This window comes from Pseudonaja textilis, chromosome 2 (assembly GCF_049901715.1).
Source record: "Pseudonaja textilis isolate UNSWEBS1 chromosome 2, rPseTex1.2, whole genome shotgun sequence".
NCBI classification, from domain to species: Eukaryota; Metazoa; Chordata; class Lepidosauria; order Squamata; family Elapidae; genus Pseudonaja; species Pseudonaja textilis.
Window position 1 is genome coordinate 170,566,954 of NC_141991.1, and position 54,384 is coordinate 170,621,337.

Sequence of the window (54,384 nt, forward strand, 5' to 3'; positions counted from 1 at the left end):
ATCTATCTATCTATCTATCTATCTATCTACCTACCTACCTATTATGGTTCAGTCTTCTTTAGGTTTTTGAGGTCTGCTCTGCCCTCTGCTTTGAGTTAGTTTTGTTCTCATCTTCTTCTGGTCTGTAGAATGATAATTTGTCTTATTCTTTCTTGGATCTCTGTGGGAAGTCCTGTGGTTTTAAACGCACCTTCCAAGGCTGCAAAGGATTCTAGTTGATTAGCCTAATCTGTGTTATAAAGCTTTTCTGTAGAATATTGTGTTCTGCAGTAGTGAGTGACTGGACATGTTGATCATGACTATGTGCTTTGCTGTGATGGTCTGTTCTAGTTATTCCTTGAGGTTTTCCATGGCATACTGATAATTTATTAGTCTGAGGAGCGCACCCATAGAAAGGCTGAGAACACCATCAAGATTACTTTCCAGACATGCCTGAAAAATGAAAACCAAACTACTCAAACTAAATCACAGAATCAGGCACTAGAACCTGAATGGGTGGTCGTGTCCAGAATTACATGGCTCATCTTAGAATTTCTGGTATGCTCTTTGTATGGACTATCAAGCCACACCACCTAATTTAATATAGGCATACTTACAAATACTAAGAGCCTTTCCACACTGCTAAATTCAAATGCAATTCATTGATTCATGGGTCAGCAGAAAACAATGCTGAGTGTATAGATCCTATCTCTGTTGTCTCTAAGTCAGTGCCAAATGGAGCTGCTTTGCTTATTCGTGTGCAGAATTGGATAAATAAATTGGTTGATTCTTCCAACTTTGCTGCCATCTCTTCTGCATCATCCCAGAGGGAACGAAATCTGATAATCATGGCACCGTTAGCAGAAATGTACTGGCTGCAGAATTTGGCTTTTTCTGTGTCGCTTCCTGCTATAACCTATTCTTTTTATTTTTAACAGAGCAGTTCCAAAGGGAGCCGAATCACAACCAATGCTTTTATTTTAAAACATCTATGCCCTTTATTTATACGTGTCAGAAAGGCAAACTTCCAGATTCAATGTTCCATTCAGAAGATAATTTGAAATGGAGGAAGACTTGGTCCCACCATTCTATTATGGCAGTCTTGGTAGCAATTGGTAGCATTGATAGCACCCAGAGTTAAAACATGTATAAACCTGCCAACCAAGCAGTCTACTGCCAACACTTCTCAAATTTTCTACAGTTGTGAACCATTACGTTTGTCATTGATTTAGAAAATGCAAAAATCACCCTATTTAGCAAACAACCCACTTCTTGTATTTTCATCTTAAAGAGCATACTAACAACTCATTTCTTTTTGGCAGATGATTATAGGTCCATTTGGTTTACACCCAAGGTCTCTTCAATATTGAACTCCCAAATTAATCAAAAGCAACTGTTTATCACTTGAATCACTTGGTCATTAATGTTCTTCAGTACAGACCTCTCAATTACTAAGGAAGATCTGGAGGGAAGATCTCCAGCTTAATCAAATCTCATTTGTAGATTCATTTTTCTTTTTGCAAGAGCGTTTCACTTAACGCAAATACATGCAGATTCAGTCCAAAGCTGCACTTGAGACTTATTATCACTTTTCTTACTTTGACTACTCACATTATCACTTGTATGGTTTAATGGATAGTGTTCAGCCATTCAGATTTTCTTTTGAACTACTTGCCAGGTGTTATGGAGTGGCAGGGTTTAAGGCAGGAGTGTCAAACTCAATTTCATTGAGGGCCACATTAGGGCTGCATTGACCTTGGGAGACCAGGTGGGTGTGACCAACTGGGTGGGCATGGCCAGCTTGATGCCAGTCTCCAAACTGCTGTTTCCACCTTTGCACTGGGTAGACCAGGCTGAAGCCACACTGACCTGATGTTTCCACTTCGCATTGGGTAGACCGAACCAAAGCCATGTGGGCTAGATTACATTTTCCAGGATGGCCCTGCAGGCCAGATCAAGCATTGCAGGCCGGATGCAGCTTGCGGGCCTTGTGTTTGCACCCATGGTCTTAAGATAATAAGGCTTTCACCATCTCTTGGCCACCATGGGAATGCAGGGGTGAGATAAAGAATGTGCTCTGGCCCCTGAAAATGGGATGGCTATGGCCGACTCCCTGGCAGATCTCTGCAGATCACCTGCAGTCCATAGCCCATACTTTGAGAATGACTACTATAGAGGGTGTAAAAGAGCAACACCCAACTATCATGCTGCATTAAATATTATAGGAGCATATCGGTGGGAGGAAATAATTTACATGCAGTTAAGGTACAATAATCAGAATACAAAAAGGTTGTACTTTGTACTTAAAAAGGTTGCTGAATTGCTTTTCTGCAAATCCAAAGGATAATTATTGTAACACTGCTGAGATCAGCTCTTCAAAATGTCAGCAACATAATTATAAATAAGACCGACTGTGGATCTGAGAAGGTGTCTGCCTATCTGGGCTTGAAATGGTCAGTATACATCTCTGAGATTCATCCCACTACAGAATATACCACAATTCTGTACAGCAATCCTAGCGTATTCAACATCCCCTGCTGCTATAATTGGATGATGCCAGTTTAACGGAGAAACATACATTTTTCTAATATCCAGCATAACTAAGGATGACTCAAATCTGACTCATTTTTGACCTGGGAATGAGATTAAAAAAGAACATGGCCAAAAAAAAAAGTTGTTGCATTTGGTGCACTGTCAGATGCCCAAAATATAAAGGCCCAGTGTGTCTGCACAACTGGGTTTTACAGAGATGCTAATTTCAAACAGATAACCATTGGTTTATTTTTTCCCCCACCAACATGCTCTCTTCTGGTTCGGCAAATATAGCAAATCATTCCAGAGATTTTATTAACAATGGCTTCTTTTAATGTTTGCAAATATCAGTATATACAAAGTAGAGATGTCTCGAAACAACAAATGATCATTGCAGCATATTTTTTCATGTAACATATTCGTTTTGAGAAACCTTTGTCACCAGTCTATAAATGAATATAGCTTTAATTACTTCAGCAATATATACAATAACTTTTACATATGTACACGAATATATTTTACAAATAAATAGAAACAATTAAAGTCAAGATATATCTTCTCATATATAAAACTCCTTTGGGTGATCAAGTGCTGTTGGCATAGTTTTTGACTTTGCATTAAAAATCTTCAACTTATTAAGAAATAGTCTTTTAAACCTCCTTCCTGAGATATTGGCTTCATCCAGAAGAAATGTACATCTTTAAAGGTATCCTTCAGTGTTCACTTGTTTTTCCTGCCTGAATGAAAGACTGATGTGCAGGGAAACCGTCTCAATTTTTTTTAAAAAAAAAAAAAGTCTTAAAAGCATTGCTTTTAATTTTTGCCACACATTTGACAACTTTTTTCCTGTAGTAAGAGCTAATGTATTAGACAATCAGATACTAAAGTGGCAGTACCTAAGCTCAGGCACATCTATGTTTTTATGTATCTTCACAGAAGTAAAAATTATCTTTCTTTTAGTGTACAACTTACTAAACCACTGTGAATATAATTGGTTGTAACTTTGAAAGTCTGAGATTTTGATTACAAAAATTAAAATTGATGAATTATTTTGAACATGCCGATAAATATCTGCATCAAATACCTTTTGTGTGTCCATACTTCCTGATTCAACAAAACATATATTTTATGTATTCTCCAAAAGTGAAAGTCTAACATTCCATAGTCATATGCTTATATTACCTCAAGAAAAAATATTATTTTCTTTCTTTTAGTGTACAACTTACTAAACCACTGTGAATATAATTGGTTGTAACTTTGAAAGTCTGAGATTTTGATTACAAAAATTAAAATTGATGAATTATTTTGAACATGCCGATAAATATCTGCATCAAATACCTTTTTGTGTGTCCATACTTCCTGATTCAACAAAACATATATTTATGTATTCTCCAAAAGTGAAAGTCTAACATTCCATAGTCATATGCTTATATTACCTCAAGAAAAAATATTATTTTCCAAGTTAGAAACAACAGTGTCCAAAAAGAGGATCATTATTTGTTTGGGATATGGATTTGTGAAAGTTATAGATTTAGTTGTCATCACTGTCCATAATCAATACAGAAATTTTGTGTCTGGAAACAACATTGTTATAAGAAGCAATATTCCCACAATTGTTATCATACTGCTGCTCATTTTTTAGGGAGTCATTTGATAAAGACAAGTATGTTTACTATAAATGCATTGGATTCCTTTTTAAAGGAAAAGCATGAGACACTACATTAGGTATTTTCTCCTGTGGTGAATTTACTGTCATATAAAGAGATTAAGGATTGCTAAGTGTTTCCTAAATTTAATTATTTACCTACTGTGAAACAGCTTTCTCTGGAATCTTTCAGACCTACAAAACATCTTTATTCATATATATTGTGGCTTGTAAGCATTTATTGAATAAAGTCTAAATATTGCTCTTAATTATAAAAGAAATTTATAGCCAGCCAAAGCTCCAAATATCAGCTAAATGGTCATTGCACAGCAAAATACCCACTTCTAAAACTTAAAAAAAGCAAATACCTTAACCCAAATACATGTAAAAATAAGCAATTCTTCAATAAATAGATTTTTTTTTAATACAAGTGCATTATAAAACAAGAGAGTTGGTATAAGAATTATTGGAGTTTGTTTCAAATACAAAAATCACCATCCGTGAGAGATTTCTTAATTATAAAAATAAAGGTGGTTTATGTAGTTTTTGGTATATGTTGGGCTGATCCAAATAAGGAGATCTACCAGTAGAAGTAGGTTTTACATACATGCTGCTCACTGAATCAGGAATCAACTGTGCATTCGGATGTTGATCCGGATGAAGATACTGCCCATCTGCAGTTCCGTGTTTCCAGTTGGATGTGAATTTGAATATATGCTAGTCATATTCGGGCAAAACCAAATCGAGATTTCAGTCTGGGCAAATAATTCCTAGGGCAGTGTCAGCTGACAGTATTACAGAAGATAGATAATTATGTCAGTACAATCATTCCTGTTTGGTCAGTATTCTGGAGAAATTCTTCCCAAAGTAGAATGTGTTCATTCATTATCCTGGCCTGGTCTCTAAAAAGAAACATTTAAAAAAAATCTCAATAGTTAACACTATTTTCTAAATTAATTGTGTTGGTGACTTCAGATATATATTTCAGCAATCTGATTGGGTAGCAACAGGTAACGTCTATAATTTAAGTTATTTGCTCAGATGTTGGGAAATGTAATTCTATTGTTATTCAACTTCCTTACTAAACTACATTTCCCAGTTTTTTTTCTGGAAAAAACTCTGAGCTTCTGTTTCTGAAGTGCTTAGGATGCAATTTAATGGATCATCCATATACTCCATTCCAAAGAACACAACTGCCTTTCCTTGAGCAAGATGTAAGATTAAAGTTTTCTACGCATTTTACATTTGCAAACCCTGCAGGAGTTGAACAAGTAAAGCAAAGCAAAGCAAATAGGAACAGTGAAATCAATTCCTAACTGCTCTGAGATGTGAACTGTAATGAATACTAATATACAGAGACTTTCTACCAAGATTTTATAACCCCTTTCCACAAATCTAATGGCTATATAGGCACAATATATAGAAAAACAGTAGACTAGCAGAACAGAATTTTATACTCCTAAATATGCATTCTTAAATAAATATGGTTATCAGATGTGACATGCAAATATCCAGTTGAGCCACTAGATGGCAGCAAAAAGATGCAGAAAATGTCCAACTCTTTGCTGTGATCTAGAGGTCTTTTAGATTTTTGCTACCCAAATCTGACAGCTATTCTAGCAAAAGACTTGTCACTCTTAGAAATAAAGCACTTGTGGGGACAAATATTAATAATGTGATTGATTGATTGATTGATAATAATAAATTGCAAACTCTATCTCAATTCCTTCAAATCTCAAAGCTATCAGAACAGTGTGGGGACACAAAGCACAGAATATATTTTTTTTAAAAAATCACAGGGTAAATGATGTACTTAAAGCCCTACTCTTTCTACCCATTCTCAACCACAAATATATCTGTGTTAGCATTATGAGAAAAACTTTGGCTAGTTCTCTCATGTGCAGAATTCTGCTCTCAGAAGCAGAAGGCCTTCGTCTGCATCAACTTCGTATTTTTGAAGACTCTTTATGGCAGGAACAGTGGGTTAAATGCAAGACACAGAGATCTAGTGAAATCTATCTTCCCATCTCTCCTGGAATTTGCAGGAAACCAGGAATCCAAGTCCTTTGTTACCTTCCTAAAATCTAGAACAAGCAATACTTTCCTGAGGACAGAAGCTTTTGTGACATTCTGCTGAAGTTCAGATTTAGCTTCAACAAGCCTATTTAGCTGTCTCTGTTTTGAAATTATTCAGACTTTGTTAAGAGCAATATAACCTGTGAAATAATGTCTGCCAGAGACAAGGATGCCTTATATCTACTGCATTTTATGATTGACAATGGATTCTCTTCAAGACACTTATAACTACCTAGTTTTAAAACTAAGTTATACATCTTCTATAACAACTAAAAGATATACAATATAAGAAATAAAAGAAAAATTGTATCCGGGGGTGTACACTGTAATATCTGTATTTTCCCCTCTTTTTTGTATTTAGATTTATAAGTATGTTTGCATTATTTTTATTCAAAATAAAATAATTAAAAAATAATTAAAAAGAACTAAGTTATACATCTATAGCAGAACCATTAATCAGGTCAGCTTTTCCTTCCCAAATGCAGGTGCAAGACTGTAGTTTGAATAGAATCTCTCCCTAAAGTTGAGAAAATATCCTCCGTAAAGTTGAGAGAAAACTAACAGGTTAGAGGAAATTATTAATTTCCACTATAAGTGTCTAATGTTTAAACGGTTTATATATAGAATTCCCTTTATCACTGCAATTTAACCTGCAGCAGAGAAAGAGATCAGAAACAACAAGCGTGTCACACAATTCTGTCCAAAGAGCCTGCCTCTTACTATTTGAGAACTTCAACATGGAATGATTTTCAGGGTTCCACTGCATAGCAAATGAAAAAAGCTTACCATGAATCTGTGTCATTATGTCTTTTCTTATTACATCTCATAAATTCTGCAGCTTCGCCCCCTTTTTGGAGAAAAGAGGATCCATTCTGTGAGCAGAACATCACCCTGCACAATAAACAGAACCGCTGAAGTAGCTATAAACGTATCTTCTAAAAAGCCGTATTTCATTATCTCAACTATATCTTAAATCTAAAATAGAATTTCTGACAAGGCATTGTTTAACTGATAGGTTAGTCCAAAACTATAAAAGAACAATATCTACTATATATGTTTTTATAATATTCATTTGCAGTTAGAGGAGTATTTAGTATATATGCCTAGAACTGTGAAGGTGAGACATTACAAATAGGAAATCATTATCAGCAAATCATTCATAGCCTACAAGCAAAAGAAGATGTATAAATACATGCAGAATCAATAACTCAATCTAATCCCATATATTAAATACAAAAAAAAATCCACAAAATGCATAATGTACCACATATCTGAAAAAACTAGGCATGTGCATATTTCAAGGCATTTGCTCTACAGCTTCTCCATCAGTTTTAGTAATTCTGGATCAATTTTACTATTCAAGAAAATTTCCTATCCTCCCATGTAGACCAAAGCAATTACAAGGTTGTTTGCGTTACCATAATATCTCTGTACCATGGAATAATATATCTGTACCATGTGCAAAAAGATACTTCCAACATCACTTTTGTTTGTTTACTATGCACCTAGTACTCTAGAAAACATAGCATTACTTCTAAGACACAGCTGAGGATTGGAAAATTGTCATACTGCGTCACAGAATTGAAAGAGAGAGTGAATTATTATAGTAGCAGCAATAAATTAAAAGTCAGTGTTATTTATAGTGATTCGAAGATGCTATGTGAGTTGAAACTAAAGCATTCTGCTTGTGGAATAGGGGATTTGCCATGTCCTCTTCTTTGTTGTATCTCCTCCTATTTGCATATGTAAGCTGTTAATGGAAAGAGAAGACAATGGAAAACATATTCTCCTGCATGAAGTAAGTGCCTTGGCTAAGGAAAAACACTCCTTGTAATTCTCCAGTTCCAAATCACAAGAAACTCTTCCTATAAAAATATACCAAGAAATGTTCTTTATCATTATATTCATATGGGATTATCTTTCAGAAAACTCTGGATACAACTGAATCCAAGAGAAAAGATAATCAGTAATTTTGGATGGTGACAAAATGATTGACCACAAAAAAGAAAGAAAGTAAACTTACTTTTTCTGGGTTTCTCCGGCCTTGATTCTGAGTACTCGTATGCTAAATTCAGGGGTATCCCACCATCTCAAACTGAAAAAAGACTCTTTTTCCCACTGAAGTTTTACTATAAGCAGTTCTCCAATATCAACTTCGGTATATACCAGGAAGGAACTTGTTTTGTTAGTGGAGATCTCAGGCCTGTTTTAAAAAAGAAACCACATACAAGTTCAGTCAGTGCTTGTCTTCAACTCACCTCAGGAGCCTATTCCTTTATCAGAGAAAGTGAAGAAAAGGTTTTTATTCATAGAATATAACAAAACCTTTTAATTAGAAGCAGCAAAATTGTATCATAAAAATGATATACCCTCCTTGTAAATCCAGGGAATCCTGATGGCCTGTTAATGACCCAGATGCCATTTCCAACACCTTTTGTCTCTTGATTCTTACCTTCTAAATTTCAGATATATCACCCCAGCCTCCCACATCTTATCCTCCATTCCACCACTGTTGTCTCTCCTGGTTTCTCTAACCCTGGTTAGAAGCTACTACATCCTTCCAACTTTCTTCCTCGACCAGGTGAAAAGCCCTCCAAGACTTCTTTTTTCCTCATTACTTCATGTTCTCCTTCCACCTCAAGAAGTTCCTTGCATGAGTTATTTAATTAATTTAAATGTTGTTTTGACCTGACTTTTGAATCTTTTCAATACAGATTCACTCCTTTTCAGAGTAGTAGCCCTTGGCATGCCAGTTAAAAGCTGGAACAACCTGTGACCCAAGAGAAGTTGACCTCCTATTATAAATTTTCCTTTCCTTACTTAGTGTTCTCCTGATATGACACCACTCCAACTCTAGAGACTGCTGGAAATGGAAGAGCTGAACTCTCAATATATTTGGAGGTGACTAAGTTGGGGAAGTTGGTATAATCTTCGCAGAAGCAATGATAAGTTCAAAGAAGTATCTCAAGGAGCATCGGTTTTACTTATTTGTCCAATTTATATAGCTGCCCATTTCACAAAACATATGATTTTGGGCAGCTTACATTTATTTTTGCCAGTTTCAGCCCTCTTCTTTCCAGACCCCTTTCATTCACAAACAAGCACATGCCCATTAGATGCCAAGATAGTAGCTGGAAGGAGAACTATGGATGCAAACTGAGACAATTCAAATTAAAACATGCAACTGGTAATCCCATTCTTTATTACTCCTGCTAGATCCCATACCATATCAAACATGAGTGATAAGTGCCAGTATACTCACAGACTGCTCTTATATACTTTTACTTTCAAAAATTTATTGGGAAGCTAGAATGCACCAATAGACTTTCTTAGAAAAATAGCACATTTTCAACCAGGGAGCGTTTCACCAGATTGTCTTTTAATGACTGATTGGTTTGTAATATGTGATCATTAAACTAATTAGCACGCTTAATATTTTTTCCCAAAGGTACCATTAGCTACTTCTGCTGCTTAGCTTCTTGCCTTTGTATGCAAAAGGTCTAATCCCAGGGTCGTGAGGTGCATATCTGCATAATGGGAAATGCATAATGGGAAACCACCATTTGTACAGCTTTCTATATACAAATGTACATTTCCCAAACAGAGCAACTGGACACAATCAACTTTTCCTTCTTTATGCTTACAGGGTGTGTCAAAAGCCTAAATATTATCTCTTTTGTACACTTCCTTGAAAGGTGGCGAATAGGATAACAGTGACATTCACTCATTTGTCTCATACAGTACTTTTGTATAATATGCCAAAAATTATTTGAGAATTCTTTCTCGAAGACACTGGGAACAATTAAACGGAACAAAATGTACCACATCCTTCAGTGAAAACCCACAATATGCACATGCAGGAACCATTCTCAAACGACTCTGCAAGCAATGTCTGCAGCCAATAGGAAGACGTTTTAAAATGCAACAGTATATTGATAAATGTGTAGGCAGCTGTTTCAGCTGATACTCACATTACAAACGGTATGTTCTCACTTTCCTTCTTGGTGCCATAAAAAGAAATAAGAAATGGTTCGTTTCTCTTGGTAATGTTCCATTTTCCAAAAAAATGTATCTTGACCTGGTAATGAAAGACTGAGAGCAAAATATACAAAATATTATTAATAAATTCTGCTATTTTTGGTTTGGAAGGTGCTATTTTTGGTTTGGAAAGTACTACTTTTGTGCTTAAATATGCAAATTAATTTTATAGACAACGTTTCATAAGCTTTTTTAAAAAAATTGCCCTCCCCCACAAAATCTCAGATAATCTGCAAACAGGAGGGGGTGGTATAAAATGCTGATATTCTCCCTTCTAATTTCCCAAAGTCAGAAGATCAGATAAGATCAGATTATTATTTGGAAATTTTGTACTGCAATACTACGTATGGTTGTATGAGATAAAGGAATTTCCTCCTATTACAACTGATTAATTCTAAGTATAAATTATCTAATTCTGCTATAATGTAAAAAGCATTCAGTTATAAATACGAAGAGATCTTTTATTGTGAGATTTTGAAGTATATGTTTGACCCCCTCCAAAAAAACATTTATTATATGAAAATAATTTAAACGTTGCTACTTTAATTAATAGCACTGCAAATAACAGCATCAAATAACATCTTCCTATCTCAGTCCTTGGGAAGGACTTGGGTAGATAAAAATTTAGTCTAAACAGCTGGCTGATTGCTCAACAACCATAATACATACATTCTTGGGTCCTTGATTAGGACTTCAATTAAGTTTCTCAGTCTTAGATAGTGAATCTAACTGTAGATTACTCACACATAACAACAACCACCTAATATCAACAATGGATGGTCACATCAAGCTTTAGGAGTTGATATTGACTACTTTGGGAGATCCTGCCTCAGAATATCTGTATTCGCTTACAAAAAATCAGGTCACTGGATTGATATTGGTACTTACCATGCACCTGAGAAAACATTATCACACTTGATATCAACTGCTTAATTTTCAATTTCAATAGTAGGATTAATTAAAACAAGTGCTTAATTTGAATCTAATAATCCTATCGTTCTTAAATTTATAATGAACTCAGAATTTAATCAAGCAGAATGTTATTTCAATAAGGTCTGTGCAACACTTGAATTTGTTCTGAAATTAGTTTGTTTTCACATGTTATATTCCAGCACTCATGACTAAAAATAAGAGGTTTGCAACAGATCACTAATACCTTTATAAGGTGCGTGTGCACGGGTCTTTAGATACATTTTGCTGTTCTTCTTGCTTCCCACTCTTTTGACTTCATACCCTAAATTGTTGCAACGATTCTTTCGGCAGCTCAAGCAAAGCCCTCTTTCAAATGTTTCCTTTGAATTGCATCGGTACGCTATGATTGGCTTTTCTTCATACAAGAGGGAATCAATGAAGAGGAGGATGGAGCGTTCATGAGAGCATTTCACCAGCTGATCAGATTCTTAGGGGGAGAAAAATGACACAAGCTGTACTGTAATAGAGATGCATTACTATTGTTCAACAATTACAATAAGCAAATCTGCACCAGACATTCTCCAGTGTAACAAATTTGGTGAGAATTCTCTCACCCTCTGAAAAATGTTTCAGCTGTGAAGATAATGTTCATTTTTAGGCACACTGAATGCCATTGCTTTTCGTCACTGCTTCTTCAGTACTATTTCACCCTATTCCCCCTTTCCTGCATTAAATCTTATCAATAGTGTCCTCCACTTAGGAATTATACAATACTGGTGATAATAACCATAATGATCTATAATGATCTCATTGTGTTTGCTAGATAAGGAAGATATTAAGGACAGTCTAGACCAGGGGTGGGAACTGTGACCTTTTTACAATCTATGGACTTCAACTCCCAGAATCCCTAAGCCATTCTGTGAGTTGACGTTCACAGATCGTAAAAGAGCCATAGTTACCCATTCCTGGTCTAGACTGAATATTTGAGCATAACAATGGGCATCTATAACTGACTACACATAGACAAGCATAACCAATAATATAATTTTGCCTTTTACATGCTAAACGTAGTTGGACTGGCTATCACTCAATCAAAGTATCACATGCATGCAATGAAAACTGAGCAGAACACTAACACATAACGCATCTTGAGTATCTCTGGAGCACTCTTTTACTTTTTATCTTCTGTAACTTGAGAAGGGAAGTTAGTCAAGACACAGATCAACACAGGTAGTCCTCAAATTATGATTAGTCCCTTAGCGACTGTTATAACCGTTATAACAGACACCCCACCCCCAAAAAAATGTCCCTTCAACCTCCCCGCTTTTGAGTGCTCAGCAACCAGCCAACATTTATGGCTGTTTGCAGCATCTCATAGTCACATAAATGCAATTTATGACATTTTCTGCTGGAAACTGGTGTTTAGTTCCTGTTTCTGGCAAAAAAATAATAATCATCTATTGTGGACAAGGGGTTACTTTAATGATGGATTCCTTTAACAACCATGGCAAAAAAATGTCATAAAATTGGTCATATGATGATTCACTAATAATCAGCATGATTTATGACTGTAATTCCAAGCCCCTGCTTAATTTGGAGCCAGTGTGAGCAAAACTCTGAGCCATATGAGGAACAAAAATAGAGACAAACACCCTCCTTAGTAGATGTTTCTATAATGAATCTAAGAAAGAGGAACTATTCCGAACAGAACTAACATTAATCATGAGTAGCAGCAGCCATGAAATCTTCATGTCAATGTCTTTGGCATTGGGGGAAATCAGATTTGAAAACTTACCTTGAAAGCCTTTCTCGGCAATCATACGCAGGGCTTGAGCTAAATTGCAACCTGGCTGGAAGCTACCTCCATTGGGATAGATATCAATGTGGCCCACCGGCTGCTGTATGCCAATGCTGCGATCTGGGGAGCCTCTGATGTAAGTATGCAAGACATCCACAAAGACAGCATCGTCTGGAGAAAGGCGCCTAGATGCCTCGGCATATTCGAAGAGAGGCCCAGCAGGATCTAAACCTTAATGTGAAGACAAGAGTTTAAAATAGGAGTCACATTATTGGTCTTTTGGCCTTTGGATGCCACTGGTTGCCTCATGATAAAATTTGCAGACTTGGTCCACATTTTTGTTCATTATCGCTGCAAAATTTCCTATCAATATTGTTTTGGGTTTTACAACACTATCTGGCAAATGAGAAATTTACTTATATTTTGCCTTTATTCTTTTTATGAATAACTTGAGTCAATAAATATGCCTAGTGGTCCTTTCTCCTCCTATTTTCCCCATAACAACCATGAGAGGTAAGTTGGGCCAAAAACATGTGACTGGTCTAAATTCACCCAGCTGGCTTTCATGTTTAAGGCAGGACTAGAACAGGGGTCTCCAACCTTGCCAACTTTAAGACGTGTGGACTTCAACTCCCAGAATTCTGGCTGAGGAACTCTGGGAGTTGAAGTCCACACGTCTTAAAGTTGGCAAGGTTGGGGACCCCTGGACTAGAACTCCCGATCACCTAGTTTCTAGTCTGGTGCTTTAACCATTACACCAAACTGCTGTCCTGAAAAAAAAAGTAAGGAAGGAAGCAGGCTGTAGTTCTAGAATAAACAACAAGAATTCAGCTATAATTGGACTGTGCCCAAAAATAGCATGCAACCCTAGAATAATCAGTCAAAGTGAAACTTAAGATACTCTATTAAAAAAAACATTCATAAAAATCAAGCTAATCCTTGGCTTACAACCATTTATTTAGTGACCACCAACAGCACTGGGGAAAAAGTGACTTATGACCATTTTTCATGCCTGTAACTGCCAGTCACGTGATCAAAATTCTGACTTTTGGCACCTGGTGGGTATGTATAGTGGTTGCAGTGTCCTGGGGTCACATGATCATCTTTTGTGACAAACAAAGTCAATGGGGAAATTACCTTACCTTATTTTAGATTACCTTAACAACTATGTTACTAAACTAACAACCGCAATGATTCACTTAACAACTGTGACAAGAAAAGTTGTAAAATGGGACAAAATTCACTTAACTGTCTTGCTTAGCAATGAAAATTTTGGGCTTAATTGTGGTTATAAGTCAATGGCCACCTGTAGTGGTTATTTATTTATTTAGCTGTACCATACACAAAGTAAGATAAATGCTTTAACGTTTCAATGTTATTTCAAAAAATTCAAATGCAAAGAAGTTAAAAGAAAAAAGTATGAAAAACTTCTCACTGATACAGAACAAAACCATTAAAGGTTTGTGCAAATGTTACATAAATGCTCTAAATATTTCTGAAATGTCAAGTACCTCTTCTAAAAAAAATTCAATTTCCAGCATTTATAAATGAATCGCACAATTGTCTACAGAGGCAATTAATTCCAAAGTTATAATTAAGGCCTCAAATAAGTACCCATTTAAATAGAAAGCTTAAGATTGCCATCCAAATAGCTTATTTTACAGGTCATGTGTTGCTTTTATAATGGTGGAAATCCTCAGTTCATAAATCCCACTGAAGCCAATGACTTCCCAGGGCAAAGACTGCCACTAAGGCACTTACTTTTTTGTTTTGTTTTTTTATTTTTGAGAAAGAGGAGGAGGATGGTTTTTAACACACAATGGCTCTTTACAATCTCGAGGGGAAAGCAATGGTATGTATGCTGGAAAACACAGTTTTCATTAGCTCCTCATTTTACAATAGCTGCTATCAACATATGCCAGAATTCTACGTTAAAGTATTTAGTGCTTTGAAAGACTCATTCTACTTCCTCTTCTAATTATTATTCTGATAGCAATAATGATTTGCTTACCTGTAATTCTATTAATCTTTTTATTAGTCAGACTTCCAGCAATGCCAGCAACATGGGCACCAAGGCTGTACCCCAGCAAATGGACTTTGTCAAGAGAATAACCAAACTGCTCCTGAGAATAATCATTTTTTAAAAGATTAAGCTTCAAATGCAAACTTTAACTTGCTTCTTAGTCAAAAAATAAAGTATCAGCTTCACTTCAAGGACAAAAATATTATAGTAACAGAAGGAAATCTGCATTGTTTTATATAAGATGCAAATACATAAAAATCTACAAAACTTGAGAGCAGCAAAAGAAAAGTGGATTTTTTAAAAAAGGATTGTGTGCTGAAAGCATTCAGAAAGACTTCTAAAGCCAGAGATACTTTTTCTAAATTATTGATAACTCAGATTTCTCCATCAACACAATGCCCAAAGCAGCACATTTTATTTTATTTTTTAAAAAGTTTAGGTATACATAGAACATTTAAAAGCAATATCACAACAAAAATAAATAGAACACCAGCCAGAAAAGAAAATATAATCCAGCAGTGTTCAACATCCTGTGCAAGGGCTTTATTATAAGAAGAGCATTTATTGACAAAGGTATTAAAGGAAGATAAGCATTTCTGATGAAATTATTATTATTATTATTATTATTATTATTATTATTATTATTATTATTATTATTATTATTTTAGAATGGATTTGAATATGGAGATACAATGAGAAAAAATTTCTTAGAGATACTGCAAGCTAGCATATGTGTATATTTATTCTCATATGGGGTCTGTCTTGAGGGGAAGCAAACTCAGCTTACAGCCTGTTATCTGCAAAATGTAAAATACCAGAACTAGCTTATCCTCATGCTTACTCTCCCTTGAAAGAGGTACTCAATTTGTGACTATGTCCCACCTGCCTAGATGAGGAAAGGAAGAAAGAAGGCCACCTGCAAATATTTTAAGTGGACTTTCCAAGGCCTCCAATCCTTTATGAGCACTCTTCAACAGTCATAAAAAAAAAATAGTGTCTGCTTTCCAAGAATCAGCACTGCCTTACTGTTGCTAAAAACAGAATGTCAGATGTTGATCTAAACAGAGTCATAGTACTCCACTCCAGATCATTTGAAGTTATTAGTTTATCAAATTTATATGGCTGCTTGTTTTTAAGAACTGATTGTGGGCATAGCTTGTTGCATCCAAAATTTACTGAGAACAACCTCAAGCATTCAGAAGGCAATGTGAAGGGACTATATTATAATGACAGATGTAAGGTGATTGCAAAGGAATTTACGGAGTTAAGCAGCAGTGTGTTAAGAATACTTGCAGGGATAGTTGGGATAGTTTCCAACATTATAGCCATACATAGCTTGTAAAAGAAACAGTAGTTTTAACAATCAATATAACAAGCTGTTTGATATATTGCTATATGCCTTCTTTTACAGGCTTTGAACAGTCCTAATGCAATGTGAATAACAGCAATACATTCATCACTACCCACCAGAGGGCACATTTAGCACATCAGGAATAGAAAATACTCTAGGTGAAAGAAGTCCCTGAAGTATATAAGCAAACATTCAAATATCTTGATCCCTTAATTACAAAACTGATACTACATCATTTGCATTTAATAAAGGTAAATCCTTGACTTACAACAGATTTTTTTAGTTACTGTTCAAAGTTTTTCCAAGGCACTGAAAAAAAGTGAATTATGACCATTTTTCACACTTGCAGCATCCCCATGATCATGCAATCAAATTTCAGATGCTTAGCATGTGATCACCTTTGGTAACCTTCTGATAAGCAAAGTCAATGGGGAAGCCAAATTTACTTAAAACTATGTTACTAACATAACAACTGCAGTTATTCACTTAACAACTGTGGCAAGAAAGGTTGTAAAATGGGACAAAACTTACTTAAATGTCTCCCTTAACAAGAAATGTTGGGTTCAATTGTGGTCATAAGTCAAGGATTATCTCTACTTTCCAATCATCATACAGATTCTCACTCTCATAAGAAATAGTGAAAATATTGCTAAGATAACTTTTCAGGCAAGAGCTGGAATGTACATGTTTGGATGTTTCCACATATTAAAAATAAGAATTAACAGTGAATAACAATATGATAGAGTTATCTATCCTACATGTTAGCAAATATTACATAAGTCAATACCTAACAGACATATTTTTTTCCAATGACAAAGCATCCCAACATGTAATTCTCACCAAGGGGTACAGCGTAACAATAGCTTCATCACGAGAACCCACAAATTCTGCTTTGAAAACCTTCACAAATTGGAGATGTAGTGACAGTAAAAATAACTGCTCTGTTGTGAGTTATTACAGGTCCTGCCACAAAACCCCTTTTCTCCATCACTCCACAGAAATGAAAAACGAAATAAATTGTTTTCACTCCAAGGCCTTATTGCATGCAGTATACATTTGCTGGCCACATGATGGGAGTGCCAAAAAGTCATCAAGCCACTTTTCCCCTTAAAAGCGCAATAGCAAGAAGTGTGATGAAGCAGAAAATGGACCACCTATAAGCTCTATTTAACTTTAACTTTAAAAAAATTGATAACTATGGTTTATAATACAGTTCAGCCAGAAATAAATATAGCTAACACATTGTGGAATCAAAACCCTGAGGCCATTTTTTTTAAGCGGGCAAAAATCCCTCATTTGGAAATGCCCTTAGCTTGTATTCTAGGTATTCAACACCTTTAACTCTCAAGACATTGTGCTGTACAGAACTTGCAAACAGATGCTTACCTCCATCCAATCAAAGAATGCAGCAATATCTTTTCCCACATCCTTTGTAAAGTATGCAGCCGTTGTATAATGCAAACTAGCTCGAGCTAACCAGTTAACCACAATGACGTTAGAATCAGGCTCCCTGTTATACAGTGCTCTCACCAGTTTAGGAACCCAGCTCTCAAACATGCCAATCACCTAGAATACAATAAACTCAATGTCAGTGTATAATATTAACCTCAAAAGATAGATATTAAGTATACTTACAGAGAGAAAAAGTATAATTGTCAAATATTTTTTCAAAGTAAGTAACAATAAACAAGTTCATAGATTAGCTTAGGAGTGCACCGATAGTAGCCTTGTCCAATCTGGTGCTTTACAGTTGTAGCAGACTAAAACTTCCATACATATTTCCATGTTAAGAATTTATGGGGATTGTTCAAAACATGTGGAAAACACCCAGCTGGGAAAGGTTGCCTAGGCATATTATATTTTAATAATAAAAGATTAATCCTTTAATAAATAGGAAATTCACTGCCACAAGTTGCACAAAGGCCAGTATCATTATATATTTATTGTAAAATGGGGAATTAGTGAATTATGCCTCCCTTTCCAAGTAACCCCCATGCTGTTGTGGCTATTTGAAGGTCATTAGAAAAACATCTGTGCAAAAACAAGAAACATCTTGTGGGGTTTTTTGTTGAGGATTTCTAGCAGTTTTCGGGAAATACAGGAGAGGGGGAAATAAAGATGATTTTTAGAAAGAACTGAGGATTTGCACTGAATCTATTTAAGCTGAGCAAAGCACAAGTGTTAGTTTTCTTTTATCTCGTGCAGACCTTGGTGATGAAAAAGTAAGTTGTATGGCTGCTGACTGTATGAGATGACCAGGCTGAGTGGGTCAAGTGCATCATTAGTTTTGAGCCCCTTTATGTCCACCAGAGACCTAAGTCCACTTTTCCTTGAATTCCATTGACTCTTAACTACCACCAAATTGCACTGACCATTAGTAGTTCAGATACTTGTGGTGAACTAGTATGGATTAAACCTGTACTCATCTGAACAGCCTTGGTTCCTGGTTTCTTGTATCTGACACTTATTTAATAATAATTATTACAATTATTAAATTTCTATCTTGCCTTTTAAATATATAATTCAAAAGTTATAAACATAGCTAATACCCCCATCTCCTATTTCTCCCGTAACAAGCCATATTACCGTAACAAAAAACCCTGATGGGATAATGCTTAAGTCTCTTGTACCTAACCTTTGGACAACATAAACTTTAAGAAATGCAAATGTGTGTGTTATGTTAGCAGGTGGGAAAAAAAGATTAATGAACAACATGGGTGTAAATGAGTTCCCAGTTTCTTTACCATTCTTACTGCAAAAGACTTTCTAATACACTAATATGCTAGTCTCGAGAAAATGTTCCCAAGCTGCAAGGGAGAGGCTGTAGTGCAACAGCAGTGTTTTTGCTTTGCCTGGGTTTAATCTCTGGCTTTTCCAGGTAAGCCTAGAAAAGATCCAGCTTCCATTTCCCTATGTCAAGTCTGCCCTTTGGAATTTAGGCAAACTCTAGGTGGCCTTGGCCATTTAGTTCTTCCCAGACAGGAAAAGCTACAAACAGTTCCCTATGAAGGATTCATGTCTTGCTTAAGCCACAAGGTCTTTGAAGCTCCAATGGGTTTCATTGCTCCCCGAGCAATGGCTTCTAGTTGTCTTCATGAATAGAATTGCCTGAATCACCTTTACAGCTATATTCCATGTAGCATGACAGCTTATTAGATTTCAGCACTACTGAAAAAAAGAATGCTAGAGCAGATGGCCTCATGCAGCAAAAACACTTGCGGATTTTTGTAAGAGTTATGATCCAATTGTGGTGTTTAAGATTGGAGTTGCTTTTAAAAAAAACCACATATTATAATTTCCAAACATGATCTGGGACGAGAAGTATAACAAGAGTCCGCCCTAAAATAGGACTTATAACAAGAATTTGAACTTCTGCCATCTGGGGTCCTAGAGTCATATGAAGGCATTTTGGGTGCTCAGCAACAAACCGACATTTACAGCGAGTTGTAACTTATGGTCATGTGATCACAATTGATGATATATTTTTTTTTCTGGAAAAGGCACTTACTTTCAGCTTCTGGAAAAACTTCCCATAGTGAACTTTGGGTCAGAGGGATTGCTTAATGATTGCTACCAAAATAATTATCAAATTGAATCTGCTCATATGGGGAGCCACTTTATGACCATCATGACTTATGACCAAAATAGTAGGCTCAATTGCAGTCATTAGTCCAGGATTACCTATAGAGCTTAAAAGGCTACCCATCCCAACCAGAAATGAGCTGACTATAAGTAAAAATGTATGGCAATTAATTTATGGGATTTTTAAAATCCCTATTTGGGTCTCTGTTCATATCAGACTGACTAAGTCTTCAGTGAATAGCTATGCAAATGTTTGGCTCCTCTTACCGTCCATCCATGTATAATCACAAAGGTTTTACTGGTGTGATTGAAGCTGCAATCTGCTACACTTGTTTCCTGCCCAGGAACTAGGTGACAAAGGTCTTCTTCAGGCTTTTCAGGTATCCTTAAAGAAAATTTACTCTCAATACTGCTGAAGTCTTTTTCGTTTTCTATAACGTTTCCTGAAGTTAAAAGAGAGAGGGAATTTTTAAATGGTTTGAAAGAAAGGAACTGCCGGCAAATAACATGAAAAGTCTAAGATTCTGTTATAGAAATCAATAAAATAAGTAAGAAGCTAACTGACTCAGCACTAATCATGATTTATAAGCATCCACAGTAGCATCAAACAGGGCCAGGAGAACTATTTATCCAGGTACCGTTTTGATACAGATTTCTGCAGTGGCAGCTAAAAAGACAAACAGGCCACCCATTTTATTGATTCTTTGTTTCCATACAATGAAGCAAAGCAAGAATATTATTTTCATTTGATAAGAGAGCAGGAAAAGTCACAATATTTATATATCATCTTATTGTATTTCAGTAAGTTCAGTCTACCTGCAGAAATTCACACATCTCATTATATTGCTTATGTTCAGTTTATAAACACTTCCAGTTTACACATAAAGTATTCCTTCTGTTAGATGGGCATTTACTAGTACATTTATTTTCACCATAAATTTTATACAGACCATAATTTTTAGTCGTCATCATTAGCCTCCATTTAACCCTTTAATAAAAGTTGAGGCAAAAAAAATGTTATAATTCCAGAATAAATATTAACATAACATATTGAAGAAGTGGTACAAAATGGTTTTAACAAATTCAATCATTTTAAGCCAATTTTGAAAGATTTTAATAAAATCTTATGGGTTTGCAATACCCCATTATTAATTGTTCGTGTGAATATATTTTATATAACAAATATATTTCCTATTGAGTGCATTTTGATTATGGTATGGATGATGAATGTCATCAGAAACAAAGCAAATTTGCTTGGAAGATTATGTAATTATTAAACTCATTCTACATTTCAGTCAAAAAATGGTCTATAAGTTGTTCTGGCACCCTTTTAAGATATGCTTTAAAAACCTGTATTTACATTTGACATGGCTTCCACAGATAGTCTTTGACTTACAACAATTTGTTCAGTGACCGTTCAAAGTTACAATGGCACTGAAAAATGTGACTTATGACTGTTTTTCACAGTTACTACCTTTGTAGCATCATGATCATGTGATCAAAATTCAGATGCTTGGCAACTGGCCCCTATTTATGACCATGCTGTGTCCCAGGTCATGTGATCCCCTTTTGTGACCTTCTCATAAGCAAAGTCAATGGGGAAGCCAGGTTCACTTAACATCCAGTTTACTAACTTATCAACTGCAGTGACTCACTTAACAACTATGGCAAGAAAGTTTATAAAATGGGGCAAAACTCACAAATGTCTCAGTTAACAACAGAAATTTTGGGCTCCATTGTGGTCGTAAGTCAAGGACTACTTGTATATCATTCCAGCAACAACAACATAATTAGGCACCAGCAACATGCAACATTTGGGTAAATTAATCTACAAATTGTCCTCTTAAAAAGTAGCAGGATACGGGGAAAACCCAATACTTTGGAAAATATTATTCATTAAAAACTATTGTTTGTTTTGATGAAAGACAGATTTATGGTCTCTCTCTCTGTCATTTGTATGTATGTATGTATGTATAAAATAATTTTTTTTTTAACATGAAGTTAGCAATTGGGCACAAGCAACCATGACAAAGAACCAGCTTTGCTTGAAGTAGTTATATTTTGCATAGGGCAACCATAGACGAGAACACAGTGGCTCTCGTGTTATGACTTATTCAAAAACTAGTGAAATGACTGCTTTCCTATTAAACTGCATGTAGCAGGAAGAAGTTGATTTATGCATTTCTGAGATTGTTGAAAGCCAAAGGTTTACTGTATCTCTCATGAGGTCTCTGTTCAATAAAGGTAAGTATCCTGTGACAAAACTGAAATTTTTGCTTCAGCCTATCCCATATTGATGAAAAGCTGTCCAGAGAAGTATAATGAATCAAGGGTCCTTGGTGTTCTCAAAGCTTGTTGTTTTCTTGCAGTAGTTTCTTGCAGACATTTCATTACCCAAACTAGGTAACTCCATTAGTGGAGCAATAATGATGTTACCTAGTTTGGGTAATGAAACATCTGCAAGAAAACAATCAAGCTCAGAGAGCACCAGAGCACCCCTCACATCAATCTGAGCTACAAATATTATTTTATTAGTACAATAAATCAGCCCAATTTTGCCCTTTCCTTTATGTATCACACCCTAAGTTCTATTTTCTAATATACTAAAGAGTCCCATAAGTTGATTTTTGAATCCATCCATTTGCAGCCATCAAGTAGATATGTCACGTACAACAAACTATTGTTCACCAGGCTGCCCACACCGAATACCTTACAAAAGTGTTGGATTACAATTTCTAGGCTATTTGATAATGATAGGTCATTACACTCCTGGAAAGCACTATGTTGGGAAATTCTGTGCAAAATATTGCTCTTTTACCAAGGTTAGAAAGCATTTTAACATAACCCTCATGGCAACAATCTGAATTGTTTTCTGAACAGGCAAACCACAAACTCATCCCTTAGTTAGGTAACACACGTCCTACTTGGTTTACCTCCATCTCTCAAATATTGATTCATCTTTTTGTAACACAAATGTCAACAAGCCTGCACTGCTGATTACTCAATTTTGCATTTGATGTATAATTTCCATGGCGATATTACAACACTCCTGAAATGCATTTGTGAACTTCAAAAAGAGCAAAAACAAAATTAAAATAAGGAAATACTATATTTGCATACAAGAATAGCAGTACTACTCTCAATTTGTTTTGAGGTTTTGCTTAATAAGAAAAAGACGAATTGCTTCTAAAAGGTTCTGGGGATAAGATATGCATACTCTAATTTTAAATATCTTTTTACTGCACATTCATTAGAATTCCTAATACTGAGCCAGTATTAAAGCAGGCTGACGTGTCAACTTTTCTCATGTATTAGCAAGTGTTGAAGGGTATTCATTTAATATGCAAGCAAAGCAATCCAGACATCAGAACATATGCAACTTTATCACAGCAATAGGTCTGGCAGACTTGCAAATTACAGATCGTGTCTGCTGAAGAATTCCATCTGATGGGACCAGGAGATAAGCCTTCTCTGCCATGGCACCCTGAAACCTCATTCCCTGAAATGAGGTTAGTCCCAGATCTACTGGCCTTCTGGAAATCTCTTTAATACATGATTTTTCCAGTAGGCTTCTAGTAGGATCCCATGGAAATAGGGAGAGTGAAGGATTGTTATATATGACTACAGCTGAAACCAGAATTTCCATTGCTAAGGAAGGCGATTGCTAAGTGCATTTACACTCAATTATATCAAAAAAATTTTTTTTGCCATGGTTAAGCAAATCACTACAGTTTGTGTAGCCATTAAATGAATCTGGCATATCCCACTTGCTGGTCAGAAGCCAGTTGGAAAGATTGCAAATGATGATCACATAACCCCAGGATGCAGGAGGCATCATAAATAAATGCTGGTGGCCAATCTCCTGAACTTTGATCACATGACCATAGGAATGCTACAATGGTTGTAAAGCATGAAGACCAATGATGAGTCATTTCTTTCTGTAACTTTAAATGAACGGTTGCAAGCTCAAGGACTATGTAGGATTTGTTCATTCTATCATGGTCGACTTTTTAACTTTGTTTCATTGCATGCTTACACAGTTATGTTTGTGAGATGGGGCTCTATATAAATTTGATAGTTAAAATAGACTGTGGAAGGGGAATTAAGAAGCAACATTTGTTTCTTCTTCTTGCAAATAAAATTTTAGACTTGTTTAATTATCTTGCTTTTTTTCCCAGTTGAGAACACAGTGGAAGGCAGGGAGAAATTCTCCATACGGTACCTTCTCTAACATGTCATATGTCAATCCTATTATTTAGACATTCTTGAATGAAATAAAACAACCAATCTCATCTTTCTGCTCAACTGACAGATTGTTCTACAGAAGGATGAAAATCCAATGCCAGTCTGAGCTTTGAAATTTCTGACTCAGTGGACTGTAGGTCTAAATTTTAGCTTTAACATTTTAGACATTTCAACAGTGGCATTTGGAAAATTGAATTTTGCTTCACCAAACTAAAAATCTATACATTCAGTGGGAGGTAAGTAAAGTTATGTTTACAGGACAATGGTTTTCAAACTTTGGAATCTATCTTCCCTTACATTATAAGAGCCAAGGTGGCACAGTGGTTAGAGTGCAGTACTGCAGGATACCTGTGCTGCCTGCCGGCTGCCTGCAATTTGGCAGTTCAATTCCCGCCAGCCTCAAGGTTGTCAGCCTTCCATCCTTCTGAGGTGGGTAAATTGAGGGCCCAGGTTGTTGGGGGCAATATGCTGACTCTGTAAACCGCTTAGAGAAGGCTGTAAAGCACTGTGAAGCGGTATATAAGTGCTATTGCTATTTTCCTGAGATTGTCTTTCCTGGATTAAAAGACAGCCATACTTGTCAATGGCTTTCTGGTTGCAGTACATTAAAGCAATCATCTGCTTCTTATACGTGCAAATATACTGGAAAGGATATTGAAAATTACTGATGCAATGCACTGGTTCATTCATCCCGAAGAGCTACAACAAATCATTGCAACATTTAAGCTTTCACATCGATTCCCTCAGAGGTCCTAATTATAAGGGCACTGAATCTGATCAGATGGCTACACCTGGTTGATCTTGTGTAGAACTGGAAACAAAGCAGGATTGGGTGGACCTTGCAGACAACCAGAGTTGTAGACCAGATTGAATTCAAAAGCACATATAGGAAAAAAGACCGCGACAAATCACTTCCACACTGTTGTCAAAAAGAAATACATGGATACATCCATGAAGTTGTCAGAGGCTGATTTGAAAATTGTATACAGGCAGTCCTCAACTTATGGGTAGTTTATTTTGTGACCATTCAAAGTTACAGCAGCACTGAAAAAAGTGACATGACCATTTTTCACACTTACGATGGTTGCAGCATCCCCATGGTCACATGATGGTTCCAGTGTCCTGGGGTCATGTTATCTCCTTTTGCAAACTTCTGATAAGCGAAGTCAATGGGGAAGCCAGATTCACTTAACAACCGTCTTACTAACTTAACAACTACAGTGATTCACATAACCTTTTGCAAGAAAGGCCATAAAATGGAGCAAAACTCACTTAACTGTCTCACTTAGCAACAGAAATTTTGGGTTCAATTGGATTTCTAAATCAAGGACTACCTTTATCTGATAGAATGTCACATAGATGGTCAAGACTTACTTTCTGTTGTCCTAGTTTACTGAACATGTGATATTTAAATCCCAAGATCTATGAATCCAAGTATAAATCTTTTTTTAAAAAGCAGTTCCCCAATAACAATAACAACCAGAAAGATGGGAGTGTCATCCTTCATTGGTTGCATGTAAATAGAGGTTAAATACTCATCTGCTCTTGGGATGCTTTTATTTGGATTCCTTCACTGAACAAGAAATTAAATGCAATAGTCTACACACACCTTGGGATTTTAAAAATTCTCAGTTGCAAGCACCTAATCATTTATATGGCCATCAAAAGATCTTAGACTGCTCCATCCATTCCTTTCCAACATCACCCTGATCATTCTACTCCCACAATCCACAATTGCCTACATTTTAAATCCTAATTGAAGTATACCGTTCCAAAATATTTAACTGGGTCCCAAAGCAAATCTTGTGGTTGGAACACATCTCTAATTCCTATCCTCATAGTCATTCTCCTTTGGAGAATGTGAACAACTACTAAACATCAAGTACACGTGACATAAAGCCTGTTATTTCTATTTGAAGGCTTTGTTTTTATCATAGGCCAACACTAGAGAGCTTTTGGGAGGAAGAAAGCTAATAGTTTTTTTCCCAACATGCTGCCAGCAAAAATCCACCCCCCACCTGGCCAAAAGTGTCAGATGAGAACAGAAACTTCTACCAAAATCAAGATTCACAGAAATAATTGGAACTATGATGTCCTTGTCTTAACTAGGAACTCCCCAGATCCAGATCTTCAGTTTTTTGCAGCTTTCATCAATAGCCATATTGAATAGGGAATTCAGGGAGAGCATCCAAATTGGAGGAGATATCTATGTGCTTTTCAAGAACAGACTTACTGAAATCGGTGAGAAGTTAGACACAACCAAGATAGGTACCTTGAAATTAAAGAACTAAGCATGGATGAATATAACCATATAAAAGAGTCTCTGCATTCACCCTTCAAATTAAATAACCATACCCAGAAAATTTACTAGACTTCCTGCATATGTGGTAGCTTATATAAACTATACTTTTAAATGTTGCATTGCTAGATATTCAAAACCTTTCACACCCAGAAAACCATTCACCGTAAATGTCCTTTTTTTTTTTTTTACTGAAATCAAAGTTAGCTTTCCTGTTAGTTTAATGAAACTGACATGACAGGCTGGAAATGCTAAGCCACTTGACTTGGATTAACACAAGCCCTGTCACTTATGGGATAATCTACAAACTGTAATTAAAACACACCTGGCTTAGATTATCTGCAAACTAAGTCTGAATGTATGCATACTTTATAAAAATAGAAAAGTTATTGCAGCTTTCAAGATGCAATCCTTACATATATCGTACAAGGAAAACTAACTATCAAATCCCAAGTCACGGAGGAAGAAAAATGTTGGTAGAGGAGTTTAGACTTTCCTACATGCACTTCTCTGGAGTAAAATCAATATTATGTTAAGAAATGACATCAAGTTCAGGTCTGCTTTTGATCTGGCAAGACTAGTATGACCGATCCAGCAAGAAAATGGAAATTGGCTATACAAGACGTTTTCTTTCTTTCTTCTAATATCTAGATACATTACCTGTTTCCAGAACCCAATGAAGATGACAAAAGCCCAGGTATTTTGCCGGTGTAACTACCAGTTCCGTGATTTACATTTTGCTGGTTCTATGTCTGCTGCTCTTCAGAGCTACCAGTTTTACAGAGCCGGACAGAACCGGTAGAATCCCACCCCTGTATATCACACATCACATAAAATACTGTTAACTTTCTGCAGAGTAATCTCATTAATTTGACTTACCCAACTTGTTAAACCGAATTTATATAACTCGCAAAATACCAGATCTTGGTGAATCCAATTCTCCAATTAAAAGTGTATAATGCTGCTAACCCTTAGCTCCATTAATTAGGAACAAAGTCCACCAAATGAAGTATGGTGTTGAACCAGTCCTAAAACTAATCCTTGAGGAATGGTGCTTAACTTATTTGCAGTTGATATATTTGCAAAAGGGATTATGAAAACCTTTGCATATTTTCTATGCTTAACTAAAGTACTCTCATCTCTCTTATTCCCAGTTTCTGATGTTTTAATGTATACAATCCCAGCTTAGTATGGAATGTTAGAAGTGATGTATGGATACTTTTCTATCCACTTCAGCCAGCTGGTGAAATAGGCAGGACTTATAAAAAAATAAAAGCAAACACATTGCAGTGATATGAAGCAGCATTCAGCAGATTTGAAAGAATGTTGGTGCATTCAAATTATATGAAATTATATATGAACACATTCAAATTCATATGAATGTGAAACCTTGAACAGGCAAATTCCAAAATCAAGTGGGCACAAGCTTTTCATATTTCAGCTATACATATTGTACATTTGTTATTTAAAACTTCAGTGGCAGAGTAAGCAGATACATAACCTGTTCATGCCTTGATTCTAACTTGATCCCATATAGACAGAAGTCACGGAATTGTATGAATTTAAAGACTTTATAAGGCCATTCATGTCCATCTAGGATAACTGATAATGAAAACAAGAGCAAAGTAAACTAAACACACTACAATACAGTGCCATTCTGTAAGCAAAATGCATCCTGACCGCATAACATGCATAGGGGCATACTACTAATTGCAAATGCTTGGCACCAATTACGTAATGCCTGCAGAAAAGAAGCATCTCCAAGGTCCAACCAGACTATACCAGAGGAGACCGACAACATTACCCACCCACCCACCCCCATTGAATCTGGTGGGAGGTACAGAAACCACCGGAGATAGGCAGTCCTAAAGTGACGCAGACCTACGTCATACAGGCTTTCAGAGGTGACAATAAGCACCTTGGACTGCATCCAGAAGACAACTGGAAGCAAGTGTAGCTTATAAAACTATGATTTTACATGGGTGTACCAGGGTGTCAGAGAACTGCACCTGTCTTCTAGGGAAGGCTTTAACACTGGCAACGGTGGAAGGAAAAAGAAGAGGTTAACCAGCAGCAAGATAGATAGATTCAGTGATAATGGTGATAGTTACACTGTTGGAGGATCTAAAAAAAAAAATGTTAGGGACCTATGATCATGGATGATACATGATCTTGCCTAAATATGGTTCTTATCTCAAATTGAATGCTAATGATTATTCACAAACATATAACCAAGGTTATGATGGTAATTCCAGGTGATAACAGAATAATTTCTTTCTAATAGTACTAGCACCATACAACGGTGATAGATCCATTCCTGATACCATCTCCACACACAAGGGTGTACATACCATATCCTCACTCCACTGATAATAGCCCTCAGCTTCTCTACAACTTCTGAAAAGCCTACTACAACTTAAAAAAATTATTTGGACTTCTACAGAGCAGAAAATGAAAACCTCAATATTTCACAAAACTCTTTCATAAGCAGCTTTTTTCCAGGTACCATTGCAAATGGCTCCCAAATCCTGATAATCTGACAAAATACATCTCTTTGATAGGCTTTTCAAGCTGCCGCATTCAGAGGATATCAGCTGCTCTTAAAAAAATTGCTGAAATGTGCACATTTTGGAGGGAAGGAGTAAGGTTACACAAATTGCCAATAGCACTGCAGAATATGGAGACAGGTAGAAGTGAAGAAGCAATATTAGTCCAGTCAGCACAAGAGATTACACTGGCATTGCAAGGTAAAGTTAAACACTGCAATGAATCTGCAACATAGGGGATCAGGTAACAAGCCAAAGTGCCAGTAAAACGTATGTAGATTCTTATTTGTGAGTTGTACTAGTGCTTCAGCATTCAATTTCTGTCTAATGAGAACAAGTCATGTATATCTCACTGTTATATACTTTTTTATATAAATTTGTTTTGCAGTTATGTTTTATGCTTTATTAAATGGGTATTACTTTTCCCACTACAGTTTTAGCCAAAGGGCAACTGTTTTATCCTATTTTAGGAACGTGTATAGTCTGCTACTCTATACACTACTTCACCTTAACCTTGAACTAGGTTAATACATCTGTACCTCCTCCCCAGTATATTTCTATTCTGCTAAAACTAATCAATTTTACTAGCAAGAGAGGGAGAAAGGAGACAATCTTGAAACTGTAACTTTAAAAAAGGAGGGGAGAACCACAAAATTCTTTCAAAAGGGCAAATAAGGAGAAAGGACTGGATAGTATTAACATAGCATGCATCCAAACAAAAATTGTTTTGGCTGCTAAACAGGAACAACTAGAAAACCTTTTGATTAAATCTTTTTGTTTTTCTTACAACCCCCTGCAGAATATTTGCTTGGGGAAACTGCAACTTTGAGACAACTATGACCTGGATGACTTGAGAATCCCCAGACTTTTTTTTTTTCCTCTTGCCAAAAAGTTATATGAATTTTCACACGACCATTGCGGGAACACGTAGGGCAAACAGTTCTAGTAAATAAATGAAGTCCCGCTTCCTAACGTCCTGTTTTTATTGTTTTGCTCCCGCCAGGAAAGTCCCACTCGTGGGGGAAACCGCTTCTCGCGGCTCTCGTCCTTCCCGCCGCCTTGCCTCAGAGGCAGATTTTTTCTTGAAAAGCCTCCTTCCGTGCCAGGCGCTTTCATCCTCCAGGCCGCCACGCGCCCCAGCCCAGCCTTTTCTGGTCCTGGGGGAACCGGAGCGCTCTCGGCCGGCTCTGGTTTCGCCGGCCCCCTCCCCTCCCTTCCCCCGCCTCGTAGCAGCCCCCTGAACCAGGGTGACCTTGGCCCACGTTCCAGGCATTCCTGCGCCGGCTGGCTCCTCAGCGGAGGAGTTACTAGCGGTCACCAAGCATGAGCCGAGCTTCTCTTTCGGCGGGCCCCTTCCCCGCCCTCCTCCACGCCAGCGAGCGCACTGGCTGAGCCGCTTCTGGCCTCTCCTGACGCCGCGGGAGGTTAAACACGCGAGGAGGCTGGGAAGTAACCGGCGGAAGGAAGCGCCCGTTGCCTTCGAAGGACACGCCGCGGGCTACACAGAGGTTACGCCTCACCTTCCCTGCGCTACTCAAAACTAAACGCGCGCCAAAACGGCTCCGCCCGCGCCAAGCGGTCCGAGCACCTCTCGGCAGGGCTTTCCCACTTTCCTAACTGTTAGGAAAGCCGTCCCCTTTGCCGAAGCGGTCGCCGGGCTTGGGCTTTCGCGAGCCGCGAGTGTCCTCACGGGCAACGAACAAGGCCCGTAATATATTTGTTAAAGCAACGGAACGAACGTATTTCAAGACGCTCGGGGACGACGACGCAAGACGCGTAATCGTGGCTCCAAGTTGCTCCGCAGGTCGCAGGCAGTCCAAAGACATTTCCCTTGCAAGCCCCGGGAGACCGCCACGTTTGGGGGGACGCTGACGAAAAACACGCCCCTCTCGCCCGCCCTCTGAACGTTGGGCCGTCCTCCTCCTCCCCTCTTCTGGTGGTCCCACTCGGCCACGCCACGCCCCCTCCCCCGAAGAGAATAACCTGATACAACCCACCTGAACCTGTTTTGCGCACCTGCCCTCCGTCTCTTTCCCCTGATACCAAGTCAACACTCTCCGTAGGGCAGACCGCTCGCTGCTGCTGCAAGAGCAGCAGCAGCAGCAGCAGCAGCAGCAGCAGCCCAAGGCAAAGAGGCAGCCAGGTCGCCCTTCAAGTCCCTGCCACCCAGGCTGACACTACCCCTGGCTGGTAGTAGGTTTCATTCAGGGGACGTGCGACAAGCTCTGCCCTTCTTCCTTTTTACGCAGTCCCGGGCGCAACCTCATGTTAGCCGCCTCCTTCCCGGAACGAATGTCCCGAAACAAACCCTCTCTGCAAAGTCCGCAAGCTTTGCAAATCTTGGTCGGGACCCCGGCTTGTCAGGCTCCCTCCCAATTCCCCGCCCCGTTACCCATCCCTGCCCATTGAACCCTCCGTTTGTCGTACCCCTCTCTCGGCTTCCCTTCCTTCCTTCCTTCGTTGCCCGGCAGCCTGCTATATACTCCAGACTCACTTCGGCTCCTTTTCTCCTTCCACGACGAGCCTGAGCCTCGCAAGCGTTTTTTTTCCACCTCACCTTTCGTGGGAGAGGCGAGGCGATCTCTCTCGGGACGCCGACCCGAAACCGGACTTACCTGACGAGACCACGGCGTTCTGGCTAGCCGGCTTCCCGCAAACCGCGACGAGGCACATCCACAGGGCTGCCAGGAGCGCTGCTGGTCTTCTACACATGGCTCGGAAAAAGGCGGCCGGTGTCCCGGACCGAAAACAAGGGCGAAGGGCGGGCGGTGCAGTGGGAAGGGAAGCGTTCGTTGACAAAGAACGAGGGGGGAAGGAAGAAGGAAAAAAAAGTTTCCTGAAGTTTTAACCGGGGCGCGAAAGCTTGAGAAAAGGCGAACGCCGCCGCGGGAAGAGCAAAGGAGACGCTAACTCCGCGCTCGGCTCCTCTTGCCCCGCGCCTTAAGTGCGTGAAGAGAAATATGCAAATGAGACTCCCCACCTATTGGCTCTTACCTCACGCGTTCTTGGTGGAGGGAGGAGGGAGGGGCCCTTGTATAGCCCCTGGCCTTGGAACCGAGCCGGCTGGACGACAGGCCGACCGGCCGCTTTCTTCTTCCAAAAGATGCCTTCGCAGGGAGCGGGAGGGGTTTAGCCACTTGCGCACTGAGCGCGTTTCCCCCAAGGAAGGCCTTTCTCCTTGCAACGCCACCGAGTTTGCTACAAGGACAAACGGGTCTGGCATGGAACGTGGGCGGAGTGCGCGGGGAGGGGGGGCAGAGGCGGCGGGGGGTGGTGGTGTTTAGGGACGGTTTCGATCCGCCACGGTATTGCACAAAGCTCGCCAGGGGCAACTGGACCGGATCCTTGTTCCCGTACTTTTTTTTTAATGCGGGCAAGTGGGTTGGGAATCCCAGGCTGAAGAGGAGCGCAGGGCGGGAAGGTGGACGCTTCTTTGCCTTTTCTCCGCTTCTCCCCGCCTGAGTTCTCCACAGGAGCCGCGCCATCCCGGAAACGCCTTTGCGTTTTAAAGAGGCCCTCCTCCGTTGCTGCGAATCGCTTTCCCCAGCTTCGTATCCCAAACGTCGCCAGACCTTTTTGCCTTCGTGGGTTTAGGGCCGCTTGCTCCACGAAAGGTATTCCCGCCACGGTGACAGCGTTTAGGTGACAGCAGGCGGATAGGGTGCTCCTCTTATTTCGTTTGTTCAAACCGTGACCACCAATTCATAGAGCCAGGAACAAGTTCATTTGTTTTGCGTCTAACTAATCAGTCACAGTCTTCAGCCTAGGACAGGAGTCTCCGACCTTGGGCCACTTTAGGACTTGTGGACTTCAACTCCCAGGATTCCCCAGCCAGCCATGACACCCACCCATGCTGGCTGGGGAATTCTGGGAGTTGAAGTCCACAAGTCCTAAAGTGGCCCAAGGTTGGATAACCTTGGTCTAGGAGTTATCATCCATTCCCTGCCCAACTCTGGAAAAGTAATTTCCTACTAGCAAAGAGTAAACATAATTTCTTTTTTTATTTTGTACTGGATTGCAAAGAATATCTCCTTGCTCTGACATAAAATACTATTCCTATTTTATGTTTAATTTACTGGTTTCTGACTTCAGAAAAATCGGAGCATTTAGAGTCCTGCTTTGCAATAAATGCAACTGTTTCTTATTGGTACTTGAGAAACATAAAGATGAATCCCCAAGGAAAAATTTTCTGTGTAACCCCAATTCCATAAGGAGGGGATGTGCAAGAGCCTAGGAAGATCTGCCAGATCAAAGTTCACACAAGTTGTTTCATCACATCATTTGCCCATTGCTTCAGTAACAGTTCTCTCCCGTGTGCTACAATCCGGAATATGCAGTCTCCAGCCCACCCCTATCTTCCTCACTTGAGAAATCACATCCCCCCCCCCTTTTTTCCCCCAGAACTCTTTTGTATCCCTCCCAGTATTTTTTTTTTCCTCTCTGATGCCTGCAGTTTAAATTTGTTCCTAAAATTTTGTAAGGGGCAATTCACTCTGCAATCTCAGTCTCTATCCCAGGTCGTAGTAACTTTGCTCTCCATTTGGAAAGCTTTCTTTAAAGAGAAAAAGAAAGAAAGCCATTTCCGCAGTCCCAAATGAGAAGTATACAATTTCATCAGAAAGAGAATGCAATCACACTTTCCATTTGGGAAAAATGAATTTAATCAGAGTCAATCCAAGACCTTTGTTGCCCGGGGCAAAGGACGAGATGATGCCCTATTATTATACATGTGGAAAATTAATTTAAACTGGCAGTTTGTGGGGAGGGGTTCAACACTGACAATTTGGCAACATCTCCAGCTGAGGATGGCTGAGTCACTTTGTGGGATGCAGCAGGAAAAGTTTGGCCGCCAGCTTCTCTAAAGGGCACCTCTTTAGCATCTGATGCCTGAAGCAGTTCCCTTGTTTTTCCTTAAAAGCATGATTGGTGTTGGAAAGCAAACTTTTCCCTGAGGTATTTTGGCAATTTTTTTTTCATACTTTTTTTTAAAAAATTCCTCTGATGTTATGTTGCTTAGCAACACAAACTAACTCTAAGTGAGAGTAGGGAGTTCTGTTTTTATTTAATGATAATGTAAAATACAACTTTTTCCAGTAGATAATGAGGATGGCAAGGATATGTTGCAATATTCTCAGAGGGGATTCTTAATTGAAGAATTCAAGGGTAGCCTGTTAAAATAAGAATTATCAAGCAGTAATATCTTGCATTCAGTGTATTCAACATTCAACTTTCTCTCTTCCCCCCTCTCTCTCTCTGCCCCTTCCCTCTCACACACATTATACTGTAGATTAGATATTGCTTTCATTGCCTTTCCCTTTGTGCAGGGAATAAAACAGGATTAGCATCTACAGGGAGCAAAAAAAGAAAAAAGAAAACCCACCTGTAGCAGAAGAAGAAAATATCTGTAGCTCAGGATTGAACTGTGTGGTCCTTGATGCTTTCTGAGCTTGGTAGTTTTCTTGCAGAAGTTTCATTAACAAAATAGGCCACATCAACAGTGCTAGCATTGATGCTCTTATGTAGTTTGGTAATGAAACTTCTACAAGAAAACCACCAAGCTCAGAAAGTATCAAGAAGCCCAAAGACTCACTTGTTTTGTACATGCATCCATGCCTAACACATGCACAAAGGGGCGGTTGCTTTGATACAGCCATTTTTGGTCCCTTCCCACTCCTCCATCCCAGGAAATCTTTGGTGGAATCCTTATCAAAAAGTTAGGAAGCATCTACGTTTTGACATGTGACAGTGGCCAAAATCTGGGAAGTTCAGGGCAGGGTTTGTGAGCCTCTATAGTAGGGACTAAAGGGATAAAGGTGCATTGTGATATGCACACAACTACAACGTTCCCCGATCACTTTCTTAGTCTCCCCAACATTCTCAATCACACACTTGCAGTTGGATGGCTTCCCAAAAGAAAAGGAAAAAAACCACTGATTTGAACAGGGTCACTAGGAGGGTGGGAAGCCTGTATTCCCTTTCCCTTTGAACAATTCAGTCAGAGATAACTGATTTCCCTGCTAATGGTTACTAGAAGATAATGAGGGTTACTTCTTTCCCCCTAGCAATTCATTGTTTCCTATTGCAATTATAAACTGGTAACCAGATATCTCTTCCCCACCGACTAATTATCAGGCTAATCTGGTGGGAAAAGCTAGTGAAGTTCATGATGGTTTATGAGGGCAATCATCCATTCAGCCGTAGTTAGACTTATTTTTCTATCAAAGGAAAAGTAATATATTGGGGCTCAGTATCAAAATTAACTAGAGCTACCCCTCCTTCCTTCCCTCCAGTTGCCTATTCCTCCGTGTCCATTCTGGTTCCAGTTGGTGAGCTTCTTTTGTCCAGTAATCTGTTGCAGGATTATTTAAAGTAGACTGAAGTCTGTAGGTTAGATTTTCCTGTTCTACATATCTATGTTTTGCCAACTTTTATCATGTTGCTTAACTACCACTCTAATATAAAAGCCTCGTGTGCTTGAAAGTGAAGCAATATCAAACTATAAAGTCCTTAATCTGACAGGATGTCTTTGGATCAGATACAAATCCTCCCCCCTCCTGGAACTGGTCAACTCTCCGTAGCCAACTTGCTATGTCTTACTTGCCATGGGACACATCAACAATTCAATTTAATGATTTTTTCAAAAAAATTAATCATTCACATTTCATCTTGTCCCTCCCTTTCTTTGCCTTCTTTGTTTAATGATTCTATTCCACAATTTCTTTGATAATAGTGTAATTCTTGTGCCCTGGTGAGTTGTGCCCTGGTGAGTTAGACATGGTGAGTTGTACCAATGTCCCATGGTGAGTTGGCCGCAGTGAGTTGGCTGTGGCAGATTGGCTACAGCGTGTTGTCCTAGACCCACCCTCTCTCCCTCCTCCCTGGCTGCAACATTTCATCTTTATACTCTTAATCTCACCAAATAGAACATAAATCTCATCACTAATGCAGTCACATCCACCAGTCCAGGGATCTTCAAACTTGACAGCTTTAAAACTTGTGGGCTTCAACTCCCAGAATTCCTCCTCCGGTCATGTTAGCTCAGGAATTCTGGGAGTTGAAGTCCACAAGTCTTAAACTTGCCATGTTTGAAGACCCTTGGCCTAGTCAGTCTCTTAAAGAAACATCTTTTAGCCACTAGTATTTTCCAAGAAACAACCTTAATGCCAAATTTAACAGAACTGCAATTAGCTTATAACTCGATCAAACTATATATGTGTGTGTATAAATATGCGTGTATGTATATAAACTATTGATATCTAGACTACTTTATACACTCTATGTATCCTTAGTGTATGTAATCCGTATCAGTGTAATGTAGATAGGTGTCATGAAATTGGGAGGGAAGAGAAAGCTCTTGATAAATGAGGCAACCTTGCTGAGCTCAGTTTTAACTAATGACTAAAAGATGAGTAACGAAACAGCTTTATTTCAGATGATCCATGAATTTGGTAGCTGCTAGCCCTATGCCAGAGCTGGGCAACCTGAAACCTGTTGGCCATGTGCAATGCTCCACAAGATACAGAGATGTGAGGAAAGGACAGAAGGGTTGTTACATTTGGGAGCCTACAGCCTTTTGTTCAAATATTTGATGCTTTGTTGTAAGCTGCCCAGAGCAATTGAGATTCAGAGGCATACAAGTTTAATAGTACTCTGCATTTCCCAGATTTTGGCCACTGTCACACCTCAAAATGTAGACACTTCTTAACTTTTTGATAAGAATTCCACCAAAGATTTCCAGAGGTGGGTGGGAGCAGGGGCCAAAAGATTATATTACACTATCAAAGCAACCCACCCCTTTGTGCATGTGTTTGGCATGGGTGCACTTTTTTTGCATTAAGGGTTAAGTTGTTTATGGTTAATACATCTATTTTGAATCACTTTCCTAGCTTCCTCCCCCTCTCCAAATTATACATATATTCTTTCTGCGTACAATTAAGTCAAAGTTAAGCACTTTGAAGTTTTGTTGATTCAAAATGGAAAAGTCAAGGTTCAGGAATGAATACAGTTTTGCACATAGGCTATTTACTTCATCTAACTTCAATCTAACATTGAACTGAGTGTATTTAGGTCATCTCATAAAACTATTTGCAATCTGATTGCAATTGCGAACAACTATTTTTTTTAAAAATGCAAATTCTTAGGAATACTGGAAGAATTGCTACGTTAGAAAAACCTCTTGAACGAATGTGGTATGTATTGTGTACTTTTCCTATAAACTGGACTCTTCCTATAAACTAAGAGGAAGTGATTGATTTATGCAGCTTATTTTCTCTAAGGATTTGCATGTTTCCCTTTGGTTTATCTGAGGAATGCATATATTTTGCCTGCTTTGGAATTGCCTATGCAAATCCAGTCACAATAAAGGAAAGTATTGGACATATCTGGGGGCCTGGGATAAATAATCTCTGCTCAGCCAAATATACCTCAGAAGATTTCTCTGAAGATGGAAGAGAAATTCATCAGACCCTCTTAAAATCCTTCAAAGATTGACAGCATGGTATTAGATTTGCAGAATTTCATCAGCCTTGGACTCCAGTGTGGGTTTTTGTCCTGATGCAAATAATGGGAGTTGGGATGCTGAATTGGTTTGAGATTACTGGTAGGTGTGTGTGTGTGTGGTGACTCTTCATCCTTATAGAAAATCAGGAGGAGTCTAGTATTACTTTTCCTGATTAATCCATTTTATTAAAAGACATAGACTTTTATTAAATTAATGTAATTAAATGCATAGAATGCATACTTAAAGTCGCTTATTTAATAAAAGTCTTTTAATAACATTTGGTAGTTGGAAAAAACGCTACCAGATTCCTTCTGATTTGAAGCTACTATCTGTTCTGACCAAGACTTCCTGAGACGGGAACAATCTTACGCTTAGTCCCCAAAACCCTCTTTTTATTTCAACGGCTGTGAATTATATTCATTCACAGCCCATAATGAGTCCTAAACAGTTTGGGAATAATCCAACAGAAGTCTGCCACAGTCTTTTTGGGATAAAGCTGATAAGCACCCACCTTTATCTTCTTTGAAATGCTGCCAATGACTAAATTGCCAATTAGCTATACAAGGCAAAACGGAGCACAAAGTCAACATGGAGCTTCAGAATTTAAACCGATCAGAACAAAGTTGCTTCCTGCAAAGTCTCATGTCCCTTTGCTCCACTTTTATGTCTGATGGGAGGGGCCATTCATCTCCAAGCTTTACTCCCGAGTCACCCCTTTTGTCTTAACTGTTCTTGCCTTCTGGCAGCTCTGCACAAGTGCACACTGGAAACAGGCTCCCCCTGTTCCTCTGCCTCACTGATGTCAGATTCTGGAGGCTCCAAAGTCAGCACATAACTCTCAGATGGCCCTGGCCCCATCTCTGTGTCGGACGCAGATCCCTTGTCCGAGCCCTCCCCAGATTGGCCCATGTTCCTCCCCACTGTCTGACTCTGCTGCCAGCTCCACAGGCTGCTGGCGGACCACAACACTATAGACTAACACAGTGCTCCTTTTGCCTGATCTCTATTAGGTAAAGGATCATAGATCATGGATTTCTTACCATCTCACCACTGTTTAAAAAAATTGATACAAATTCTACTTGACGGATTGCAGCGGCATCTCTTATTTATCCCTCAATCCTGCACTATTTGCATAATCACAATATGTCTGCACTCATTATTTGAGCACAAGTAAACAGATACACTACTCTAACCTGAGGAAGTAATAAGCACCGAATCCCTTGGATAAACTGGGACCAACTAAGAAATAAACACAAGACTCCGTTGCACATTTCCTAAACACATTGTGTTGTGCCTAGTTTAGAGAATGGTTTCCTGTTTTAAAAACACAGTAAAACATACAATTAGAAGGAGAGATTACAGATTTCATGAACTCTATAACTCAAATTGTCAATTTTTCTGAATGCCTATATCGTGCTTGACAACTCCTTTGTGAAAGACATCTGTCAGCAGGTAATCATCGCTCTTGGCATCTCTTGTATTTCATTTCTCACTGAATGTACAAACTGTCTGCAACCACCATAATCTTCCATACATCTGACAAGATGGAATATCAGAATAAAGGCTTAATATTAGTCTCTTAGGTCCATAAGACTTGCTGTTTCTGTTGCTGTGACAGACTAGCTCCTCTGGCAACTGCTTTGTGTTGTGATCCATAGTGTGGGATTGTTGAAATGTATATTTCCACCCAGTCCATAGGAGGGCAGGAAATGAAGTAATGGGATTTAAATTACAGGAAGGAATTGTCAGATAAAACATAGAGGGGAACATCCTTAGCAGTCACATCTGTTCTGTAATAAACAGCCATCCTTGGAAAAAATTTGCTTTGCTTTCTTTGAGATTGTCCTAGGTAGTCTGGACATGAAACTACTTTCAAGCATTGCTTGAAAGACTTAATAATTCAGGTCGTTCCAAAGAGAGGAGATTCTGTCATGACCGTATATGAATGCACATATCATGGGCTAAATATAGTATTTTTTCTGGGTTTCTATGTATCGAGAAAGCAAACACGTTGCATTTTTTTTCCAGATGGCGTGTAAGGAGAACCTAATCAGAGAAACATCAACCAAGTTACTGTTTTTCCTCCTGATCTTCAGAGGAAAGAGAGAATACTTTCTTAGCAGAATCAAGCCATAATCACATGTCTGGTAGCTGAACAATTTGAGGATCGTGATTGGATGAAGAATAACTAATGGTTTGTATTTGCCAACATCCTTTTTAATTATACAGATTAACTTGCAAATGATTGATGACAAACAAAGCAACATCTTATGAGCAGACCTTCCCTAAAAGGGACGGGAGATTTTCCCATGACATGTTTACACCAAAGTACTATGGCAGCTTAAGGAGGAAATATTGGTTATTTAATTAAATTAAATTAATGTAGACACCACCCAACTCCCCCCAATTCTGAGTGGCATATAGTAAAGCCAACATAATTTAAACAGAATGCAATAATTATAACAAAGGAGAGAATATGACAGAATACAAACAGCAATAAGGGCACTGTCATTACAAAGCGATGCAAGATTGATCTGAATTAGTTGTAGACAAAAATATTCAAATTTGAATCGGGAATATTTGTATCCATTTCAAACAACTGATTTGTATAAAAGGGCAGTTTCAGAAGCATTTTGAGCATTTCAACCCCCTAAGTATAAATACTAGGTATATTTATTTGTTCCATTCAGTCTCTCAACTGGTAAGCCCAGTTTACAGTGAAGCCATAGCGAGTTCTTATTTACCCATGCGCTCTAAATGTTGACCAGCTACTCATCATCATCACTGTAATAAATGGCAGCACTACTGTCACAGTCCCTCTATTTTCCTTGACTATTTAATAGTGTGGCATTATGAGTCAATCCTTTGTGCCCACGCTGTTGTTCTTTCCCTTTTTAAAATCCTTGGTAAAAGATGAAAGTAATAAAAAAAAAACCTGTTATTCTCCCGCAACTCAACGTGCAGGGAAAGCGTGGTAGCATCAAGACAAAAGAGAGCAGGAAGTGGGAGAGAATTTCTCTTACACAAGTAACATGGGACAATGAGCAACATTATAGTATCTCTTTCCATTATAGTAGCTCTTTCCTTGTGTTGGTGTGGCCGTTGTTTCTTTATTACTCAGGATCTGGGAAAGTGCCTGTTCTGTATTGCTTCATTAACATTCTTGTAACCCCTCGTCCTGATTGGCCAGGACACACGGCGCTCAGATTGGTTGAGTGAGCCGCAGCGATTGGCCCACTGTGAATCGCCCGCGATCGGTGGAAACCGATCGCGGGGGATTCAAAGCGGTGTCATTGGCCGCGGCTGGCTAGGCGACTTCAATATAAGCCGCCGCCGATCCGAGAGAGCCGATCCGGATCTCAGACTAAATAAAGAGCTTGAAAGAGTCACAGAGTCTCGCACCTCCCTTTGTTCTGGCGATCGGCGAGCATAACTGCCTATTATTTTTCTCTTCGAAAAACCTTTGGTTAATACCTTCCATTTTCCTGTTGCCCAGGTCAGCCTCACCTCACCTCATTTATCACTTATGTGGGCATGTCAAGTTCTCTTTGTCTTTCTAGACTCAGGGGGTTTTCTGCTTTCTTTTTGCAATACACAGTAAATGCCTAGCTTCCAGGAAAATCCTGGCATTGGATTTGAAATGATCTGGGCTGCATTTGTTCTTATCCAGCTTGGTTAAAAACTTCATAGAGTCGGATACCACCTGCCAAGAGCATCTGATTGTCTTGCCAGCCCCTCCCCCCCTTTTTTAAAAGCATCCAATGTAAAATTACAGCTGGGCTCTGGTCTTTTCTCCTTCTAAAGGTGAGAGGTAAGTATTGAAGCCAAGCCTTTCTTCATCAGTTGCTTCTCTCCTCTATTGACCAAGCATGTTCAGCCCTTTCTTTGGCTCCTTCTTCAGCTCTGCCCTGGTTCTTGCTCATGTGCAATAAGGAAGATGAAATTGGCTGATGGAAGGAGGGAGGCAATGTTTTGTTTTATTTCTTGGCCCAAAAGCAAATGTTTCGTTCCCAAAGAGCTTTGGCTTTCTCATAGACAAAGTTCTTGTACTTGCCAAGAAGTTTCGAATCAGCCAACTCCCTCTAACTTTTGTCTTTGGATACAAATTAAACAAATCATTTGAGCCGTAAGGACAGATGATTCTTGTTTTCTCTCCCCAAGACCTTCCTTCCAGGGAAAATAAAGTGGGGAGATGGAGAGAAACATCCCCTGTGCAAAAAAAGAAAAGAAAAAGAACATGGCAAGGCGAGATATTGGTACTTTCTGCATCTCAAAAACATAATATCCTCTCAGTCATCTTTTTCCTTATCTCTGGTCTGTTCCAGTTAAATGCACTTACTCCATTCATATAAAGACTCAACAATAAAATCTCATGTAAATACTAATAGTTATGGCAGCAGCCCTATCTCCACAATTGTCATGCTCTCTCTGGCAATATATTTCTGCTTAAACTTGCATAAGTTGGCACTGTACCTAGGATATCCAAGACTCTGAGAACTTTAAGGGGGGAAAAGCTCAAAATACCCTGAAAACTTTATTTTATTTTTATCTTATTTGTCAAATTTATATGGTTATCAGTCTCACACAGAGATGGTATTCAGCAGGTTCTGACCAGTTCTGGAAAACCAGTAGTGGAAATTTTGAGTAGTTGAGAGAACCGGCAAATCCCACCTCCGACTGGAGATTTTACAGTATACTTCTCCCGCCATGCCCACCAAGCCACGCCCACAGAATCAGTAGTAAAAACATTTGAATCCCACCACTGGTCTCCCATGAAGTGACAGGGCAGCGTATAATAAAATAAAAATAATAAAAGTTTGTTGCTAAATTATCATTTTGAATGTGAAATAAGAGCTGTGTAATACATTGCACAGGGAGCTATTACGTTACTTGCTTTTAGTTCTTATCCTAGTTCTTTTTGTCCTAGTTCTGGAATACTCACAATAAGAGATGGAGTTGTGCTCCTCTTTATTTATTGTTCCTCCTTCTGTCAACAGCCATCAGTTGCTGAGCTTCACATCTGAAAAATTCAAGGCTAAATATCTGTTACATCACAGGAAAAATAAGTAGAAGCAGCACCCTAATTAAACACTGAAGATATAAGAAATTTTTTTCACTTGATAGTAGCTTCATCCTGGCATGCATTTTTCCCCCCCTAGATATGCCATGCCATGGATCTGGCAAATTTCTGCTGAGTTTAAGCTCACGAGCTGAACACATTGCTGGTCACTGTGTGAAACAAAAAGCTGGAATAAATAATATTTGCTCTAGCAAAGGTTGCTTTATGTTATAGGTTATATATAAATAAGGGTCAACTAGGCTTCTTTGTCCCAAATAAGGTTCTTATAGAGAAGGCTTGAATTAATGACTTTTTGTGATGGTTTCCCTTGCTGATCAGTAAGAAGAAACTTATATAAGTGGAGTAGGAAAGATGGCTTATCAATATTGCATCTTGACGTCCTGCCTCCTTCGTTACAACTCTATGATCGACCATAAGGCCTGCAGTACTTTATGATTTCAAAGAATTAAGGCATTTGGGAATCAAGGGTTCTATCATTTATTTCCTCCAAAAAATATTTAATTGTTTTCTTATAGAGAGCTCTCTACTTGCTGTTTAGAAAACTGGTAGCATATGGCATTAGCACAGTAATAATTCAATTTATATTCAGTAATAAGTCATTCTGAAAACATTAAATTATATTGATGGGCCTAATTTATTTGCAATTTTCCAGGAAGAATTAAAACACCAGTGGAATACTTCCTTATAGTTGTCATTCCTTAAATCAGTTCTTTCTGGTTGTTTTAATACAGGATCACACATGCTTCAAATTTCAGGGCTTAATTGTAATAGAAACAGCCTGTATTCTCGTGTAATAAACATTTAGTTTAGGAATAAGTTAGATTTTCAGGATAAGAAGCATGGCAAACAAACACTGTGACTTTCATGTCATCAAAATATGAACACAAACTTTCATAGATGATTGGGAAATGTGTCTTTCATACGTGGTACCTCATTGTTGTGTTGTGCTGTCATTCTATCACAAAATGTTTACTGGCCATGGTTTATTGAGCAACATTTTGAAGCTATAGCACAATCCTGTTGAAATAATTGCGAGGTGTCTCAGAGAATCTGGCTTAGCAAAGGAACTGGCAAATTAATATTTTGTGAAAGATTGTTTCTTTTTAAGTAAATGTATGTTTTTCCTTTTCAAGGCTTGAACATGGAACTTAAAACTTTTGTCCCTGCTTATTTTAAAAGAGGCAAATGAGTTGTTAGTTCCTTAAGAAACCCAAGGCCCTTCAAATATATTGGACTTCAGTTCTCATATACTATAATGGCTGTGGAATTATGGTGTTGAAGAGCAACATATCTGAAAGGCACCAGGTTGACAAAGCTTGCTTTAAAAACCCACCATAAATATTCTGCTGTAATCTTATTAAATGGCAATGATGTAGGAATATTCAGACCACAGTTCTATCTCAATTTGATAACTGTCTTCAAATACCTCTCCTTAATGCTTCCACTGTGGCAGTGAAAAATAATCCTGACCAGTGGTGGGATTGAAAATTTTTTACTACCGGTTCTGTGGGTGTGGCATGGCTTGGTGGGTGTGGCATGGCTTGGTGGGCATGGCATGGTGGGCATGGCAGGGGAAGGATACTATAAAATCCCCATTCCCTCCCCACTCCTGGGGGAAGGTTACTGCAAAATCCGCATTCCCTCCCCACCCCACTAACCTGCTTTCCAGCTCCGTTCTCCTGTGCAGGGAATAAAAGAAGACCCAACCAATCAGCTGGGACCTGGGAGGCAGAGAATAGATGGGGGCGGGGCCAGTCAGAGGTGGCATTTGCTGGTTCTCCAAACTACTCAAAATTTCCTCTACCGGTTCTCCAGAACTGGTCAGAACCTGCTGAATACCACCTCTGTTCCTGACCATTTTGCTTTTACTCCTGTGTTCTTCAATGGTAAAATCATGCCTCCCCTCAATCTTTTTTTCTCCAAATTGGACATCCCAAATTCCTTTATTCTACCTTCATAGGGCATATCCACCAGTCCCTCCATGATTTTGTCACACTTCTCTAAACATGTTCAAACCTGCCAATATCACCGTAAAAATGTGGAGCCCAAATTAGTAAAATATTATCATTATTATAGAATTAATATCATTGTGATAAATATTATTGTAAACATTTTGATTACGATTTCCTAAAAATAATTGTACCCAGAGAGCACACTGTTTGATAAATAAAACAAATAAAAAAATGTGGAAAAAAGAAAGCAAAGAAGTGTGGAGCCCAGAATTGTATATGGTACTCTAGGGATGATCCTCCATTGCAGAATAAAGAGAAAGGATGTAGGATAGAGACTGGCAGAGCCATGGGGAAGAATGAAATGGGGCATTAGTTTAGAATCGTTATGTAGACACAAAAGAATAAAGTCCCACCCCCTTTGATTTCCATTGACTGTTATCTAATTCTGTATAGATGGAAATTCCTAGCCTGAGAAGATTCCTTTGCATAGGCTTTAGCAATACATCAGTAATTTATAATCTGGTTTTTCTGCACCCAGCAGAAGGACACTGAGTATTTTTGGTACAGTGCTCATTCTTCCTTTTCAATGAAGACCTGCATTAACTCTTCTAGAGATAGATCCCATTCAGTTTGTTAAGCTTGTTCTCAGTGACCATATCCTCACCGCCTCGTATGTTTGCCTTACATTTTTCCCAAAAGGAATGTCTTGCTTTTCTCACCTGCTGAAGGACAACTTGCTCCTTTGATTCCAATTTGCTACCTTGTCGGGTTTAGATTGCAGCTGCGTTTCTGAAGGATCAGCGATTGCATTTTCCCCAGATGGATTGTTCTGTACGGTTCTATGCTAACTGATGGATGATGGATGGATAATAACGTCCTTGATTATTTCAAGACAGTCACACACACCATTTTTTGGCATCTCGTTGGTCACTAATGCCAGTGGCTCAAAGCATGTCCCCATTACTCTTATTTTGGCATAACCATGGTTTTATGGCTCTAGAAGATACCATAAATCACTTATTGGGGAAATGATTCCATATTGCAGGAGAATACAACAGCTACCTCAAAAATGAGAAAAGTAGGTCATAGTATAGAAAGATAAAACATCACCCCCTAAATTACAGGGGGAAATAAGCATAGATAAATCTATGAAAAAACTCTGCAGGTAATCCTCAAGTTATGACAGTTCATTTAATGACTGTTCAAAGTTATGCAATAACCCCCCCAAGTATTTACGATACAGTCACAAAATTACAAATGTTGGAGCACCATGACAGTCATTCACCCTTATGAAGGCTCCATTACATTCGTAACTCGAGGCCTATTTGCATTTGTTTCTTATAGTGTTCTTTTTTATTACAATCAATTCATTCTACATTCCATCGTACCTCTACAAAAAACAAACTGCTCATAATTGATGTTGGATGGTAGAGTGACAGTAGAGTCTGTTTGTTAGAGTGAGACCGAACGTTTAGGAAACAGGAACTTAGCTCAGTTGTGGCTCTAATTGATGGTATTTCTGCACAATGCAATCAGACACCCAAGAATATGACAAAACTCCTGTGATAGGGAGTTGCAATCCTAGGCATTCATTCCAGGCTACAAAGGCACTAAAAGGATTCTGAAACATCACAACTTCATGATTCAAGTTCCACCCATCTGTGCTTGCATTGTGACTTGTTCCTTTGCCTTGCTCCCAGTCATTCCTGCCATTCCCATGGGACCTGATACATGTGATTAATCTTTAGGTATGAGGACAACTTAAACACCAGAAAAATGCATTTCCTGCTCTAGGAACAGTTTTTTACTTTTCCTTCAATAAGACAATTGCCTCTCTGCAAAAATAATTGTCTGCAGGTTTTCCTGAACATATACCCTCAAAAATTTGCATTTTTTTTTCCATTTCAAGGTCTTTACCCTAGATTTTCAGAAGGGACTATATTATTTTGCAAGCACAAGCTGAAATCCAAGTCAGCAATGAGGCTTTGAGATACATTCCACAGCTCCTGGTTTCTGTCTCTGTCGCGATCCTCCTGAGGAAAGAGCGTGTCTGAGATGGAACAGCAGGCTTGCAAAATAGTCTGATCAAATGATTGGTAAAAATTGAAGGACGCCGTGGGAATAGGACACGGGAATAGAAATAAAATCTCCTGGGAGAACTTGAACTGATTGTTTTCGTCAACACTGTTGAGTTTTGATGCAAAGGATGGTGGGACTTCTGTACCAGTTTTTCCCAATGAGACGAGTAATGGTTAAGCTGATAGCCTTTTTTTAAAAGGATTTTTTTTTCATCCCACCTTTATTATTTTTCAAAACTAACTCAAGATGGCAAAGCTACCTAATAACCCTTCCTTCTCCTATTTCCCCCACAGCAATAATCCTGAGAGAGAGAGTGACTGGCCCCAAGTCACCCAGTCGGCTCCATGCCAAAGGCAGCACTAGAATTCACAGTCTCCCGGATTCTAGCCTGGTGCCTTAACCACTACACCAAACTGATTGATGGGGACTGTAGCTTTAGTCATGGGGAGTGTTCCACGGGCATGAAAATAGCATTTTTGTCAAACAACACTCTAGGGCCTAAATCCAAGATATGACTTACTCAGCAGGATGCCTTTTGGAAGTGCAGTAACATCCCAGATAAGTTCACAAGGGGCAGGATCTCAGTTATGCTGCTGCAGCACCCAACGTGCCGAGTTTGAATTCTTCTGCAGCCCCTGATGACACCAAAGGAAGATTGATTGAAAGAACCATGAAATGGTTCTGCAGCCCCTGATGACACCAAAAGAAGATTGATTGGAAGAACCATGAAATGCCCAAAGCAAGCAGACTGGCACACCCCGTTTAAAAATCAGGAAAGCGTATTATACTACCATCTAAAGAGAATCAAGATGACAGAAATCCTTTATGTGACATGTGTTCTAAAAAGATATAATTGCACCATTGTGTAAAAACCTATTCCCAGCTTCTGTCAAACTGCGGTGTGACCCGCCCCCCCAAAAGAAGACGCCCTGATCATCAATAGGCCCATGGGGAACTGGCTTGAATGGGATCTCTTGAAGGATCAGGTTTAATCTCCACTCCAGTATTGTCCATGATTGCTGCACTTTCTTCTTTCCCATATATAAAGAAATGGCTGTCCTCAACCCTATAGAACTTCCAGAATTCTAGAAGCTGAAATCTACAAGTCTTAAAGTTGCCAAGTTTGGAGACCTCTGCTATAGAAAAAAGTAAAACACAACCTAAATGGGGGATGCTGTTACATCTAGGTCAGAACTTCCTAGGCCCTTGGCACTGCATGATATGGCCTGGCTGACAGTTGTCTACGTTGTCACTGGCCACAGAACACTGACCCAATCACTGTCCTCTGTAGCGGCCCAATAGGAGATGACCAAACATGGTGTCCATCCATCTACTTCCCATTAATGTTTTGTTCATTCCTTTGTTTGGTGATCTGTAAAAAAATCTGAACATGTTACTGTAAAGGGATAGGGTGGGGAGCTGAGAAGTTTTCAAGAAACCAACTCTCGCCCATCATTTGCCTGTTTAACTTACACAGGTATATGTCGCATCTCTTCAGCACAAAGGGCCATCTCTCTACTATCATTTAACTCAGTGGTGGGATTAAAAATTTTTTACTACTGGTTCTATGGGTGTGGCTTGATGGGTGTGGTGTGGCTTGGTGGGCGTGGAAGGCTACTGCAAAATCTCCATTCCCTCCCCACCCTACTAACCTGCTTTCCAGCTCCCTTCTCCTGTGCAAGTCAACAATAGAAGGCCCAGCCGATCAGCTGGGACTCGGGAGGCAGAGAATAGATGGGGTGGGGCCAGTCAGAGGTGGTATTTGCTGGTTCTCCAAACTACTCAAAATTTCCACTACCGGATCTCCTGAACTGCTCAGAACCTGCCAAATACCACCTCTAATTTAACTGCTTACAGGTAGTCCTCGCCTTACATTCATCCATTTAGTGACTATTTGAAATTACAGCCTCACTGAAAAAGCGACTTGCAACTGGTCCTCATTCTTGCAACCATCACAGCATTCCCCACAGTCATGTAATCAGAATTGAGGCACTTGGCAACCAGCATGCATTTATCATGGTTGCAGCATCCTGGGCCATTTGGAACCTTCTCAATCAGCTTTTTTTTCTTAATAAAGTTTTATTGATTTTCTACTATTACACTGAATTATTGTTTAACAAACATTGTGTTGTCTGGGTTGTTTTGTTTGCTTAATAATACAGATGATGTTCCTTATCTTTACCCCTTTTTCCAGCCATTGATAAAATAAATTCCATGTTTGATAGTATCTTCTTTCTGTTTGATCTTCAATGTAAGTCTGTCCATTTCTGCACAGTTCAATATCTTCTTAATTATCGCTTCATCTAGTGGTATTTCTTCATTTTTCCAATGCCTAGCAAATACAATCCTCGCTGTTGTTAATACATGCAATATTAAATATACACTTCGTTTATCAAATTCTTCTGGTACTATACCTCATTTTAAAAGTTCAGGCAAAGTCAACGGGGAAAGCTGGGCTCACCTAACCACCACATGTTTTACTTAATACTGTATTGATTCGCTTAACAAGCTTGCCGTAAAACATTGTAAATTCAAGCATGACTCACATAACAATTGTCTTGCTTAGCAGCAGAAATTCTGGTCGTAAGTTGAGGACTATATTTGGTTCCTTCTATCTCAAGAACTTTTTTTTTTCTTGTCTTCTTTTTTAAACCACAGGTGATTCTTTTCTTTAAAGCAGAGATTATTAACCAGGCTTCATGAAACCTGAGGGCTCCATGAACTTGAGTGGAAATTTTATTTTCACTAACTTCTGATTCAGGGGTGGGATCCGACAGGGTTAACTACCAGTTCAGTGATTTGCGATGTGCTTCCCTGCTTGCTGCGCATATGTAAATCTTCATCAGCTTGCTGCCTGGACAGCTGAGCAGCGCAGCATGCAGGGAAGCAGCATTTGAAAAAGCACTTTTTTTCCTGCTTTTTCAGCTGCAGCTGTGCCTTACACGGTAGCTGAGGTTGAAAAAGCAGGATATAAAGATCAGGTAAGAGCCCGGGTGGGCATATGGGCCAAAACAGCAGCAGACATAGAACCGGTTCTATATCTGCTGCTCTTCAGAGCTACTGGTTCTACAGAACCGGTAGAATCCCACCCCTGTTCTGATTGGAATTTAGAATTTGATTTAATAATGTACAGTATATCAGCAACCAAGAAATCCAAAAATGTTGACTTCAATAAATCTTGCTACATAAAATGATTATAAGTCCCCCCAAAAGGGTATGGTCTCTTATTGATTTAATGATTAGGAAAGGTGTGTGTGTGTGTGTGTGTGATGACTCTTGAAGGAGGCCCGGGCAAGTGCCTGCAATTTTGTTGGCAAGCATAATTGTATTCCTGTGCAATACATTCTATATCTATGTATTTTATTTTACATCTTCAAACACATTTTCTTGAGAGGGAGGCTATAGGTTTCACCAAACTCTCAAAGAGGTCCTTGGCACGATAGTCGCTGCTTAAAACAAAACCCGGTGTTTTATCATTTTCATCAAAATGCTCTGGCAACAAGACAGAAAGTAGAGCCCAGTAACACACACACAGACCCCATTAGTTTGTTTATAGTTGTATACATAAAGATATCTTGCATGCTCAACAAGATCCATTCAGTTTGTGTTGGCTAAACCCAATTTGCATTACTGACATGTTATAAATGCAAACCATATTTAAGTTTGCTTTAAAAACCCAATCATTTGCAAACAGCGTAGAATTTGGTTTTGGCTGTGTGATGACCCTCCGGTATCTGTAACGGTGTTTTTCAACCTTGGAAACTTTTAAAATATGTTGACTTCAACTCTTAAAAAACTCTGGAAGTTGAAGTCGGCATATCTTCCAAATTGCTAAGGCTGAGAAACACTGATCAATAACAATGAATTGTTGGTGGTATTTCTCTTCCTAGGATTTTCTTGGAAGGGTAAGAACTGTGATAGCTAAACTGAATGTTAAACTTCTTTATCTGTGACAAAGAGGCTATTCTGACAGAGAGAGCTGTAGATAGTTGCAAAGTGTAGAACACTTTATGGATTCCAAAATGCTACTCTAAAATGTGCAGTTGTGCCTATAGGATGTTCTTGCTTCCCTACATCGAAGGTTTATCTTTACAGAAAGGGGCATTTTATGTCGATCTTAAATGTTTAAGGAGGTTGTCCTTAAAGTCTGGTTCCAGCTTGACCCTTAGATTAGTGAGCCATAAAACATTTTCTTGGCAGCAATTCAGCAGTTGCTAGCTACTGCATTATCTTCTTCTCGGGGTTATTGTTGACTACCCTACTTAGTTTATTAATCCTGGAGTTTCCAGATGATCTTCCATCTTCGTTACATTCAAGTAGGATTCATGGGCAAATCGGCTTCTTCGTTATGGCATGGGGGGTGTGGATTTAGCCTTGTTCTATCTTCTGCCGAGCTTGGCAGCCAGCCTTGTGCCCTCTGACTTCCTGCAAAGAAAAAAGAAATCCCAATGTACTGCAAAATAAAAAAGCTGTTCTCCTCCTCCCCTTCTTCATCCAGTTCATGAAGGAGAAACAGTTAGACTGATGCCTTTCCCCGTGGCCATCTCTTAATTATGCAAGGGCAAACCCAAGAGGGAGCGGGGCTGAACAGGCAATGGGTGATTGCCAAAGTGGTTTCCAGCTCTTTTACAGGACGCCCACGCACCCCAGACATTCTTAGCATGTGCTGGCATGGTTTGCCTCTTCTCCAAAAGTGGCTCCCAGGGGTGCAGTTTGGCTCTTTATTGCAATTAGATTCAAGCTCCAATCGCCACCCATTTTATGCCGCAGGAGGTACGGCTGGAGTTTTTTTCATAAGAGAACTAAAAAAAATCACTAAAGTGTCTCTGATTGACCTGCCCCTGCACTTTGAATGTTGGCATAAAATTTCCCTCCTTCACCTCTCTGGCTCCAAAAGACGTCATTTGGAAGCCTCCTCCAGACAGGAGAAAGAAAGCGGTTTGCCAGTGGATGTTGGTGGGTGAGAAGGCCATGTAAGGGTTCAGGGTGGGCTGACATGGAGGGAGCTGGACTTTACTGCCACTGCAGCACATCCCTGGACTCTCATCCTGCCACTTTATAGCACGGCACCAGGCAGAAGGTAACCGAGGTTCAAGATCAGCAACCTTTTTCCTGGAATAATGCATCTGAGGTTCATATTGAAAACTAGACAAATACTTACTAGACAAACTAGACAAATAATCTGAGGTTCATATTGAAAACTAGACAAATACTTACTAGTCCAAGGCGTTAATCTCATTTATGACTGATTAACATAGGGATTATTAGATGTATACTTTTTTTTACAGCCTGTCTACTGACTTGGGAATGAGTTTGACGATACTTATGTGCAGCTTCCCTTACTTGTGTTTTTCTAATTGCATCTGTAAATCTTTTTCTGCATTTTTTGCCTCTTTTCCCTTTAACTGGTATTACAGTAGATTTGTCTGACCTGAGGAGGAAAATAAGGTGGGGGGGCAGGAATTCTGCCTCTGCCTACCAGCATCCATTGGTATTCCTCTGGCTAGCGTCCTGTAAGTGGGAGAGAGAGTTGAGGGGTGTTTGGAAACTCAAACAGTATTTGGTGTGTGAGCAAGAAGGAGACAGCAAGGAGCCTGGGCATGGCTTAGCTCAACTGTTCTGTACTAAAGATGTTTGCTGCCGTGAAACTAAAACTGAAACTCCTCTCCTTTGCTTGTGTTTTGCATTTGGAACAGATTTCTTTTCAGGTGGGGAGAGGGAGTAGAACTCCTTAGCATCAGAGCGTGTTAATAATAATATAGGAAATACTAATGCTCTGATGGTCATTTAGAAAAATCCTTTCTTAGTGGGCACCTAGAAGGAACATACGTGCCAAATTTCAAGTTTGTAGGCTTTATGGTTCTGGAGATTTTGTGATGACGCATGAGTGCTTTTTCACACACACACACACACACACACACACACACACACACACACGGTATTCAGCTTTGTTCGGGTATTTTCCCACATCATTACAGTTGTGCTTTTAAAGTTGTAGCAACGTTTCGGCAGAATCTCATCTGCCATCATCAGGCTTCTGTATAGTGTTCATCTGTGAGTCAAGACTTTCACAGCCATTCCTGTTTTAAATTTGGTGCTAGCCTACTGTTGTGCCAGAATGGTTTTTTCTTCATCCTGATTGGTTGGGAGTCTTGGTCTGTGTTTATTGGAGTTTGCGAAGTATACATTGAATTAATAAAATATTTCCACTAATTCCAGAATTCATCAAAAACCCATATCTACCGTATAAATACTGTTTTTAAAGGACCCTCCAGTCCAGTGGTGGGCTGCTACTGGTTTGGACCAGTTCTATCACAGTGGTAGTTCCGGTGAGCAGTTGGCCCCACCCACCTGCCCCTGGCTTTTCCTGGTCTATATTTCCCTGTTTTTTAGCTCAGCTGAGTTGTGCGGCACAGTAGATTGCCTCGCCTCCGTTGTTTTACTCACCAGCGCTGACATAGAAGGTAAGTTTTAAGCTTAAAATGGGCTGTTTTTGAATGCTGCATGCACGTTCACCAAACCAGTTGTTAAACCAGTTGCAGCCAGAATCTGCAAAGATAGCCAGAATCTGCAAAGACTAAGTCAGGAAAGCAAAGGCTCAGGACAAACAAAGACTTGCTATAAAAGTCAAAGATAATTTTTTAAAAAGTTTCTTCCATCATATAAATAACAAGAAAAAAGATCAAGGAAGCAGTCGGTCCACTAAGGAGAGAAGATGGCAAGGAAGTAACAGGCAACAGAGACAAAGTAGAACTGCTTAACTCATTCTTTGCATTGGTCTTCACGCAAAAACAAACTATAGCTCAACCCACCAAAAACATAACTGTAAAAGACAGACCAGAAATAAAAGTTAAAATAAGCAAAAAAAATAGTAAGAGAACACCTGTCTGGTCTTGAAGAACACAAATCAACAGGGCCTGATGGATTACATCCCAGAGTTTTAAAGGAGCTGGCGGAGGCCATCTCAGAACCACTGCACCATATCTTTCAAAAATCCTGGAGCACCGGGGAACTACCAGATTACTGGAAAAGAGCTGATGTGATTCCCATCTTCAAAAAAGGGAGAAAAAAAAAACAGACCCAGGAAACTACAGACCAATCAGCCTAACATCAATACCTGGGAAGATACTGGAAAAGATAATTAAAAAACAGCTGCCAACATCTTGAAACAAGTCAACATAGTTGGTTAAAAACAGATCATACCAAACCAATCTTATTTCATTCTTCAACATAGTGACTAACATCAATACCTGGGAAGATACTGGAAAAGATAATTAAAAAACAGCTGCCAACATCTTGAAACAGTCAGCATGAGTTGGTTAAAAACAGATCATACCAAACCAATCTTATTTCATTCTTCAACATAGTGGCTAAATTAGTAGACCAGCAAAATACTGTGGACATAACATATTTAGATTTCAGCAAGACATTCGACAAAATTGACCACAACTTACTTCTTGGTAAGCTAGAAAAAAGTGGGATAGATATCACCATCACCAGATGGATCCGCAACTGGCTGACAAACCATACTCAATGAGTAGTCCTTAATGGGTCTAAGTCTACATGGAGGGAAGTAAGCAATGGGATGCTACAAGGTTCCGTCTTAGGCCCAGTACTCTTCAATATCTTCATTAACGACTTAGATGAGGGAATAGAATGGAGACTTACCAAATTTGCAGATGATACTAAGCTGGCAGGAATAGCTAACACCCAAGAAGATAGGCTCAAGATCCAGATGGATCTTGAC

At 39.0% G+C, this 54,384-nt stretch overlaps 1 protein-coding gene across 5 annotated transcripts; it reads right to left on the bottom strand.

Annotated features, from left to right (window-relative positions):
• Positions 1-4,562: 4,562 nt before the first annotated feature.
• LPL (lipoprotein lipase) lies at positions 4,563-32,703 on the bottom strand. 5 transcript variants are annotated; one of them, XM_087926448.1, is made up of 11 exons: positions 30,766-30,859; positions 27,982-28,082; positions 20,204-20,379; positions 17,741-17,920; positions 14,992-15,103; positions 12,978-13,211; positions 11,427-11,669; positions 10,204-10,324; positions 8,256-8,435; positions 7,019-7,123; positions 4,563-5,058 (listed from the first exon to the last, which is right to left on the bottom strand). In XM_087926448.1, coding segments are annotated over exons 4-11 (1,167 nt in total). In that variant the 5' UTR covers positions 17,912-17,920; positions 20,204-20,379; positions 27,982-28,082; positions 30,766-30,859; the 3' UTR covers positions 4,563-5,057. The 5 variants fall into 5 exon arrangements, with proteins under 5 accessions (XP_087782574.1, XP_087782573.1, XP_026574348.1 ...); XM_087926447.1 differs by lacking the exons at positions 27,982-28,082; positions 30,766-30,859 and adding an exon at positions 32,021-32,703; XM_026718563.2 differs by lacking the exons at positions 27,982-28,082; positions 30,766-30,859 and adding an exon at positions 31,642-31,944.
• Positions 32,704-54,384: the final 21,681 nt, after the last annotated feature.

Bases quoted from the DNA above. Each gene is read 5' to 3' on its own strand.
- LPL (XM_026718563.2), bottom strand. From the start codon at position 31,738: ATGTGTAGAAGACCAGCAGCGCTCCTGGCAGCCCTGTGGATGTGCCTC. The intron at 15,104-17,740 runs GTAAGCATCTGT...GATTATTCTCAG, and splicing joins CATTCTTTGATTGGATGGAG to GAGCAGTTTGGTTATTCTCT. The intron at 13,212-14,991 runs GTAAGCAAATCA...CTTCACATTAAG, and splicing joins AAAGATTAATAGAATTACAG to GTTTAGATCCTGCTGGGCCT.